The 72,089-nt window shown below is 31.3% G+C and overlaps 4 protein-coding genes across 4 annotated transcripts in view; 2 read left to right on the plus strand and 2 right to left on the minus strand.

Moving 5' to 3' along the window:
* The first annotated feature begins 324 nt into the window (after positions 1–324).
* Positions 325–31,145, plus strand: LOC136980462 (FAST kinase domain-containing protein 1, mitochondrial-like). The gene is made up of 8 exons (XM_067276571.1): positions 325–845; positions 8,106–9,811; positions 11,076–11,209; positions 17,156–17,287; positions 25,465–25,578; positions 28,442–28,547; positions 28,801–28,915; positions 30,998–31,145. Exons 1-8 carry the CDS (start codon positions 531–533, stop codon positions 31,082–31,084), a joined length of 2,709 nt encoding a protein of 902 aa, XP_067132672.1. The 5' UTR covers positions 325–530; the 3' UTR covers positions 31,085–31,145.
* Positions 31,146–45,886: 14,741 nt separating this feature from the next.
* On the minus strand, positions 45,887–53,354 carry LOC136980422 (mitochondrial import inner membrane translocase subunit Tim10 B). The gene is made up of 4 exons (XM_067276531.1): positions 53,301–53,354; positions 51,788–51,838; positions 47,155–47,250; positions 45,887–46,124 (listed from the first exon to the last, which is right to left on the minus strand). Exons 2-4 carry the CDS (start codon positions 51,815–51,817, stop codon positions 45,966–45,968), a joined length of 285 nt encoding a protein of 94 aa, XP_067132632.1. The 5' UTR covers positions 51,818–51,838; positions 53,301–53,354; the 3' UTR covers positions 45,887–45,965.
* A 2,355-nt stretch (positions 53,355–55,709) lies between these two features.
* LOC136980423 (zinc finger HIT domain-containing protein 1) lies at positions 55,710–59,479 on the plus strand. The gene is made up of 2 exons (XM_067276532.1): positions 55,710–55,811; positions 58,723–59,479. Exon 2 carries the CDS (start codon positions 58,731–58,733, stop codon positions 59,181–59,183), a length of 453 nt encoding a protein of 150 aa, XP_067132633.1. The 5' UTR covers positions 55,710–55,811; positions 58,723–58,730; the 3' UTR covers positions 59,184–59,479.
* Positions 59,480–63,684: 4,205 nt separating this feature from the next.
* Positions 63,685–72,089, minus strand: part of LOC136980463 (cilium assembly protein DZIP1L-like) — a 35,680-nt gene continuing 27,275 nt past the window's right edge. The window contains exons 16-21 of the mRNA XM_067276572.1: positions 71,768–72,065; positions 70,733–70,927; positions 70,448–70,646; positions 70,287–70,372; positions 64,634–64,701; positions 63,685–64,528 (exon numbers count right to left, since the gene is read on the minus strand). Of these exons, the coding sequence (XP_067132673.1) occupies positions 64,437–64,528; positions 64,634–64,701; positions 70,287–70,372; positions 70,448–70,646; positions 70,733–70,927; positions 71,768–72,065 (938 nt within the window). The 3' untranslated portion in view covers positions 63,685–64,436. The remainder of the gene's footprint in view (positions 64,529–64,633; positions 64,702–70,286; positions 70,373–70,447; positions 70,647–70,732; positions 70,928–71,767; positions 72,066–72,089) is intronic.

Here is a 72,089-nt window from a genome sequence, read left to right on the forward strand (position 1 = left end):
TGCATATTCTAACGTGCAATTGGACATAAGATATGTAGTGGAAATTTTGAATTGTGCAATGGAAGTCTCATATTAGTGCAGTAATTGTCCGATTTCGGGTTTTATAAGTATTTCTTGTGGTTACGTTAAACTGTAAATTTGTAACGTTTAGGAACACTTCGTTGAGATTTCACCAATTGACGGCGTTTTAATGAAATAATACTTCACTTGCTCTGGATAAATTAAAATTATTTTTAACATTTAAGTAAAAAAAGACAATTATATCATTATGTAGGTTGTATTTAATAGTTTTATGCCATTTTTTAACACCAGGGTGAACAATTGTTCATTATGGCGGCTTCCATGAATCAGAATGTGTTGTATGCTTTCTACTGATATATATGTATATTTTCATTTAAGATAATTAAGTTCGTGTGAAAATAAACTTATATAAGTAATTAATATGAGATGTTTTACTGAATTAAAGTTAAGAAGTGTAATCGTCGAGTTATAGTTTTACAGTGTAAAAAGAGATTACAAAATATTTTAACATGCGAACTAAAATATTATTTTTATTAAGAACGTTGACTATCCGAAACAGGATAGTTAGGTTACTGACAAACAATTTTATTCATTATCATAATTATTCCAGTTTATTATCAGGAGGACGACAAATCAAACAGTTTTTACCTCTTACCATGCCCAAACCTTCATTTTTCAATTCAGAAACTACAGAGGAAGAATGTTCAGAAGATCATTATGAATACGATTTCGAAGTACCACTCGAGGAAATGCATAGAACATTGTTATATGAAAATTGTCACGATAAAGTGATACTTGATATTTATGGTTCAAAGTCAATTGAAGTAAGTAGTAGTAATTTTTATTAATTTTTTAAATAATTGAAATATCTTATTTATACAAACTGGAATGCTTTTTCAGTAAAATTTCTCATTTGACACGAAAATACGAGTAAAATTGCAGTTCTGAATGACAACATTATGGGGACCTTAATAGGGCTGTAGACCATACCTGTATGAATAAAAATAGTCAAAGAAACCATATCTCCACCCTTTGTGAAACCCTTTACGAGATATTTGCCTCCAAATGTGGAACCCCCATGGTAGCAGTTCTGGTTGCCATCTTGATTGCGGATGTCATGGTTGCATGTGGTACTATGGGTGAGTTCTTTAATAGTGGTTGTTCCGCGTCGCCGCTACTACAGGCGTGCACTGCTGTTTGTAGTCATTTAGGAACAATGGTGAAAGAAAGAAAGATGGCAGCGCCTGCACTATCGATAGTATGGTGATGGAGGAATCTATAATTCTAAAATATGAGCTTTTAAAGGCAAAAGAAGGGTCTCAATTATAAAATTTAACCCTAAACTAAATTATTTGTTGAAAGAGCATTCAAAATAGCCACGAAAAAATTAGAATGCCAACTACCATTCGAAAAAAATTCGAAAAGACACTTACATCACCGCGTGCACTAACTTGTGCTTTCACAACTTCTAAATTTTCATTCATAAAACCACATAATGGACCTCAAAACGAAACTATCTGAGCCATGGAGAACGCCATTTTGCTTTCCACTATAAACTACTACTACAAACGGCCGTTTTTGCCATTCAACAGCGCACACTCCCACCGGAATTTAGGAATGCATTCCGCAGGAATTTTTAAACGGATGTCGCTCACACAGAGTTACGCAGAAGAATAAAAGAATGCACCCTATGTGCCATAACAGCGACCAGTGCTTATAACATAAACAGTAAATACATTAACTTCTACTGATCAAAAACATTTTTTACCTTGAACTAGTACAGTAGTCTTGCACTGAGATGTGAGTGACAGTAAACATCTCAGTGCATAGGTGGGGCCGGCCCCCACACCCCCAAAACCACCCACCCTTATACATAACATCAAGTATGATGTTATGTATAAGGGTGGATCAAATGAAAACAGAACAGTAGCCATTATTTTTTTTCAAATGTAATCTCCAAAATTACACAAGCACTTGTCCCACTGTTGCACCAAGCAGTGAATACCTCATTCGTAGAAAGAGTTTGGCTGAGATTGAAACCAGTTTTGAACAGTGTCCATGACTTCACTGTCTGATTGAAAACATTGATCCCGCAATGCTTTTTTTAGTGGACCAAAGATGTGAAAGTCACATGGTAAAAGGTCGGGATTGTATGGTGGGTGGTGTTCCAACACACTCCACCAAAACTTCACAAGCATGCTCAGTGTGTGAGTGGCCGTATGTGGCCATGCATTGTCGTGGAGCAAAAGCACTCCAGAGGACAACATTCCTGGCCGCTTGGCTTTGATTGCTGCACACAAACGTTCCCAGGTACCGCATTGCTCTTCTTTAGTTACAAACATGATGCAGACTGATTGCCTGCTGGACGACACGCCTGGCTGATCACCAGCTCATACCACGTGGTTGCATGCGCTTACCAAGGGTGAGTCCATTCCTCAATAGGGTTTCTCCTCTTTCACCTCCTGCTCTACATCTACACAGTTTTGTTACTCTCACATACACATATACTGAATTATGACCACTGTTCCATTTTCATTTGATACACCCATATAGTTTTGGGGTGTGGGGGCCACTTAATATCACTTGTGTGGATTACTTGAAGCTTGCATAGTCATATGGGCTAGACAGAAACAAGGAAATGCTAATCTTGTCAGGAAAAACATAAAAAGTCTTATATTGAAAGTTACAATATAAGGATAGCTTAATAGCAGTGTGAAACACATTGTTCAAATATATTCAGGTAAGGTACGAATAGTCAAACACAGTGTCAGCAAAACATTGCTCAAATAGTTGAATGATGTAGTAATTGGGCTTTTCTTTATTCTTTATTGATAAATGTCATTAGAATATCTGACCACCATGCCAGACTGTCTGTTAAATGTTTTAGCCTTAAAAGTATAGGCTGTGACTTCTGATTGCACTGTGGAAGTAAGTTGATTTTGCAGGGTTACATCTCATTAAGGGTCACACATAGACCATTGGTCCATTGGTTCCTTTGACTTTATGTTCTTATGGGTATGGTCTACAGCTCTGTTAAGGTCCTGACTGTCATTCAGAGTTTTTATTGTGCCAAATTACCAGGGCTTGATTTGTGTATAAGCTAAATAAGCTGTAACTTATGTAAACTTGCATTATGAATATACAGTAGAGAGTCGAAAATCGGAATCAATTGGGGACTGGGGTTGTTCAGATTAGTGATTTGTTCCGATTACCAATTATGTACAAAAAATATTAACCTGTCCGATGTTCAAATTTTTCTCCGTTGCGTGTCGCTTTGTGTTGAATTTTTCTCCGTTGCGTGTCGCTTTGTGTTGAATTTTCGTCGATTTTAAGCCTAACGAAAATTTTTATAATAATAATTGAGGCTATCGTATCATTAAAAATTATTTCTTCATTTTGTACAAACAAAATAAATATATTGAAAAATATAAAAACATGAAAATTATACTTTAGAAGTAAATCTAGTATCAAAAACGTTCAATTCAGCACGACACAGTCTGACTGAAAATCGTTCCGATTACTGGGGTTTGGATTAACGACTCTCTACTGTACTCTATAGCTTAGGACCTCACATTTTTACATGTATCATTATGTGATGTAGGAGAAAGGCCTGTTATATGTTATAGCTTAGGGCAGGGGTCACCAACTTTTTCACAGCAGGCCATATAACAGAGAATAATGAGCGTGGGCTGTATAACCATTTTGTTCAAAACAGCACACTGAATACACAATAAATAAAGACAACCAGCATATTTATTTACCAATACACAAACACAATTGCTGTAGCAATTGCTTTCCTTAGAAACTTCATTGCAAGTAGTTATACAACAAGTGCTCCAATATCTAAAGTTACAAGAAGTCACTGAACTTTTTATTTCATTGATTTATCTAAAAATTTTATTACTGTCATATGCGAAAATCAGATTGGACTAATTTTGGCATTTTTACTTATACTTATTTTAAATTGTTTTCATAATAAGTTTATCTACAATCTATGATTATTCCATATAAATAATTAAATTTTAGCTCATTTATGGCACAGTGCAGCAACGGGCCAGATGAACTGACCCCATGGGCCATAGTTTGATGACCCCTGGTTTAGGGCTATAAGTCTTAAGTTCAGCCCTGGATATTACATAAATTTTATAACATTTTAATAGATTATTCAAAGAAAACAAAAATTTTTGTTAATTATCTAACACAACATTGTCTAACTACAAATCTAGCTCTTAGATAACTAAGAGCTAGATTTGTAGGCATGTATAGTTTTCTCCTTAACTCTTGAAGCTCAGAAAATATTTTCTATGTACCTGGAAACTAAATTGTTTTTATCCCTCAGGTTACATGGAGAACTTGAATAGCAAAACCAATCAAACAATTTATCTATTGGCTGATTTTGTTTTGAATGGGTAATGCCAATTTTGGCCAATTTCTAGTTTAAAGAGTTAATGCTATGGTGTTGAAACCTCAATTCAAACAATTTGGATCAAATTAAGGTTGTCCTATAATGCGTACCTTATATGAATCTTTAAAAATACAAATAAAATATGCATTCATGATGATTACTGCATATTTTGCAGATGTGATCATTTTCATTTATTTAGATATGTGCTTTATAAACTTTATAGCACTCATAGCTTTATAAACTTTATAAACACAAAATACATATATACATTTTTCTGTTATCTGTGCAATGAATTTTTTGTCCATGTACACTTAACATGAAAAATATCATTCCACTACCCAGTTTCTGATGAGTATGCAAAAATTTATATTTGAACTGTCTATAAAGCATTTTTATATTTTATACTTTCAGTTCAAATATGAAATGTTTTATATTTGAACTGAATGTAAAACTAAATTTAAATTTAACAATATTAAATTAATAAATATAACATTTACAATAATTTTAATCAAATTCAAACAATTAAGAATTTGGAAAATGAGAGATTTCCAAGTAACATGATCATTTATGGGACTCATTTCTTGTCATATGTACAGGGCTATAAAGAAAAATAAATTAACCCAGTCATTATACAAATTTTAGTGTATATTACTGGTAATTTTTTACATGCATATATATGCACATTTTTTATTATTATTAATTTAAACATGCATGAATCTAGTCCTTATTGATTACCAAATATTTTAATATCAAAATTATCATCGAAAAATTTTTTTATAGATAAGAACTGAAAACATGATTTAAATATGTGAATGATTAAATCTTTCTCATCTTTACAGAATGAATGTGATATTGCTTGAATACTTCTTTAAAGCTGAAGGATTCTAAAAAAAAAAAAAACTACATAATCCAAAATACATCTGATTCTCCTCAAGCCACATTTTCTTCTCTCTACATTCGGGCATATTTAACTTTTTTGATATATTAGAAATCAAAGATGATCATTGATTTTCAATATATCATAAAAATTTACGAAGTGTAACCTACTCCAAAAAGTTCATCCTGTTTAATTAAATGTAGTTTTATCAGAGATTATCCAAATTCATTAAAATAAATAATCTAAAATTCAATCAATTCATTTTATAGATAGATCTATAACACACAGTTAAAGATTTGTTAATTTATCCAGATCATTATACAGATCACATACTGTATAAATGTATGCTGTAAGAAATATCAGTTTTTATAGCATCATCAGCACAAATCATTCAAAACAGTTACTCTTACTATATTTTTTTTTCTCTTTTATCATGTTTTATCTTCAGGTTATCTTTTTAAATAAACTAAATTCATATAACAATTCAAGTTATGACAATAAATGACAATTATATCAGTAACAGATTCTTGCAATTGTCAAACTTTTAATAACTTATTTTCACTATACATCCACTAAAGTCGAATATTATTGGGCTAGAAATACAAATATATTATTAGACAATTTGGCAATAGAGGTAGGCGTTAGGTGCCATCTCTTTTTAAATTTAATAATTAAATAATTTAAATAATAATTTTAGAATTACTGGAAGAAAAGAATCGGCCCGAAGCGGGACTCAAACCTGCAACTCCTGCTTACCGTGCAGATGCTTTACCAGTTACATTACCCGGACCTTCAGCCTGATCTCATCTTTCAGCATATATAAGCTAACAATATAACCATCTATATATATATATATATATGCTGGAAGATGGGATCGGACCGAAGGTCCGGGTAGCGTAACTGGTAACGCATCTGCACGGTAAGCAGGAGTTGCGGGTTTGAGTCTCGTTTCAGGCCAATTCTTTTCTTCCGGTAATCCTAAAATTATTATTTAAATTATTTAATTATTAAATTTAAAAACAGATGGTGCCTAACGCCTACCTCTATTGCCAAATTGTCTAATAATTTATTTGTTTTTCTAGCCCGATAATATTTGGCTTTAGTGGATGTATAGCTTTAAAAACATATCGGGTATATTAAAGATGTTTGTTTATTATTTTCACTATATTATGTTTTGTAAAAATTGGCTTTTGATGAATATAGGTTTATCATCAAATAATATTTTTTAGCAATTTTATCTCAAATTTTAATAAGTTTCTTTTCACATCAATTGTAAGATCTGTTGACTGTAAAACAAATCCTGATTTTAGGATGTTAAAGTATGAAAAAATGGGCATTTTAGAATAAAGAGAATGTGATAACTTGGTTGCATTTTCTTATCATTGATAGTTTGGGTATTTAGTTGACATTGCATAGACAATATTCAGTTTTTAGAAGAGTTTCACAAATATGAAAATGTCATAAAATAAAAATAGAATGTGCATATGGTAGGTATATGATTATTAATATAATAACAAAAAATATATTAAAATATGCTAGTGCTTTCGGGATCTCTCTCATCCTCAGGCTACACTGTAGACTAGTATTTCTTAACCTTTTTAGTGATTGACATCCTCTTGAATCTCAAAATTGGTCTTGCACCCCCTTAGAAATTGTGTTTTGATATTTTTTGCATGAAATTACATTTATTGCAATATAATTTATCTATTGATAAATACATACATAAACATAAAAACAATATCTCACTCTTTATTACTAGGTTGTTGTTGCTTGTTCATAATATATTTGAAGGAGGGTTCCTTTTTTGAAAGTGCTTGTGTAAGTCATCACTTCCATTTAAGCAATTTCTAGCTTTTGTTTTTATATGCAGAAATGATTAAAATTCCATTTCACACAGGTAAATAGTGGCAAATTGCAGAAACAACTGGCTTAGTCTTTGCCAGGCAAATGTATGCATATTAGACTATTATCATCTAGCACTAGTAAACAAAAAGCATGAGTGAATAGATTGAATTTGTGACAAAATATCTAAATTTTTCTTTATGTATGGTTACCTTTATATGGCTTTCTCCAGAATAATAAATTGTAATTCTGTTAATTTTTGATGGAAAAAAAATAATTAAAAATCTTTGTATTAAAAATTGTTTTTACAATATTTATTTTTTTATTTGACTCTGATGTTTTGCAAATTTATCTTAATTTGAATTATAAATTTTAAAAGTTTCTGATAGTTATTTATTTTACAGCAGTATGCAAATGTTAGTCTATTAAAAATAAGTATATTTTACACTAATTATGATTTAAATGTACTAGTTTATAGTAATATATTTTTATAATACAGTGGACCTCCAAGTAACAGAATGCTTGTGTTATATTATTTTCATGCAACATCATTCCTTTGTTTTATATAATATTAAAAATTCATGTAACATAATATCTTATGCAATTGTGTAGTAACTGGAAAAGCATAAATGTGCATAAAAGTGAAAAGTTTTCTTATGTACTGTACAATGTTGCAAAATAAGGGATTTTCATCTTAAATTTACATTTTTTGAGGGTATTGTATATTTTTTTAATTGGTCATATTTATTATTTTAGTTTAATCTTTCTTTTTGTATTTTAATTAGGCCTACTTTTTCCAATATACTTTATATAAAGAAGATTATTATGACATTTTGAAAAGTTATATTTGTAGGTTGCTGAGCTAATTAATAATGTTACATAAGGGTCCACTGTATTTAATGAAAAATTGTTCATTTATAAATTTTATTTAAGTTTCTGTTCTATTTTTTTTTTTTATAGGAATTATTCAATCACCTTTTTCATCATCCCGATTCTATACCTTCTATATATCACATTAATCAAGCTGCTGTTACTTTAGGGGATATGAAAAAAATTGTAAGTTTCATAAATTTCAAAATGAGTGTGAAATTCAAGAAAGAAGTTTTAAATCATCCAAAATTTACCACATTATTGTCTTCTATCAATCAACAATATCATGATATACCTGTTAATATTTTACCCTTTGTTCTATTAGCATTAAGAAGAATTGGAATAGATATTAATGAACCAGTTATGCAAAATCTCTTGAGTGAAGCACAAAGAAATTATCACTTATTTCGTCTTCAAGCTCTCTCATGCTGTTCAGTTGCTATAGAAAATTTAGGGCATAAAAATGTAACTTTAATGTCACTTCTTGTTAATCATCTTGCAGATATTTCTAAAAATATCACAACTGAAGAAGAATTAAAATGCATTGCAATTTCTATTATTCATTTAAAGAAATTGCTCTCAGATTCATTTATTGAAGAATTTGCTAAAAAAGTAGAGGAAATAATGAAAATTGAAACATTATCAGCTGCTGTTATCATAAAGTGTCTTTTGGCCTTCTCGATATCACCTAATCAACATAAATACATAAATACAATGCAACTGTTAGTAGACTTATTGTGTGACAAAATATCAATGATGGATATTAGTCAATTGTCCATTATGCCAAAACTGGTGAAAAATGGACACTGTAATTTTGATAATTTGTCGAAAGTCATTCGAGATAGAGCAGTCCAATTATTACAAAATGATCTTTCTATACACAATCAAATTTTGATACTATATTGCTTATCATTATTTTGTAAAGTTGAAGAAAAGGAAAACATTGAAAAAAGACTATTTGACATGTTTGATACATTACCTTTAGAGGCATATAGTTCTATCTTTGCAGACAGTGTTATTAATCTTTCTGTAACAAATAAAAATTATTTAAACAAATTATGGGAGAAGTTTGCAGATAAAATTAAATTAGTTAAAGATCCATTTAAAATATGCCAGTATTATTTATTATTTAGGTATAAAGTTATGAATTATCAACATTATAAATTTGAAGAAATATATTCTAAATTTTGTAAACATTATTGTGATAATCCGGAATATTTAAATACAAGGAAATTCTGTGTTAGTATTGCATTTCTAATGTCTTGTAAAGAATTTCAAATTCCTCAAACAGTGTTTAATAAGTTGTTTGAGTTGAGCTCACAGTTCAGTGGACATGATATATTAATGCTATCAATTGCCTTACATCTAAATTCGTATGGAAAAAGAAATTCAATAATAATAGATGATCTTAAAGCAAAATTGAATGGTGTAATTATATCAAACTTGCCTAATGTAACTTTCAATAACTTGAATAAGTTAATTTCAGCTGAAAAACTCTTATATAGTGACTCAAACTTTTTATATACTATTGCAATTGAAGGATGTATGAATAAATATAATTCTTTTAAAAATAAATTTACTCCAAAATTTGTTTCATATGTATCACAAAATCTTGCTTATAGTCGTTACTTATTATCTGATGTCATCAATGCTATGGCCAAGTTAATATTAAAAAGTGATCATTGTTTTAGCTTTAAAGCTTTTAGTAATTTTATGCATTGTTGTTATACTGTTGGATATTGTCCTGAATTTGAAGACTTTTTAGATAAATCCAATGAATTATTGCTGAAATATAGGTAAGTCCAATGTTTGTAAAATTTAGTATTTTCTGACCTGTTGATATTAAATTTTGTCACATCAAATAGATAAATTTTTGATGTGCTAAAATTGCCAGTTTTCATATTTATATATCTGAGATCTGGGAGTTAATTGAGAAAAAATATTATAACAGCTAATTGTTAATTGTTGATACGTGGGAATGTCTATATGTAAACGAGTCTCATGGTGCAAATCTGACAACAAGTCAAATTCCCATCACCATAGCCAGCCCAGCAATGATACAAAGTGTCAACACTAGAAAACATTGGGTCACCTGATCAAATTCCCACACCAGATGGGGATATAACGGCTGCAAACCCGATCTATGGGGCATACATAATATAACAAAGTGGATATAGTTTGAAGAACTAATAAACAAAACCCTCGCCACTAGCCTTCACCTTCCATCTTGTCTCCGTTGGACTCTGTCTCCTAGAAGACTCCCTACTGACCTCAACCAGATCCATGATTGTCGTACTGACATTGTATGAACCGGATCAAGAACTATTGAGTTCTTTTCCTGAAGTATTGTACTTAAAATGATAGTTAGATAGATAGAATTGTACACACACGCTCTCTCTCTCTCGATCAATTGAGATATTAGCTTTAGTCAGTATATTTCAGGTTATTGTATCATATGCTTTCCTTTTTGTTTATTAAATTTATTGTTTAGTTAAACTGGCATTGATATCAATTGTTCAACCCGGTCACCCTATCAACTTACCCGTGGCTCTCTCCACTGGACATTAGCCCTCCTATTGAACGATAATTTCACATAATCGCGAGTTAGGACGAAAATACAACTATTCTAACTGGTGTGGGGAGAAACAGTCCTCCAGATCTAACAATCTTCAGACAACTATATTTAAACAGCCACCCAGTGACACTTGAGCGGTCTTCACCAGACTGATGTCGGGAAAAGGGTTTAGAGCATTACTCTGTAACCCCCGGCATCTCACATATATTGAATGCAGTAAAGAAATTGATTTTATTTACTAGTAATAGTATCTTTACAATTAATTATTTAATAGTGAATCTCATAATATTTTTACATATTGAAAATAAAGTTAATTTTAAAAAATATTTTTACATTTTTAATTCTATTTTTCCCAAAAACATTTTTATTTAATTATTTTTTAAATAAAATTTATAAAAATTAATAATAGTTTTTATTTAAATTTCAAAACTTAATAATTTTTTTTTTTTTAATTTTTAATTGAAAGTCATTTATATTTTCTATAGTGAAAATGGAGAAAATGGTCTTTTGATATTACACTCTGCTTCAGCTTTAGCTTTATTTCAACATTTGAAAAAAGAACTGATTCATAAAATTTTTAGTGTTTCATTTATGGATAAATTGGATGCAGAAATATCAGGTACTTTTTCCATGAAATTATTTTATCTTTTTAAACTATTGATGATTTTTTTTATTTTTCTATAGTTACATTATAGTTATAATTTAAAAGGAAGTTGATATATGTGATACGATCCAAAAGTTCGGGGACTGCAGTAATCTATGACAACAAAAGCATGTATTTGAAGTTACAGCGTATAAAAAGGATTCTACCAACCCACCTCTACGTGTTCAAGTTAATTTCACCCATGTCATGTGATTAAACCACAAGCGCTGCTGTTTTTTTCTGGAGCTAGTTACCTTTGTTCTGCAACGTAATAAAAGTGGAGTTTCAAGAACAACCTCCAACATTTCAACTTTGCCATGGTAGAATCACCATACACCTTTTCTTAGCAATTTTAAAGTCTCTGTAGGTGTTTTACCTAAATGCTGACAAAATTTAATATTGGAGGTTGTTCTTGAAACTCCACTTTTATTACATCGCAGAACAAAGGTAACTATCTCCGGAAAAAAACAGCAGCGCTCGCGGTTTAATCACATGACATGGGTGAAATTAACGTGAACACGTAGAGGTGGTTTGGTAGAATCCATTTCATACACTCTAACTTCAAATACATGCTTTTGTTGTCATAGATTACTGCAGTCCCTGAACTTTTGGATTATACCATGTATACACTAATATGTAACATAAAATTATTATCTGTCAAATTTTTTCTCTCTCATATTTTGTTGTTGTTTCTATTATTGTTATCATTAATTTACTTCTACACAATTGTGCATGAATTTTCTCTATACTTAATCTCTAAATTTTATGTATAAAATTCATCCTTAAATTCTAGTTTTAGTTTCAATTTTGTTATTTGATTTTATTTCTTAATGTTTTATTCTATTCAGTTTTTGTTTGCTGAAGATGGTTTGACTGTAGCAGTCATAACATTTCATTTTAATAAATGAACTTATTTCTTCTTTTACAAATGTAGTACTAAGATCTATAAATTTTCATGATTAATATTATTATTATTATTGAAGTTTTTTATTGCTTTTCTCATAGCATTATTTTTTACTATAGATTTTTTTTTATAATTGATATGGTTTCCTTCATTATAGATTGTTTTGCTAATAAATAGATAACTAAGTATGCCTAACCTTTAATTTACATAATTTTAGTTGTATACGGACAAAAAAAATGTGAAAGAATTTTAAATTATATCTAATATAGTTGTGGTTTAATACTGTATTTAATAATACCGTATTTAAAATATTCATTAGTATTTTATTTTAAAACTAGCTGTTACCCGCAACTTTGCCCATGCGGATTTTGCAAGCAAACGCCATTTATATTCAGCATTTCAACAACCATAGTAATTGTTATATAACACATACCACTGAGAATGACAAGAATTGCTGACAATCAAATGAACTGTTTTCAATTTGATCAATTTTCTGAAACCTTTACAATTGTTCTATGATCAAACCAACATGCAATAACAAATTCAAATTTAACTTGGTTCAAACATTTGGTTAAAAAATCAAAATATATAAAAATATTTATAACAATGTCTGAAATATTATCAATTTAATACACATAAGTACTCAATGAAAACTAAACGTAGTTGGAAACAAAAAATCACATCTAAAATAGCACAGTAGAAGCCATTCTTCAGGTTAAGCCTTAATCCTTTCCTTCTCCCCCATGGGGGAATTTCCAAAAATCCCTTCTTAGTGTGTGTTTTCATGACAAACCCTAACTGTGTACCAAATTTTTACCTCTTTAGGTTCAGCAGTTTGCTCTGGGCAATGATGAATCAATCACTCAGTCAGTCAGTCAGGACAAGTAATTTTATATATTAGATTAATTGCACTGACACTGGCTTAAACATTAATTTAGATTAATGTTTAAGTCAGTGCTAACTATTATGATGATGCAATCATATCAATTGTTATTTTCAAATTGCACGTTCAGAGATTTTGTGCTATGTTATGATTTATTACAGTTACTTTCTGAAGTTGATAAATAATTCTTGTTAGTTAATTTTTAAAAAGTCAAACATTTCCTAACCTTTGACAAAAAATATTTTGTCAAAGGTCAGATTTTCCACAATGTGAAAAGCAGTATTGAATTTCTGATCCTTTAAATAGTATTGCCAAACTTTTCTGCTTTAAGTAAAGAAGTACAAGTTAATAACAATTCATAGATAATTGTGTAGTCTTCTTGCATTACAATAAATAAAAATCAATCTGACACTAACAAAAGCCTAAATGTTCTTAATTTTGATACTGTGAGCCTTAAGACAAACTAGAATGAAATACATCTGATTATAAATTACCTAATAAAGAAAAAAGCAAAACTAAAGCAAATATACAAGTAAAATGACAAAGCCGTATTTGGGACAAGACTATGTCTTGGAGACTCACTGCTAAGCGGAATCACTTCGATGCTCATGGCAGATCTTGTTCTCATTCTCCAATCTTTGGTATTGCTGGTTTTGAGCATAATCTTTGAAACTTCGCCAGCCTTGACCACAGCCACAACCACGAGGTCATCCATGATGCATTTTCAGTGAAATTAACCTATCCAATTTTGAAATTTCTTTCCATTGCATGTCACCCGGGTTGAATTTTTGTTGATGCCTAACAAAAATTTCCTATTTTTGAAAAAGATAATCCTGGCTATCATCCAAAATTATTTTATTATTTTGCACAAATAATATATAATATTATAATATATATATATATATATATATTAATAAAATGTAAAAAGAAAACAAGTTATATTTCGAAAGTTAGTTGTAATATAAAATTATAACAACTATCACCATCTACTTTGAAAAATGTTCCGATGCTGAAATGAGATATCTCGGGTCAACCAGTCAAGATCAGCATGTGATGACCAGAGGTATGTCGGGAATAACACGGGACAAGTAAATGGGTTTTTTTTCAAACATTCATTTATCAAAACTCTATTTCTCATTTTGAATTTCCCAACACATGTGTTTGTCAAAATTCAATTTCCAACTTTCCAACAAGCAACACATGTGTAAATCTTGCACTACTGCCTGTTTGTAGAGTGTGTCACCATTTTGAATTTTATTTTGACTGGGTTCTCAATCCCCTGAGTATCTACAAGTCTGGTTTTTTTTATGCATGCATGATTTGGGCACTTAATACTTTGTGTCAAATTGCAACTTCTGACATGTACTCCATCATACCTCTAAGCTGGTAAGCCAGCAGGCAGTACGATTTTATAAAAAAGACATAGTCTTGTCAATAAGGTCAATAGTATCTTGAAGCAAATAGACTATTTAATATATTCATTTTTATTTATTTTTTTAGTAATAAATGATCAATCTAGTCTATTTGTATTAGTTGTTTCTCTAATTGGCATTATAAATGAACTCTTGGGTAATAATTTAAGTTAAAATTTACTAGAATAAACATGATGGCAAAATGAGATGGATTAGAACTTCTGTTCTTAAAAAATGCCAAAAAGAATTGAACTAACTCTGACAGAGGACATTTTCTATGAATAAAAAATATTTGTTGAATTCTACATTAGAATTTCATCTCTCATTTTTTTTTAAAATGTTACTTTTCTTCCCTAAAATAATCTATACTAAATTATAGCTGTACTTTATGCTCTATTGTATTTTACACAATGGGAAATATGGTAGGTTTTTATATATTAATAAATAAAACTATAGACTATTTTATACTTAGGCAAATTGGAAAAACGTTTGTTCAGTACTTCTGGAAGATAATTCTAATTTCAAGGGAGGTTTTACTACATGCTGTATCTCAAACTAGAATTATCCAGACAGACTATTGATTTTTCTATGTGTATTGCTGTATAGGGTGTGAATTGTGGTATCTTCAATAATACAATTAGATGGTAGTAAGTATTTTTTTTTTAAATGTTACAATTTTTATACAGAAGCATTCATAAACATAAAATAAATACAATTGGAACAAGAGATATACATGATTGTAAATAAAGCTGGCCATAGACTTTTGTGACTATTATAGGATCAAATATTGATTAAAAAAAATCATTGGTGACACAAATAATCAGAAGTTTTTAGAGCAATATATACAACAGGACACAGAATGCATGCATAATTGTAGACACTTCCATGGATATAGATAACTCAAAGGAAAGGTCTTTCAGAGAATTGTTTCTTGTTTAAACATTTTCATCAAAGTCAAGTATGTTTCAATACAGATAAGATTAAACTGTAATTCAGTTTATATAAACTGTATCAATTATGTATTAAATATTGAAAACTGAAATTATGCTGTAATATGTTAGTCCATCTCATACACCACATTCACAGACACTTAGACAACAACATTAGAATAGATTTCCAATATGTCCTGGATCATGGAGGGGTTCTTGGCAATGAGACTGCTGACTGTCTTGCCAAACAAGCTGCAAAGTCTTCAGTCACTAGTACTTTTAGTTACATTCCTATCTCATACATCAACAATCACATCAAGAAGCAAATCTTCATTCTCTGGCAAGACAGCTGGGATCATGACACCATTGATAGACTCGCCTACACTTTCATCTCCAAGGTTGACACTACTGCAATTTTTTGCCACTTTTACCTTAGTTACACTCTTACTCAGCTACATATAGGACATGACAACTTTAAGCAATACTTGCATAGATTTAACCTTGGGAACAATCCACAATACGATTGTGATATTCAGGAAGACCAAACACCACTTCACTTAGTTTTTTGCTGCAATAGGTACAATCACATTAAGGTTAGTTTAATGAGAGCTACTATTCTTGAAGGGTACAACTGGCCTTGCAATCTGCACCAACTCATTCACACACGTACAATGTTCCATCATCTACTCACATTCATATCCCTTAGTGGGGCTCTTGAGAGCACTCACTCTGGGAGCACGGATGGCAATTAGCTTTTCCTTGCTTTGTTTCAACTGTTCATATATAGCTGCCTTTGAACTTTGTATTTTAATTCTTATCTTCTGTTTTTTTTTTTTCAGTCTAAATTTGGTTAGTCCTAGTTCTAAGTTAGATTAGGGACTCTTAGCTTGGTTTCCGGTTAGGTTAAATTAGATTAAGGTTTGTTAGCTTTAGCTGTCTGGTTAAGTTGTCCTAGGTTATGGTAGGTTAGTTTAATTAGTGAGTAAGTTAACATTTAAAAAATAATAATAATAAAAGCTAAAAAAATAAATAAATAAATAAAAAATTTTTTGAGATCTTGCATATTTGTCTCTGTCGGTCCATTCGTCTCGTCTAGTTTGTCATTGTGTTCATTTGCTTTTCACGCTGTCTGTCTAGCTGTTAAGTAGTATTAAGCTTTGTGATCGCGTTCAATTATATTAGTTTTAAATAGATGTCTTCCTACTAACAGCCACTTGGCACTAACTTCTACACTTAGCTATTCATGGTGGCGTGGAATCATTGGTGCTTGCTACACTCAAGTTTTCTTTTAGACCCTTCTGGGGACTACAGCCTTGCAGCCTAAAAACTGCATGCCAACATCAAACATAGAGGGTACTGTAACCTTATGTATGCCATTCAGAGGGATCCTACCTTTCTCTACTGTCTATCTCCTCTCTCTACTCCTCCTCCCGTTTCCCTTACCCTCTTTTCTGCCGGCTAAACACTTTGTGTACAGCCAATGTCTTTCTTGCATGTATGTGTGTATGTATGTAATATGTTAGTACTTGAAAGCACACATTCTATGAATGCTTGTTGTACATTTCTGTAGGAAGAAATATCTGCCTAATTTGGAAGATAAAATGTAAAATATTTTATAATTACATTGCATTGTTTATAATTGTTATGTGGATTCTTAAACTTTATAACATAATTCTAAAAATATAATTTTCTTTGTCATTAATATTCCTTTGTAAATGGGCTGGTGCCTAATACAATAAAGATTGATATATTGCTTTATTTCAATCAATCAATTTATTTTTTTAATCTTTTTAGACATGCCTCTTAGTTATGTTTCAAAAGTACGCAAGTTGTTAATGAAACTTAACCGTGCAGTGTGTTTAGATAATCCAGAGGAAACTGTGCCATGGTTCCATGAAAAATATTGCTGGTATATTGCTGATAAAAGTATGACATAAATAGAGTAACTTTTTATTTAATTATTTACATATATTATAGAGTAACTAATTATTTACATATATTAGGTTTTAATAATTGATAATTTTATAAACTTTTCAGAATAATCTATAAATTTATTAAAATTTGATAAAGTATTGTTGATATCTTTTGAACAAATACTATTATAAAGAACTAAATAGTCATTATTGTGTGTAGGAAAATTTTAAATAATAAAAATGTAATTTATAGGGTGAATCTCACAGTTTTATCAGTCATATAAGTTTATTTATAGTTCAGTCTATGATGTGATTACTGTATTCACTCTCCATAGAGAGGTGTGAGGACCGAATTGAGTCGGTTCAAGTTTAAATTTTCATTATTTCAAATCCCCTCGGGAGATAACGATTGAGATTCGCGATAACGATCAAGCTTCAAAGGATGTACAGTCTTCCGCCGTCAAAACCGCTTCCCTCCTTCTCCGGATCCCACCTGAGTCATGGAACTCAAGTCACCACCCTCCATCGCAATTGGTGATCGTTACGGAAGGGACCGGGGGTATATAAAGGGGGAAGAGATCTAAGAAAGAGGTCGGAAGAAGGGGAACGACCCGCTGACCCGAGTCCTGTACGAAGGCCATTCCAGACGCCGGAGCCTCCGCCTCGAAGCCGATCCTGCCGCTCACCGCCAGGGAAGACGCTAGAAAAACCTTCAGCCGACTTGAAGAACCTTCTCGATCATAAGCGATAACCGAGAGGTATGAATCCCCTAACAATTGTGAGCTCTCTCTCTCCTGCGATTAGGGACGGAATGTGTCGCTTCGATGTACTCGATTCTCTGTTCTAATAAATCTTATCTGTGTTGTCCTGCTACTACGGATATTGCCGTTTTTCTTATCGACGACCCCACACTTCCTCCACTCGACCTGACAATTAAGTACCGATCCTGATAAAACGGGATATTGCGATAAATTTAGCCATCCTTGACAGTGGGGAGAGTCTTGTCGACCTGAACGCCGAGAAAAAGGAGGTACAACTCCGTCTTCGCCCCGGCGTTCCCACAAATTGGTTTTTCAGGAGTGGGGTTTGACTTTTTCGAACTATCGGTAAGAAAAACAAAAAAGCCATATCCGTACAACAAGGTCGATTTCAGTCGAGTTAGGGCCTTTCTTATAAGTACCAATCATGGAACCCAATCCTCAACCTGCGGCAGGGCCTGCTAATCCAGCGAATCCCGGACGACCCGACGAACCCCCTTATGTTCGGTGGTCTAGGCGGGATTATTCCATTGCTGCTCCGTATTCACAGGAGACCCGCAAGGCCCCCGTGTAACGGACTTTTTCGATTCTTTGGCAGATATTATGAAGGTTGCCGCATGGTCGAAAGCGCAAATGCTGGCAGTAGCGAAGTTAAAACTAGCGGGGATAGCCCGGGAATTCGTACGAAAGGATCGGCGAATCAAGGAAGTCGACGATTTCGACAAATTCAAGCGACTTATGCTCCAGCGCTTTGATCGAGTGCCTCTCACTTTTAGATTAAATAGATTTTATTCTTGCGTGCAACGAAGGGATGAAGATGTTCAACCATATGCCGCCCGATTGCAAGCGCTAGCGATAGAAATAGAAATCACGCCGGAACCCGGTGCGGATGCAGCGGAAACCGCTATCATCCAGAGAGTACAGAGAAAGGAATTGGACGAACGCCTAAAGGTCCAATTTTTAAACGGTATTACACCGAGTATAAAACAAAGGGTAATGAGTCATGTCCCAAAAACCTTCAATGAGGCCTTAGACGCCGCAATTAATGAAGAAACGATTGAAGAACTCACTGCGCGTTCACGCGGGAACCTGCGGACAATTAACCTGCGATCAACCGATCATCCCCCATTGAACGATTTAACGCAATTAACAAAGACACTGGAAGAACTTAAAAGTAGAATAGACGGGCTCACTCAAGGTATAACTCCACGCAATTATACGACCCCCTCGGGGAGACGAAACGATCGGGGAAGTTTTGCGAATCCCACCTATGTCAATCCCAACCGCAGACCCGACCGACCGAGCGACCAGAATCAACACCAGAACCGATATAATAACAATAACGACATAGGAAATGATAGAAATAGAGTTCGATTCAGATCCCAGTCTCCAGCAGAGGATCGAGATCGCTGGAGAGGCCAAGTGCAAAGTGTCAAAGGTCAACGACCTCGAATTAGACCTAAAAGAAATCCTATAGTTAAGTGGAACTGACGATATACTGATTCCTGCAGAACTTTTTCTCCCCTGTATACCAATTCGACAGGAGAGGAGAGCGACACGAAATGGAAAGGCAGGATCGGATTAACGAGAACCTCTTCCAGACCTAAACCTATCATTTTAGTTTACATTAATAATATTCCTGTGAAGATGCAAGTTGATCTCGGAGCTGAAGGCACGCTTATATCAACTAATCTAGCAAACAACTTGAAGGGTAAAGCGCCCGTTAAATTTGGTATCAAAAGGAAGATGGCAGGTTCACAGGGAAATTCTATTCCGACCATAGGCACAGCGGTTCCCATCTTTAAATTAAGGGGACACAAGTTCCCTCAGTTTTGGAGAATCGTTCGAGCAGAGATCACCTCTCCGTGTGACGGCATAATAGGGCGAGACATTCTTGAAACAGTGCGATTGAATCTCGATTTCCATAATAGCCAGGTGATTCTACCGGATGGAAAGGTCGTTCACTTTTGTTCACCTTCCAAACCCGTAAAACGGAAGATAAAAGGATCCAAGAGTCAAGAGAAACGTCCTCCCGAACCCAGGGCAAATACGAACGCTCCGAGCGCCTTTTACCAGGGACGCTATAGCACATCGGAAAAAGAAACGCCGAAGAAAGACGGCCCATAGGAAGATTAAGCGACCGAAAATACAGCGGAATGACGCTGACATGACCGTCGATCAATCGGAGGTATCACAAGGAGAAGACACATTAAGGACCACGCCACCACCTAGCGAACTACCCGACCCTTGGGATGAAACTATTCTGGCCTCCGTACTCCCTCCACTACCGAAAGAACCGTCGGAACCAGAAAGCGAAAGCGAGTTAGAGGAATCCGAGCTAGAAAGCGAAATGTGTGAAGCGGAAACGACTGGGGAACAAGAAATCATGCTCCCCATATGCCCTTCGAAAGTCGCGGCCCGGTGGAAGACCAACCATGGGTTATGCTTAGACGTAACCGCATCCCTCGATTAATTTTGCCCGCCACGAGTCGATCGTCCTCTCCTTAAACTTTAAATTGCCTATTGAAATTATCGATAACACTATAATCGCATGCGGAGCGTAGAAAAAGGTCGATCGAATTCTAGTAAACAACCCTTCTATATATATATATATATGTCAATCATAACCTATCTCCCCACCATTGGAGAACCATTACTCCCCAAAAGGAAACGGACGTTAATGCTAATACCCATATTTCCCTATTTTAGGGAGGGAAGAAGTTGACTCGGGAGAAGTGCCCTATCAAAGCGACCATAGTCTACTCCCTAGACACCTTGTCAACTCAATCAGCCTTAAATTCAGAGATAGAAGCCATAAAACAAAAAGGGACTAATTCATTTATTACAATACCTTTCATTTATTACGATACAGTTATTACGATCTCTTCTAAACGGGGCCTTAACCATAATATATATCCACCAATTCCCGGAAGGTTACGCGATGTTCGAACCTATACATCCGATTTCGCTATTTAAATATTATCCAGTGTAGTCAATCGCGGTAGCCCTAACTGTCAATTTAAGCATCTTTGCAAGTTGAGACTAAACATCCAGGTATCGCGCTATCTAGGGATAGCCAATCCTATATGCTATGGCAACATCACGACTTACTTACGTGTGAGACCACTTACTTCCCTATGTGGTCATTAGACTGCCCCATACAACGCGAGCCGCAGAAAAACTATGAATATTTACTATTTAGTAGCAAGGAAACCAAGGTCAAAGCCAAAGCAAAAGTTTGCAATAATTGTTAATCTCATTGAGGGTTCCTCCATAACCCCACTAACCCAAACAATTATCTATATATGTATATTTTTAGCACTTCTCGTATTCAGAGTTTATATCTTTCTAATTAACAATATTAAAGTTTCGTATATTCATAGGAATATCGGAAATTGTATTCGATTATAAAATTTTTACCTTTAGAAGTTTTGAATGTTAGCGTTCAGAGAAATGTTTATATTTTATTAGCTATAAGGCCGCGACTCCACTAGCCGTAAAAGGGCCGTAAAACTCCTCGCCGTAAAAGCTTTTAATCACGTGACCATGATATTTTACGCCTGAGCAGGTCGTAAAACCAACGTAAAAGCGAGTTGAGCAGTGTTCAACTTTCGAAGTGAATACGACCGTAAACTGGTACCATCCACCAATCAGAAGTCAGTTAAATCTAGGTCATCGTGACACGGTGCGAAAATGGCGGAAAACGAGATTTTGTGTACGTTCTCTCGTGGCTATTCTAGAAGATCTGGAAAGATTTATCGAAAACATCCAAAAGTATTCATGTATCTACGACAAGAGGTATCCCGATTATAATAATGGATGCCTAAAACACGCGATATGAACGGCCAAAGGAAAATCCTTCAATTTAGAGGAGTATATAATAAAAAAGCTAAGCTTATAAATGCTGTATATTATCTTAATAATATAATAATAAAAGTCAATATATGAAAGTAAAGATATTACTTTTACTATATTTGTAATTATAGTATAGAGAAAACTCGTAGAATATAATTATTGTCTTTATATTGATATATCACGTATACACCGTAATAGTACTGTCGCCGTAAAAAGCTTCGCTAGCCGGACCTCCACCGCAATCCGAGCGCAAACGCAAATAGGTCACGTGATTAAAAGCTTTTACGGCGAGGGGTTTTACGGCCCTTTTACGGCTAGTGGAGTCGCCTAGCCTATAATTCTCCGAGAGAGAGAGTAGTAAACCCCACTTTACCTATATGTTATCATACCTCTACCTATAACAATGAACTTAGTGCTATTACGTACATTTTAATCTTTATTTTTGGATACCAAGACAGTATCAGCTATCAGCCACGTTAACTTTACCATAATTCTATCAAGAACTTACCTGCGATTTTCGTCAACCATCACCATCTAATATCCAGTAGTATCCCATCAACGTACGAACCCACGAACAAACGAACAAAGAAAATAACGCACCCACGTGTTTCCTCAAACTACAACCTTTGTCTTCGACCTCCAGACCTCCAGCCAATCAACGGTGTTCGTCACTACTCATCAACAGGCATCCGTCCACAGACGTTGACGAATTACCATTGTATCAATCTGATACTACCAGACAACAGAACGACCCATTTTAACTCAGCCTATGTTTTGTATATCCTATTACTGTATCGCAATCAACTCTCTACCGCTTTATAATAGGTATCTATAAAATGAGTACGAATTATTTCTCCGCTATCCGAGAGAGAGTAACCTTCCATAAAAGCGAATGCCCGGACAGTAAATAAAATCAAACTTGTCCCGTTTAGGACCAAGTTCGATTTCAAAAGTCCGAGGCAGTGTGAGGACCGAATTGAGCTGGTCCGAGTTTAAATTTTCATTATTTCAAATCCCCTCGGGAGATAACGATCGAGATTCGTGATAACGATCAAGCTTCGAAGGATGTACAGTCTTCCGCCGTCAAAACCGCTTCCCTCCTTCTCCGGATCCCACCTGAGTCATGGAACTCAAGTCACCACCCTCCATCGCGATTGGTGATCGTTACGGAAGGGACCGGGGGTATATAAAGGGGGAAGAGATCTAAGAAAGAGGTCGGAAGAAGGGGAACGACCTGCTGACCCGAGTCCTGTACGAAGGCCATTCCAGACGCCGGAGCCTCCGCCTCGAAGCCGATCCTGCCGCTCACCGCCAGGGAAGACGCTAGAAGAACCTTCAGCCGACCCGAAGAACCTTCTCGATCATAAGCGATAACCGAGAGGTATGAATCCCCTAACAATTGTGAGCTCTCTCTCTCCTGCGATTAGGGACGGAATGTGTCGCTTCGATGTACTCGATTCTCTGTTCTAATAAATCTTATCTGTGTTGTCCTGCTACTACGGATATTGCCGTTTTTCTTATCGACGACCCCACACTTCCTCCACTCGACCTGACAATTAAGTACCGATCCTGATAAAACGGGATATCGCGATAAATTTAGCCATCCTTGACAGTGGGGAGGGTCTTGCCGACCTGAACGCCGAGAAAAAGGAGGTACAACTCCGTCTTCGCCCCGGTGTTCCCACAGAGGTGTCCAGATATAAATATTAGAACAGTTAATTTGTATAGCTGAAGTTCTTAAGGAAATTTTGTATATGAATTTAATATTCAGATGAATGTATTCTTGGACATGCATGAGGAAAATAAACTTTTTTGAAAACATGTATTATATATTTAAATTACAATTATTGCAGTTTGTGCTTTGATGAATAGGATTTATTTGTTAAATTAATGTTAATCACTTTGTTATCTTACTAGGAAACATATTATTCTATTAACAACAGATGTTAATAAAATTAAAAACTCTCTGAAAAATGATAGAACGTTATTTTCAAATGCTAAAATTTATTTTGGTGTTGAATAATTAATTTAGGCTCTATAGATATGAAATCTCTGTTGCTTAAAATTCCAGAAACTATTTTCCAAACTGTGCATTCAATGGCCCATGCTATATTTAAGTAAAAAGTCTAGTTCAAATTATTGATGATTAATATTTCAATAATTTAAAACTCAAACTTTTTATATTTATGCCTGATATAGTTTAATCTGTTAGTCTCTTATATTGAAAAACAATAACCAACCAATGTAATTTAGATATTAACTGAAAATACTTATATGTATAGAATTTTGAACTATTTACTTAGTCATTTGATTTCAAATAATAATTTTAATCTCATATAAAACATTTTCCTTGTTAAACATCTGTTTCTCTTAAATATGCTATCAATATGCAAAAACCTGATTTTATATATACGTCAAAAGTATATGAAAGTATTTCACATTAACAGTTTTTTAACAGATGTTATCACTTTATTTTGTTTGAATCAGAGGTTATTAAATGTAGATGAGTATCAAAGTCCTTTTATCAGATTTGATTTAGATTGATCTTTATTTTTTTTTATAACAATAATTTAATTTTTTTCATTGTGTAGATCTTAGAACTACAGGTATCCCTCATACAACACAGAGCACTTCTATAACACAGTTTGTAAATTGGGAAAATCCCCCATATAATACTGTTTCTGGTTTCACTTTAACACGGTTTGGGAAATCATCCATACAAAATTTCACAACTTTTAAGTGTAAACTTTCAGTTTGTTCTGTACCTTTTGTCAGGTTTATTTTAATAAAAATGGATAGTAGAATATTTTTATTCCTTGTCCTAGCTTTCCTATCAACCAGGTGTCATCATCATTGCTTTCATATTTTAGCTTTTAAGACCGTCGCTGTATTTTGTTTTTATAGATTAATCTTTGTATTTAGTAAAGTTTAAATAAACATTTTTAGGTAAGTGTTGTTAACCGTTTTATAACCATAGGTAAGTAATCATTAGTAAAAATGATAAAGAAATATAGTGATATCTTGGTACTCAAACTGTTCTTGACTTGAACAATTCAGTATTCAAATACAAATTATAGGGAAAAAAATCGCTTGGTACTCAACTGAACAAACACAACTCATTCAAACAAATTTTCCATTAGTAATATATTTTTCTTTTTATTTTGTCATCCATGAAAACTTTTATGATAAAAATTTTTTAAAAATGAAGACATTCCTGATATTTTTGATCAAGAAAGCTCAGAAGATGATGCACTTTGTAAAAAGAAAATGCCGTTATTAATATTAAGTAAAGTTAATATTAATGCATAATACAGTACTTTTAATTGTGATTGTTAGTTAATTATTGATTGCTTAAATAAACATACATCTCTTAGTAATGAAAAAGAATAATATACTTTTTTTAACTTTTGGGATCTAACCCTATCTTTTGCACTAGGCCTTTGTTTCATATAGCACAGCACTTTTCTGGAACGTAACTACTGTGTTATATGAGGGATACCTGTATTTGTTTCAAGAAATTTATTATTTTTTCACTAACTTTATAATCATTTTTTAAATCTTTTTATTCTGTTTTTAGCTGTTCATAAAATGACTCCTTTCAAAAAAGAAATCCATGAGATACTCTGTTCTGTCTTATCAGGATCTGAATATATTGAAGATCATATTTATACACCATACTATTATTGTTTAGGTAAATATTAATTTTAATATAATAAAGATTTTCTTGATATTATAAATAAGGAATTAATGGTTTATAAAACAAGTTTATTGTTAAAAAATTTTTAATGATATTTTTAATAAATATTATAATAGGAGTTGCTCTGGAAAATTTAAATATATTGTTAACTATTTGCCAGTTTTAAATTTTTTTCACCACTTCAAATTATTTATCACCACCAGTTTTACTTATTAATTAATGCAGCTGCTGGTAGCCTTATTAGTTTGGCATCTTGAAAGCAAAAGTAAACTGCAAAAAAGCACAAGGAGAAGGCCAGATGTTTGGGTTTCTGATTCAAATGAAGAAATTGGTAAGCACATATAGTCTTAAACACAAGCAGCTCCTTGTCCAAATTATAGGACCCACTTCTGAAGCATTTCCAAACATTGGGTCTCTGGAAATTTAGTGTTTAATTTATAAGTCTTTGAAAGTTTTACACTCTGAGTGGCGATTAACCAAGTGGATAAGATGCTAGACACTGGACCCGAGAATGTAGTTTGAACCTTCCAAATTTTAGTTTAGTTCTTTTTATGTGTAACCTAATTATTTTATTATTTTATCACATCATTAGCATAATTATTACTATTATTATTCCTCATGTTTAAAGCTTATAAAACAAAAGATTAAAAATTGCAATATCATTTTTCATTTAGCAAAAACAAGTCTCTGTAGATTTAACTTTTTTACATTGTTAAATAAAAGTTTTATTTGCATGAATAACAAAGTTCCAAAGATAAATTTTTTGATTAAATCAAATTTTTGACCATACAAATAATTTTGGGTCAGTACAAAATCCTTTTTCAATATCCCAGCTAGAGACAGATTGGTCAACAACTTTAAAACCAACAACATGATATTAAAAAATACATACAATATACAATTGACGCCATCCTGATCTTGGAGAATCCAATGTCAACGACCTAGCAAAAACATTCTTCACAATATCACTCAGGTACAAATCAGTTGTATTTATACACATCTGCAGGCTTCTGGTGGAAAACTAGGAAATCATCGTAATTAGCATATCTGCATGAATAACAAAGTTCCAAGGATAAATTTTTTGTATAAATCAGGTACAAATCAGTGTATAAGTACAACTGATTTGTACCGAGTAATATTGTGAAGAATTTTAATGCTGTGTCTTTGACGTTGGATCCTTTAAGAAAAGGTCAGCATCAATTGTATATTGTATATATTTTTTAATATCATGTCGTTGGTTTTATTTAAAGCTGTTAACTATCTCTCTCTAGCTGGAATATTAAAAAAGGTTTTTTTTTGACCCAAAATTATTTGTATGGTCAAAAATTTGATTTAATCAAGAGTTTTATTTTTTTATATTTATATTTAAATATGGCGGTATTGTGATATTTGAAGTGTAACAAACATCATTGCATGAGGAAATTGTTCATAATATTAATATTGAGATTGTTCAATTAAAAAAATTAAATGCTGTGACTATGCTACTCTATTTTCATATTCCTTGTCTGTTTAAATTAAGTTAATATATAGAGTTTTCAGAAAAACTGTTACTATAAATGATTAATAAAATGTTTGAGTTAATGTGTCATTATATATTATGTTTATAGTTATGCATATACTTGTATAATGTGATTCACTCAGAACTGAACAGTTACTTTGTTCAATACTTCAGTCGATTGCACAGTCACATTTGAATAACATGTAATTGTGAGAAGCCAGGGGTTAGAGAGCTCCAAACCCCTTTGATCAGCGTTGGGTTGGTTAAACCCGCTCACTTTGTCACTGAATGGCTAGGAGGGCTATAAGTCGAGTGGGGAGGTCGCGGATAAGTTGATAGGGTGACTGCTCTCTGATGAAAGACAGGTTACCAGGTTAACAAATAACAAAAGTTTAATGAATACATAGGGGAAATACAAAAGGAGATAAAACTATGTCTATGGCAATAACTTGCATACTAAATTCTAAACACTAAATACAGAGCTAAATATATTGCTCAAGAGACTAAGAGAGAGAGAGTTTACAATAACTGCATAATACTTTATGTAGACAATTAATTGTCTTCGGATCCAATTCATTCAGGTCGGCGTGACACTTTGGGATCTTCCTTGGAGATTGCTTCCAGAGGAAAGATGAAATTGACAATGTAGATATTGGCTGGTGGAAAACAGCATGTATGGTTCCTCGAAATTTGTTCCTCTGGAGGATAAAAAGGGCTCAAGCTCGAAAACGATCCCTTTTTATCCTCCAGAGTTTGAGAGTCAAATCAGGTGATTTTGATTTAATGTGGTCTAAGGTCGCGATGTGTCATTGCATCAGCTAGAGAAGTCTGACTCTTTTTACCATATAAGGCAACAAATTTGAAGTTCTTAGATGTCACTATTGAGGTGTTGTGACTCTTCTTACGTCTTAATTTAACCAATTTTGACATTCCCCATTAATAACCTGATACTTAGCTTTATTCTCGACGCTTATTCAAAACATTGTTAAAATTTGTTGATTTGTACAGTTATTTGATCTTCTTTATCTATAGGTTGGAGGTCACTAGAACTGCCGGGTGTTGGGAAAAGAAAGTGGGTTTTTTCCATTTCACAAATTTAACTGCATATTAATTTTTAATTTAATTAATTTAACCAATTAATTGGTCCATAATCCCGCATAATGTAAAACACCTTGGTTGACTGCTTCTTTATTAAATAAATAATTGTTCCATTTGTGTTTCAGGCTCATCTTTTCATTTTATACAGAGATATTCCACATAATGAGTGCTCAGTTAAGAGTGAATCACTGTATATTAAAGTAATTTTTTAAAAAATTCATCATTTAATGCTGAAATTTATTTATTTTATTTTTTTTCTAGATTTTGAATGCAAATTGGATAAAGATAAAAATCCACTTCCTTATTCCAAACAAGAAATATTTAAACCTAAAGTGTATAATCAGCCATTTTCATCAGCACATCAAAGGTAAACTTCCAAATAACTTCCTAAATGCTGATTCACATATATGGACAAAATTATGGTAATGAGTATCAATGACAGAATGAATCAATTATTTTTTTATTGTTTGTTAAAAATGTAAGATATAAACTTGTTATTGATGTTAATTATCTTAATTTTGTCACTTCAACTTAAAAAAAATGTTAAAATCATATACGTTATATGTAAATTTAAAATTGAAATTATAATTTATTTGATTAAAATTTTAAATTTTTTATAGGATAGCCTTTAATTGCTTAGCTGAGGATTCATTCTGTGTTAACATGCCTCAGCTTTGTGGAAATGAAATTATGAAACGTAGACACTTGGAAATTCTGGGCTACAAAATTGTTGAAGTAATTAATTTTAATATTAATAATAATAATTTAATTTATATTTATTAAATCAATTTTTTTAATTAAATAATTTTTCTGGTTTTACCAAGAAAATTTAATTTAATATTAACAATAATATGAAATCTTACTGAAATTCATATTCATAAATTTATCTAAATGCTAGTATGGAATTAATATATTTGCAAACCAGTTGTGTGTTTTTTGTTCATATAATTGAGAACTAACTGTAATTAGAATTGATGATTTTCAAACCCATTATTGGCAATCTATAGATGAAACCAATATCATCTGCATATACAGGTATCTCTTGTACAACACTGTTTCTGGTTTTGTTCTAACATGGTTTGGGAATCCTCCATGCAAAATTTCACAATTTTAAATGTAAACTCTGTTATTCAATATATTTTCTATTCAAGTAAGCATGCATGCTATCTCAAATTTGCCCACGGATTTTAGAATATTGAAATTTTCAATTTGTTCTGTGCCTTTTTTCAGGTTTACTTTAATGCTTTAATGAAAACGGATAGTAGAATATTTTTATTCCTTGTCCTAGCTTTCCTATCAACCAGATGTCATTGTCATTGCTTTCAGAATTTAGCCCTTAAGACTGTCACTGTGTTTTGTTTTTATAGATTAATCTTTTTATTTAGTAAAGTTTGTTTAAACTTTTTTAACTATAGGTAAGTAATCATTCGTAAAAACAATGAATGAAATATGGCGGTATCTCGGCACTCAAACAATTCGTTATTTGAACACAAATCTTGGGAAAAAATTTGCTTGATACTCAACTGAACAAATGCGACCCACTAGAACAAATTTTTTATTAATAACATATTTTTATTTTATCCTCCATAGAAAACTATGATAAAAATGATCAAGATCAACAAAAAAGCTCATAAGATGATACTTGAAAATGAACTATATAAGATGAAAAAGAAAATGCCCTCATTTAACTAAAATTAATATTAATGCATAATGCAGTAGTTTTAATTATGATTGTTAGTTAATATTTGGTTACTTTAATAAACATGCATCTCTTAGTAATGAAAAAGAATAGTATACTTTTGTTTACTTTTTGAACCTAACCCTATGTTTTGCATTAGTCCTTCGTGTAATATGAATTCACATGGCACTTTTTCATATGTAACTACTGTGTTATATGATGGATACCTGTATATTTATACACAATATTTTTGGAACAAGATCGTTTTTGCAATATTATTGCTTTAAAAAAAAAAATCAGAAACTTTACTAACATATGTGTTCTTAACTTGCATTACAGACTTTTTATGATCAATAAATTAATTGATTAAAATATAATTGATTTTTGGCAGTTCTAAAAAGTTGATTTTAGTAATGTAAAACTTTGTAAAACATTAATGAATGAAAATTATTTTTTTTATAACATATACATGACACAAATACTTACTACAGAAATAAAACTATACAAAGAATGAGAGAATTGGAAGTAAATAAAATTTAATTCAGATTTTAAATATTAAAATTTTTCAAAACAAGAAAATTTTGACTTCGTAGGAATTAATCCTAATAAAAATTTGATTTTATATTAATTATTGGAAGTGGAGTGTCTTAAAGTGCCAAATTTTACATCAATATGAGTTTGTAGATTAATGGATAAGATGGATGAGTTTTTTCTTTGAATCCATTTCTATTTATATTGGGATAATCTTGAAAATAGGTGATAATATAGCTGGTATTCATGCCCACTTTCTTTTATCAGAAATTGAAATTCAATTAGAATGATATAACTGCTAACTTTATATTTTTTTATTTAATACAAAGAAGATAGTTCATCAATTAATAAAACTTTATCTGAATATAATATTTGTTAGTTACTGGAAGTATTATGCCTTTTACCTAATTTTTTTTTTATCACTTCACTATTAAAACAAATACTAAAAAATGCTTACTGGCTGTTTGATAAATTATAAACTAAGATCATGTAAGTTAAATTGTTATAATTTCCATTTTTGACTGATTTGAATGAAAATGTTACCAAATTGCTAAGTAAACTATTTTTATCACAAACTAGATGTGATTTATCATTCTTTTTTGTTTCAGATACCATATTTTGAGTGGAATTCAATGAAACTATCAAGCAAAACAGCTAAAAGTGACTATCTTTATAAAAAGATTTTTGATTCTTAGCATTATACTGTTGTATAGATTGAATTATTTTCTTTAAAATAAATTATTTTAATTATAATAATATCTGTATTTATTTTAAAAAGTATTATCATCAATTCATGTTTATTTTGATTTATATTAATAACAATATTAGATTTTTTTTAACAAAAAAAGCTAAAAAAATTTTAATTTTCTTATAATTTTTGTATTAAATGCATGCTAAACAGGGTTTCCCTCATCAGATAAACTAGGAAATGTCAGGAAATTTTTAAATAGTTAGGAAAAATTATATTTGATGTAAAGAAAGAAAGATTATAAAAACAACCAATTACTGGTTAATATTAATAAAAAAAAAAAAAGCTTTACTACGTCACTAACCAATAAACCAGCAAAGAACCACTTACTTTTTCAGAAAGAAAGTTTGATAGTTTTTGAAATAAAGGCATTTTTAAAGCTAAAAAATGTTTTAAAATCATTTTGCATTTGCTGATGTCACATATACGGGCATACAATATAGAATTCCAACCAATGATATTGCTGTTTTACATAATTATGTAATGTAAAAATGAAACAATTGATTAATTTAATGGTCATCCACATATTTTTGTTAGAATAGAAGTTTTTGATAACATTCTAACATTATCATTTGATTGCACACATTAGTGAGTTTATGCATTGGTATTTTCTGTTTTAAATGCTTAATTATAATTTTATAAACAGTCTTAGTGCTTAAACGTATGAGCAAAGTCTTCCATTAAACACTTACATTATAAAATAATTTTAATGGTAGGCAATCAGGATAGTTATTTGCTTATAATGAGGACAATAAGATGTAGCTAAAGATTTATATCACTTTTCAAACTTGGGGAGTGAGAAGACAACACAATTTCATAAAGCCTTAAGCTTAGACTTAAAGTAATCTATGAATTATTTTATAACATTTGTGAAGACACTGCAAAGAATGAAAATGAATCATGGCAGAACATTCATTTCATACTATGTCAAGATATTCCAATGTGAGAGAGACAAATATTAAATATGATATTTAACAATTAATTATTTATTGCCCCTGTACATCATACTTCTGATAATAATTAAGTCATGCCAATCATTTATCTAACTCCATTCCCGAGAAAATTTTGAATTGAAATCATGTGACTTCCGATCCAGACCAGAAGTTCATATATATAATTAATTAGGGCCTCTTGGTCCTAAACTTTCCATATTTGATCACTGTTTTCATCTAGCTAACACTGTTCTCAAGATTAACAAAGAACAGCCAGACAGATGACAATGAGAATTTACAGGTAGACAATTTGAAAACTGCAACCTAATTTGAGTCTAAAATTATAAATATATACTATATTTATAATTTTAGACTCAAATTTTGCAGTTTGCAAGTGTTAAAAGCTCATATGCTAGATTGGGTAAAGAAATTTAAGAAATACCTCTCCCACAGAAAGTGCTTTAGAACAAGTTAACATTGAATGGGGTACAAAATGGATCAAAGATTTTCCCATTTGGATAGCATTTTATGTGACTTATCTATCAATAACCACATTTTCAAAAGGTAACATTAGTAATATAATGAGTTTGTGTGCAAAAGCCATCTATTTTATTTATCATTACACTATTTATAAACTTGTAAGCATAATCGCACAAATAATTAAATCGCACTTATTAAGAGCGCATAAAAACAGGTTTGACTGTATTCTTTAAATCATTGCTAGATTGAATGGAGGCTCTGGATAGCATAATTAGCAATGCATCTGTATAGTAAGCAAAAGTTGTGGGTTTGAGTCCTATTCTAGATTGACTTTTTTTTCCAGAAAATCCTAAATTAATTAATTAATTTCATTCAAGATGATGACCTAATTGCTACTGCAGTAGCGATTAGGTTATCATCTTGATAGCAATTGATTATAACAGTAGCAATTGATATTGATATATGATTACTTGATATGTTATAAGAAAAATTCAAAAAATGAAATTTTAGCCAACTTGCATTAAATGCTAATTTGATGATAGGCTTTATTGCCATTTACATGGAGAGTATTCCTACAAAATATATTTTTTCAGACTATAAAATTCACAAAAATTGAGTCTAAATATTAAATTGTATGTCAGCAGTGCTTTGCAAAATGTCAAGGCTTCCTAAATTAAATTTAAAAATTTTGCAATCCTTTTAATTTATATTTATTAGTTTATTGTGTGGTCTTATATTCCTATAAAGTATTTTATAAATTAATGACCATTTGTTAAAATTGTATAAAACTATTAAAGCTATTTGTTGAAACTGTAGAAGAGCAAGAACTGTTGAAAAAATGTGATCTTTAATAATAATAATATATATGTAAGATTTACTTTAGGTTACTTTTACACGAAAAATTGTTCTGATTTTTATATCTATTAATTGTATCACATCAACTGTAAAATAAACTGTAGATCTATTTCTTGATCAATTCAAATCAACAGATGTTAGTTTACAAAATATTTCTTGAGACAAATATACAGTTGATATGTTAGAAATACAATAATTTAATTCAAATATTTTTTGTACATAAATTGAGCTTTTTCATTCCAAAGCAGAAATATTCTAAAAAGCATTTGCTTGCTTTCTACACAAACTTTGAAAAGCTTAACAATAGCAACAATAAAAACATTTCTCTTACTTCAAAAATATGATAGAAATCCTCTTAACATCTTCATTTAGGCAACTCATCAGAGAGAGCTATCTTAATTTTATTATAGGTACTGAAAATAGACAGACAAAGCAAAATAATTGATAAAGATCAAATTACTGTAATAAAAATAAACCTTTCTGGTTTTGAATCATCAATTTCCAAAAGCAGAATGACACAGTATTTTAGTTAGGGAGTTTGAAAGTCACAATTTGGTGATAAGAATATCCTTTGCCATGTATTTTGGTAATAAGAATATTCTTTGCCAAGTTATTCATTTAGTAATTCACAGATGCTGAAGGGTTCTTTATTTAATGTCTATAGAGAGAACTGTTCAGGAATATTCATTGGTGCTATATTGAAATTTAACTGTACAGTAGTTCCATTTATAAGTTATTCGATAAAATCACCTTATCAGTGTTTTACTTGGGGGAAGAAAAAAGATATATTTTATTATGAAATTCCTTAGAGAAAAGTAATTTTGTTAAGTAAGGCAGCATATCTTGTGTTTAAAACTATATTATTTACGTTTTTAGGATATACATTTCAGTTAGAGAAACTAAAATTTAAGATTTTGTACCATTTGTATAATTGTAGATTACTACTAAAAATGAAATTTCTTTGGGCATATTTAATCCAGAAATAGTTCAAAAGTATTAGAAATCAGTTAGCATCAAAACAGTAGAGATATGTTAAATAATTATCTTAAATAACCAATTGTTGGAGATATATAAGACTTATTAAGCTGTAATGGATCCAAAAAAATCAAGATTACATAAAAAAAAAAAGACTTATTTTATTTGTGGAATGTATTTTGGTCTTCACTAGAGGCAAGAAGCTTACAACTATAAATAGAGATGTGTGTTGAGAAGGAACCTTAAATAAATATTCTTTTACTAATTCTAATTAATCAATCACTCCATAAACGCATTTGTTATTAAACTAAGATTAAAATAACACACAAACTGGAGAAAATATTGGCAATCTTTATGCAAAATTACCAGAAAATATTCACAATAAAGAAGTTTTTGAAAAATTATTTAGTTAGTATATTTGTTGTTTAACAAAGTATTTTATAATATTTTATTAATTAATGCTTTGAATTAATTTATATAAATAAATAGTAGTGGGGGTTAGAATTCTGCCCTTCCTAAAAGCTTTTGGTTCATAAGCATAAAAATTCTGAATGCTTTCTATGAACTCATAGAGGAGATTCTGTTTGCTTTCTGAACTATATTATGATTTTTGAGTAATAGAATGAATAAAAAGATGAGATTTTGGAGGAAGAGCTACAAGCAAAGTACTAAAGAGAGCGAAAAAGCTGAAAGAGTGGGTAATTGTCTCGCAGAGCAGCCAAAGGATCCGGAAGTCAATGGTTTTCCACCCGAATCCTCGGAGAATTCAAAAGATTGTAATGGGTACGTTCGTTAAGTCGAACGAGTTAAACGCGTTAGTAACGAATCGTTCGAAAAGTAGTAGTCTCGCTCAGTGCGCATGCTCCGCGGTGATGACGTATCGAACGAAACTCTAACGAAGCTCACGAAGGAGAGTTAGTTTACTTCGTTAAGAAAATGGCGCCCGACGATATCGATGTTTCTAGATCTACTCGAGTGTTTAAATTGTGAATTAAAAGGTGAAATGATTGAAATAACTGTCCATCCGAAGCAACCTAAGAAAAATATTTTGGATAAGGCTGCACTAGCAACATTCATATCTTCGATTCTAGAAACAGCCATTTAGTTATTCGCATTTTCCACCGGATGCTCGCCCTCTGGTGTTTAAAAACAAAACTATTCTATCTGGGTCGTTTGATTAACTCTTGTGTATTATCAGCAGTAAATATGAATAGCAATATAAAAAGCAAAGCTTTCTGTTGCGTTCCAAATTGCAATTTCAAAGCCTTACGGGAGCCTGATATAAGTTTTCGTCTATTCCCATGTGGCTGTACGCCTTTATTTATGTATAGTTTTGTGGCTGTACGCCCTAATTTATGTATAGTTTTAGTTTAATTTATATTCTATTTCTATCAATCTATCCTTCTTTCCAATTTTCTTTGTCTCTTTGTCTCGAACTTCCGAGAACTCGGACCTACCCGTAGCCCACCAGGAGGTAGGGAAAACAATAGACGGCGACGAGCCTGGAGGGAGAGGGAACGTTCCACCGGACATTCTTTGGCCGGACACGAAGGAGGAAAGACGTGTGGCTGCGAACCTCCATGGTGAGAATTTGGTGAGCTCTGAGAACAGGGCCAAAAGGAACAGGATCGAGAAAGAATCCGATCACTGGAAGAAACCGTCATTGTACGAGTATACTAGCATTATAGATCGAGACAAGGATCTGCGACCAACAACAGACAAGGAATTGGGTACTCATCTATCCTATAATCCTTCTCACTTCCCTCTTTTTCCTTCTATCCCTTCCTTTAGTTTAAGTTCGGTTAAAATTCGCGCGCGTTAGTAAGTAAGATTGTCGGGCGGCTTTGTAACTGGGCCGTACTCGTGGATTTACTGTTACGAAACGAGCACCGAAGAACAGCGGGAATCCGTAAAGAACTTGTACTATTTATCCCAACGCGAAATTAAATTTATTTTAATCGATCAACACGTGTACGTGTTTTTCTTTCGCGTCGTACTTTTAACACCCACATGAAAAACAGATGATTAATCGGAAATCAGCCGGTTATATTTGAGCTTCTCTGAATTCCGAGAGTGGATTAGACTTAAGAATTGGCAGTTTCCCTATTTTCCAGCTATACATGAACAAGTTATGCTGTCAATTTTAAAACATATTTTCTTAAAGTTTAAAATGCCAGTAATTTTGTGTGGGACACAGGGTTTGATTTAGGCATTTCGTAGCCCTAAGTTAAATTCTGTTGTAAGGCCCCTTACCGACTTTCACAAGTTTAGAAGTCAATCATAAAAAGAAATCAGATTGTCTCTCTGATTTAATACGATATTAAGAGAAAAAGATGTGAGGTTTCACTAGTCTTCTGTTTTATAACTGAATTTAATTAAATTTTTATACCTATTCCATTAAAAATTTTTTTAAAATTGGTTTTATTAATTTTTTTAGACAGATCTTATGTTAATTCTTAAAAAATGAATGAATTACTACACAAAATAAAAAGTAGAGTATATTTTGTTGATTTGTAAAAAAATGTTTATTACAAAATTTGACTTCAATTTTCTTTTTTGTACAAATGTTTGAGCCCCTTGAAAGTCGAGGCTCTAAGCAACAACTTACATAGCTGGCCCTGATAGGACAATGTCAAAGCTGATGTTTTTTAACACAAAGGGCACAAATATATATAAAACTATCTCGCTCATTTGCAGGGCCGGATTTACATAAGGGCATTTGGGGCCTGTGCCCAGGGCCCCCACAAAACTAAAAAAAATTATGTTTAAACATCTTTTTTTTTCTATTACCGCGACAGCCTAGTGTGGCCTAATCATGAGGGCAACAGGCAGAGAAAACCAAACCCGGGAAAAAACCTATGAAACATCGGAAAATTTCGGGAAAAAATTTCACATAGGTATTTTTCAGTTAAATTAAAATAATTAGTTTTACACAATAAAATATATGTATGTTTACAATAACCTTATTTTTAAATGAAATTACAACTTCCTAGTTCAAATCTAATTGAAAGTACAGTATTTTGTGTAAATTTTCTAAATCATCAAATTTGCCTACTCTTAAAGGGGGGACCCCCATCTAATTTGTGCTCAGGGGCCCCTGGATTGGTAAATCCGGCCCTGCTCATTTGTTTCGTTATCTCATAATGACGTGTCCCGCTAGCAATAATTGTTCTCCTATAAAATTCCTCGATAAACAGCTACAAGCAGCATATATCATTATAACGGACAGTAATATTGAATAATTTTACATTACTAGTTACAAGCGACCCGTATAAAGTAACCATTTTGTAAAAATGCAGCGCCCTCTATAGTTCATGAAAAACGCGAATAACGAATCGTTCGAAAAGTCTAACGAAACAAGAATAACGATGACGTCATTCTCGTTTAACTCGTTTGACTTAACGAACGTACCCAATGTTTCCATGCAATAACGTTATGAGTGACTGTCAGGCATCACTATTAATAATTATTGCTCATAAGTTTTTATTGGAAGAAAAAAGATATTCTGAATTATCCTGTGTAATAACTGTTGTAGGAACAACGAGAAGAAATAGCTTTTGAATGTTTTTCTAAATACGTCTAAATTTATTTCAGCTATTTATATCTTATGAACTTGCCTCTCAAATTTCTAGAGATATCAAGTAATAAATATGAATGCTTTGTTTAATCGTAAATGAATGCAACAATTAAATCACAAATGATAATTAGTTTAATTTTCCAAATTTATTAATTTTAAAATTTACAAGGAAATAATTTTGTCACACATTAATTTATGAATGTTTTTTTTTAATTATGTAAATTATTTAAAAAAAGTTGCATTTGGTTGGCTATTTCACAGTATCTTGTTCGTTCTCGGTGATACGTAATTCTCTGCAATGGTTGGATTTTTCATTTTCTTCTATACAGAAAGAATTTTGCAAAATTTCTATAAGAGATTTATAATCAGAAGTTTTCTCGCTTGGTATTTGTAAGAGTAAGTCTCGAGCTTTACCAGTCAGATTGGCTGCCAGGTAGGCTCCCTTTTGCTCGTAGCTCCATTGGCGGGTTTTTGCTATTGTCTCGAATTGAACCAGATAACTGTTGCAGTTATCTGCACCACAGTACGGCACAGGCAATAGGTCTTTACAAACATTCGAGAAACTGTCTTCTACTTTGTTTACTCTCTCTTCTATCATTTTGGTTTTCTGATATAAATTGCTCGAGAGATTTTTTAAATTATTGATTTCGTTTGATAGAGTGTTTAGAACATTTTCAATCATTTTTATTTTTTGGGTGGTGATAACCAAGTTTTCTTCAATAAGTCTTTTATATAATTGTATTTCGTCTAATGTAATCAAAAAGTCACTCCAATAAACTAATGTTTGGAACCCTCTGGCCATATCATTACGTGTCCAACCATACGAAATCTGAAAGAACAAACGAATTCTCATTAAATACATATATAGTATCTCTTCAATTTAAATGCACTTCTGGTTTAACAGACAAAAGGTTTGTCTTAACAAATGGCAAGTAGAAAAGATAAAATTTAGACGGCCAGATGGCTGAGAGGTCAAGGTGGCAGCCTCGCGCTCTGAAGGACCGAGATAGAATCCGGATGTGGTCCGTCCTTCATCACCCCGCCGCCTCTTTGTGGGCCTGGCCGAACCCATAATGGGCTTGCTAAAAGAGACTCTTAGTACCCACAGGGCGGAAAGAGTTAAATAACAGAGTTGTTTTTTCTACTGATGAATATACTAAAATGTCGCCTTAGGGTCGATTTACACGCAACAGTGACCGTTTGGTGCAGTAAGCATCGATAAATATCACACATAGCCAATCAGAGTTTCATCTACGACACTTGTATGGTTGACAGAATACAGATCACGTGTCGTAGATGAAACTCTGATTGGCTATGTGTGGTATTTATCGATGTTTGTGCACCAAACGGTCATTGTGCCGGCACGTCACTATTGTGTGTAAATCGACCCTTAATGTGGAGGACGACGGCCAAATGGCAGCCCACGCTGTGGGGGATCCGAGGTCGAATCCGAACGGGCAAAACCCCGGGTTTTTCGGGAGGTGATCCGTCTGGATATGTCGGGCTCCGAGCTTCACCATCTGGCCAAATCCATTACGAATTCCCATAATGGGCTGGCTAAAAAGCCGTGTAGTGCTCATAGAGCAAAAAGTGTCTGTAGGGCAGAAAGCATTAAAAGAATTTTAAATAAATATATTAACAGCTTACCTTCCACATTGTAAAATTTATCATAAAGTTTAAATAAGCGAATTCTCTTTCTTCCGACGTAACGAATTCCTATAAAACTACAGCAGGAATGCATCATTATCGGACAGCAAATACTATAATTTGTAATCGAGTAATAGCGCGTCGCTTCTTTTAACTTTTCGTTAATTCAATTTCGAAACGATAAACAATTTCAAGTCCGAAATTCTCTTATTTCTTTTCTATTACGTTTGCATTGATGAATTTAATTATTTAAAAAATATATATATATACATATCTTTCAATGTACCAAAAATTTAAGAGGGCGCTGTTGTGAAAATCATTTCTTAAGCGTGTTGAGATCGCTCGGTAATTATTTTCGTTTTGTATTCGGAATGTGTCGGTTTATAGATAAATTTTTGATTACGTATAAAAATTTTAAATAATGTTTTTGTATTAACTGTGGGCCAGATGCTATCGCAGTAGGGTTCGTTTACTATCTCTATCGTGATAACATGTGGCCAATGGGAAATACAAATGAAACAAATTTTTAAAATTAGTAAGTAATTCTCAACTTTTTATATCTTTAAAATTCTAAATGAACTTCTTTGGACTTTTTAAAGTTGTTTTAATTATATACAATACAGTAGTAAAAATGATTAGTAATAAATATGGATTCTCTGATGTTTTCTCAATCATTTTTGGCTCTGATTTTCTGGTTTTTGATATGTAGCAGCGTTTTTCAAACTGGATTTTTAAAAAGAAATCAATCTGTATCCATAACCCTAATTTGAAAAAAGTAAAAGTACATTTTTTTTAGTGGTGTTGGGTATCACCGACGAGAAATGTGGATGAAAAATTGTACAGATTTTATTTATTTAATTTTACTTTTTCAGTTTTCTGGTTGCCGAGGATTTTTGCGACCTGCAGTGTGATAGCCAGATGGTAAGCAATAGAACGGAACTCGATATTTCTGAACCAAACTAGGCCCGCTGTTGGCCATGCAGTTCCATTCCCTGAACACTGGGAGTTCAGTTGTGGGTTTGTGCTTCGCTCGGACGAGCTGGCCACGTAGAGTTTTCTGGGTTTTCTCCATGTCTGTAACACCTAAATAGGGGCCAGTTTCCCTTAAAAAGACCTCCTGGAAGGCATCCGCCCTAGGCAGATTGCCCAAGTGTTGCATTGCCATAACTTAACAAACAAACTTGATGATGCGGCTAACAAAGGAACAACTAACTGCCTACGATCTTTCTGGGTGAGTTTGAACTTGTTCCAGGATGTGATGACTCGTACCACCTGGGGTTTTTTTGTCAATGGTTAAGATGGGTGGTGTTCACCACAATGGAATAAAAAATGTCATTAGATATACAAGATCGATATATATATTAAAAGAAATAATAAACAGAAATTGTATGTATGTGATTATATGCCATATTTATAGTGAAACCTCTCTTAATGGACAATTTTTATAGTAGACAAATGGAATTTCAAAGCCCACACCAAATTAGATATTATAATGATAGATGTATACATTATCAAACAGCTTTAAAATCTTTTCATAATGCGAGAACTTTTAATCTTGTGAAATTTTGAGAATGTTATAGACTTACTTTATGTAGTGACATTCTATTCTGCCTTCATTAGCCTGATGATGATTTTATACCGTTAAAAGTATTTGTGTTATAAAAAAGATTTTAATGCGTCTGACAGTGTGTATATATCTAGTATTTTAATTTTTATAGTACAAATATAAAAAAATATGCAACTTCTTTACAGTTGATCCCTTTCAAGCAGACATACTTTTCAATTTTAATTTTCTCAGACATACTTTGTTATGAACACAGATATATTAAATATACTATGGTTGATCTCTCACCTCTCTTAATGTAAGTACAGTACAAGGTAGATTCTCATCAAGATGACTTCCTTGCTTGGAGTGTGTGGTTGCAGACAAATCCGTTTTGAAAATTCAATACTGTATTTGTTCAGTTCTTAATAAAATTGTGCAGATAAGTCAATGATATAGTAAAATTTCTATTTTGGATAATTTGCTGCTGTCAGTTTACTTAGTAGCTCTGTTCACATCAGTCTGTGCAAAGCATGTGCATCTTATGATAACTAGCAAAAATAATGTTTTCCAATGAATTAACATATGTCACATTGATGTGATTGGTTCAAAAGATAATTCTGTGGACATTGATTTGTTCAGTCACACAATTGTTATAACTGTTGTCTTGTGCCGTTTTTACATTGTCATATCACTTACGACAAATTTTTCTAAATGATCAACCAGTGATAAAGACAGAAACCAGTGAAAAACAAAAATGTTTTATAATACTAATGTTTTCTTTCATCTACAATGAACATCATCATATACTAGTTTGAATTGTGATTAATTTAATAATTTACACTGGATTAGTCAAGCAATAGCTCGTAACAAAATAAGAAGAGCTACTTGGCAATTGGCACTGTAATGAGAATGAGCAGCAAATCCAACAGTTGCAAAGTACATAACTGAATTTTTAAAAAGATAATACTGACCAAATATATAAAGGAACAACACCGGAGTGAAAATAAATTAAAACCAACAACTGTAGTGCCTTTGACCGGTGTGCTTCTCTCCTCTTTCTCTGTAAAACGCAAACGTTTTCGAACCTCGTTGATTCTTCCTCAGGCGTAACGGAATTCTGTTCTACAAAATTTTAGAAAAAATTTGCATTCTGGAACGCTGTCGCGTGTAGCCGATGTCGTCATATTAGACTTGCGCGATGTGAGTATAGCGCTACGTCAGGGATCTGTTGAGAAAGGCTTCCCAAGCCGATGATAAGATGATCTCCTTTTTAAAATTGATGCAGTGCGTGTTACTGCGGGTGTTGAGTAAGATGTATATAGCTTCAAGCCATTTGAGGTGATCTTGTCGAAACGTGAATGATTGCAGCATGGGTGAAAAGAGGCTCTATTTCTGGATCGGATGAATAGACTGCTAGGGCGGTGTTTTGTCTATGGTGTAATATGTCCGCTTTGTGCTCTTTGATCCTCGTCTGTATGTTGCGTTTGGTGGATCCGATGTAGATGGCTTCGCTGTTATCTCTGTGGTCGGCGATGGGTATAGAGTTAGTATATTCCCGGAAGTCTGTTTTTATCTGGAGCGTCTTTTCCGTTCCTAAGCCACTCGAAAATCGTTGGGCATCTCCTGAAAGCTAAGCGGATATCCTTTTTCTTCGCTATTTGGTAGTATATGGTCTTCAGTGCCGGATTGTAGGTGATAGGTATATATTTAGGTGGGGAACCATTGGAAGGAGGGATGTGGGTGGAAAATTCCGTTACGCCTGAGGAAGAACCAATGAGGTTCGAAAACGTTTGCGTTTTACAGAGAAAGAGGAGAGAAGCACACCGGTCAAAGGCACTACAGTTGTTGATAATACTGACCTTCTTGATAAATCATTTACTGTAATATCTCATATTACTATTTTGCATGTTAACTTATAATGTACTGTACAGTACATTATATGTTCATAAATAAAAACAATACATTTAAAGGTAATTTTTAAACCTCTCTTGGCCTATACCTATCTATAATAGATTTTTTCCATTCTGCAAGTGTGTGTTATGGTGATTTTCATTACACACATGCAACAAAAATATTTATTGATATGTAAATATGAATAATTAATGCAAATGATTAGAAAAATTGTAGTAGTAAAGTTAAATAGTAGATGTAATTGTTGCAAGTAGTAATAATGCAATACCTCTGTCATTTAGCATGTTCTTTGACCTTACTTTAGTTCATATTTTGTCTATTACAGGCAAATCTGATCCACAGACCTAATTTATATGCTAATGTTTTGCATAACAAATTCTATATTTATTTATATTTAAATATTTCTCAAATATTTCAGTAGCACTAAACTCAATTTGCAAAATTTTAAGTATTTCCAATGATATCAGAATATACTAACTTCTCAGTTTTTATTTTTATTTCAAGCTACCTAAAATATTTATAATCAATGAACTAGTTAGTTCAATAAACATAATTTTTATAAGTATGTATTGATATATAATGTTGAAAGTTTATCCTATGATACAGAAAAACTAAGAGTAATATCCCGTTTGCACTGAGTATTTCAATCTAGATTGTGACCAAGGTCAGCGACTGTGCCGTGGTGCGACCTCTCTGCACTGTTTCAATCTCGACTGAAACGAGGTTCAATCACGATCAACTCGAGAAAGTTCTTGAAACTAGATCTAGTCATAAGAGTTTCCACAATCCCATGTGCGCGAGGAAATACAAGATGGCTACGGAACATGTGTCAGGCTATCGACAGAGAAATAAAAAAGATGTTTGGAGAGACGATGACATCTGTCTATTAGATATATGGCAAGAAAAAGTATTTATTTCTAACCAAAACTTCCATTTTGTTTGTTGGTGTTCGTGACTTACCGCATAGTTATGCCAGTTTTATCATCGTGTGTAATAGTCGGGTTCTTCTCAAGAGGACTGCCTGTGCGAACAGCACGTTCGAGTGGCGACAGTCACAATCCAGATTGTAGGTAAATAGAGATCAAAGTGAGTCGTGCATTGTGTGCAAACATAGTATAAAGGTTGAAGCATTCTATACTTCAACATTTTTAGTGTATTAGTGGCATGTGAATAAACTATCAGTTTAAAAAGCAAAATTTTGAAAATATTTTGTCATTTCTTCAATGTCAGGGTCCATAAACTATTGTACACATAATTAAAGGAGGAGTTGCCAAAAGTACTGTACATCAGTGTACTGAGCACCAGCTGCATGTAGCTAGTTGATCATAAACTGGACTAGTAAATTGACAGATTGTTTTCATATTTTAAAGTTTTCTGGAGTTGTCATACAACTCAGACACTACTAAGTCACTAAATACCCACCTCAATTTAAATTTACTGTCTGGAATTGAATTATACAGTTCAGCTGCTAAAATACACTAAAAACATTTGGAAATAACACAAAATCTATATGTACTTCATGTGATTATGGTAATTCTACAATTTCATGCATCAGCTGATGCATATTATGTTATGTATAAAATACAGTAAAACTTCTCAACTCAAAGCTCCATGTGGCAGGAATAAACTTCAAGTTACAGATGATTCAGGTTAGAGAACAATAGAGTAAAAAATGCTGATTCTGAATAGATTTGTATTTTTACCTTTCTTGCATTACATAAAGAATCTTTGATAGTTTTTTTTTTGTTGTAAATAACCCTTATAATGCCAACCAGCAAAATGTTCAATGTAACTAATGGAATTGAATAGTTGCAGGTACTGCACAGTACATCTTGTTGAGATAAAATGAGAGGACCTGTCGCTTTGGACTTGAACATTGTCTGAAAGTTGGTGTTAGAGATTAGATACAACTAACTGTCTGAAAATTTCATGAAAATCCGATAATTAAGACCACTTTGGATAGAAAAAATATTAAAATTCAAGTCGGGAGGTTGAAATTAATATAAATCTGTCAGGGAACCATGGTCTAAATGTGTCAGGGAACCATGAAAAACTTCAACTTGAAGAAAATTTAAGTTGCAGACATTAAATCTCTGCTATTCCATTGAGACCTACCAAGTGCTTTGTTTTCTTTGAGTTAAAGAAATATTTTCGTTACAGATGTTTGAGTTAGAGAAGTTTTACCTGTGTGTGTATGTATGTGTATGTATATATATATACTACCATTGTTATATATAAGCTTTGTTAATTTCTTTTTATAAACATTGTCTTATGAAAGGATTTAGATTAAATAGAATTTCTTAATAAAATTAATATATGTAATGCAAATTAAAATATAAAAGTCATGTCTTCCTAAAATATACACTTTGGTATGTTATACTTCATTAGCCAGTAGAATCAGTCACTGGAATATCCTGGAACCACACAAAGGAAAATATTCATTTTAAAACATTCAAAGCAATCCTAAAGAAAATATAACATTTGAATGCTTTATTTCCAAATAGCTTATAGTTCCATAATTATAATTTTTAGTCTTAATTGTCTTTATATCTGCATTATTGGGAAAGCAGTTTTGTTGTGTCGTCTTTTTGATTGTGTATGTTACTTCTGGGAGTTGATACAGAAAAAAATCACTCTTTTCACAACTAATTTCTTGATATAACCCGTGTGTTAAATTTAAATCCTATTTTGTCTTTACTGGAAAATATATATATATATTTAAGAATTAATTTTAAAAATTTTACCACCAATCATTTCACTTGTGTTTCATTACTTTACAATTTGAAGAAGAAAAATGATACATTATTAATGACCTGATTGATGAAAAAGTTTTAAAGACAACAAAAAATGTATTTATTTTATATCTACATATAAAAAGTTTCAAATGTATTTACAATAATTTACATTAAGTTTGAAATGTTTGTTGTTCATTTGCTAATTGTGCTTGTAAATTAGCTTCTTCAATACGTTTATTGACAATTTCTGGTTGAACTTCCATATAAATAGACATCAGTTTGTGGTTTATATGAATTGATTTACTGGCACATTTGTTAACACAATCAACCTAAATAAAAAATATATAAAATTATTATTTCTGCAAATAGAAAAAATTATTTGTGAGAGATTTTAGAAACTTATACAGCTTTTTGTAATAAATTCATGTTTTTGTCATTGAAACAGCCATAAAACACTGAACTATTTAATTGTCATATTACATATTCTGCTTTAGTTTTTAACAAGAAATTACAATTTAACTTTTGGAAATTAATAAAGTTTTAAACTCTGTCATGAAATTATCAAATCTTTGCAATTTAATTATGTATTTTCGTGTTAATCTTTTATTATACAAATATGGACATTCTTATTTACTTTAGTATTATTAAATAATTACAATACAACTGAAAATGTATAAAACAAAATAAATGAGATATTTTTGTCCTACAATAAATATTAATCTTGCAAATACTCAAATCATCAATAATAAACTAATTTCACCATCAAATATATGGGTATTTTATTACCAATTTTAAAAATTTATTATATATATATATATATATATATATATAATTCCTTTTATTAATAATTTTGCCTCTAATATACGCACAACTAAACATTAATTTAATTTAATAAACTTGATTTGTTTCAATAGGTATGTGATCACCTCAGACATTGGTACAAATTCAACAATTTTTGATGATTAAAATATTTGAATAGTTTTCAAATGATAAAGCAAAGTGAATCTGATCTGTGCTAAAAAATTCATGTTAACCTGGTGACAAACTTGATAAGGTGATCCTTGTTCACTAGATTACAGATTCATTTTACTTAAAATTATCACTTTTCACTAGTGATTTATCCAAACAAACCTATAGCCACAAATATGTGATATTATACTTTACTAATGCTATAACTATAAAATACACATTGAATGATTAGACAAACTAATATCTCTAATATGACCAAAGAAGTTTCTGATATTTCCAGAAAATCTAAAATTCTGGAGAATTAGTTTAATGTATTAACACAAAAAATTAATATCATATTTTGGATTTTATAATTAAATATTCTTTAAACTATATAAGATTGACAATTACCTCTTCTGTTGTTAGATCTCTCTGATTCATATTATAAACACAATGATTAAAACATAACTCTGCCATTTTATTGTAGATAAGTAAAAAGTCTTTGAACTGGAAAAAAATTGCAAAAAAATTATTATAATGTAAATTGTTCTCTCTATTAAAATATTTACCAAAAAGAAATTTAATTACACACTGGTGCTCAAAAGTTAAGTAACAAATATAAAAACACAAATAAAAATTTCCTTTAATGGAATTTACAGATTAAGTGCATTATGATATAATTTTAATAATTTATTTTTTTTTCTTTTGCTCTTACTGCCCTGTAGGCATTAAGAAGTTTTTCCATGATCTCTAGATCCTTTTGCTATTCTTGGATTTTACACAAAACAGATATATTTATGCTGAAGTAATTTGCAAGCAGAATGTTTTATGCAAATTCAGTTTGCAGATTTGAATTCAGCATGGGTTTATTATATCATTTTAGATAAGTGAAATCAGGTGCAAAACAATTAAATAGATATGCCAATTTTTACACTGTCAACTTTTGAACACACAATATTTTACATTTTAGTTTTATACGCTACACATTCTAATGTAACAGTATAAATGCACAAAACTGGTCTAAAAATATCAATAACCTAAATTTAATTCAAAAATATTTCGTTTATTTAATTGCATTTAATATTTTATTCATGCCAAATTTCCAGAATTTTTATTACTTTTGTTTAAGCAATAAAGATGTTTAAATTTTTAAAATGCCAACATTATAAGGAGATAAAATAATACAATAAATTTATTTTTTAAAACCTATTGTTTAAATTAAATAATTTAAGATGCAATTTCCCTATTATTTAGAAAGCAATCATTTTTATGTGCTACACTAAAGTTCAATATTAGAATATACTAGTAGCCCGGGATGTCCCCTAGTGGGCGTTCTAGCAGCAGCAGTGTCATTCCGTAATATAAATAGTAAATTCATATTACAAATAAAAATAATAATATACTGAATTTCTCATGGCGTACCCTAATAAAATGCAGTCAAAAATGCAAAAAACTGCATTTATTATTTTAATATTATGAAAAAAAACTGAATTTATTGTTAATTTAAATAATAGCTAGGGGCCCTAGTGACCATTCTATGCATACTGTTACAGATAAACTGACACACGATCAATGGCTTATATTATTAGATAATAATTTTTTACTATTATAAATGGCATCATCATATAAAATTAACATACTGAAAAAAGTTTATATTAAGTTATATAGATTACTATATATACTGCCAGAAATTGAAATCCCAACACCAAGGAGGAGGAGTTATACTAAGTGAATGAAAATTACTCAAAATATTTATCTGTATAATATATTATAATATGCTTCTTGTCTAGCTTGGTATATACTTGTGAGCACTATGTTGGCTCATTTATTCCTAGACTTATTACACCATCTTGGGACACAAGATCAGCCTTACAATATCAATTTATTTTCCAAAAAATATGTATTTGTAAAAAAGCTCATGAGGGACTAGATCCAAAATCAAAACGCATATTTTTTGGAAAATAAATTGATGTAAGGCTGATCTTGTGTCCAGAGACTGTAATAAGTCTAGGAATAAAGAGGCCAACATAGTACTCACAAGTATATATAATGTAAAGAGTAAACATAGTATTCACAAGTATTACATTGATATGAGTTTTGAGAGAGTAATTCACAAAATGTGTGTTTAGCACCATATGAAAGTTGAATGTTATCCATCTCAATACCCACTGTAGTCACTTTCATATTCCACATTCAATGATAGTGTCCACTTGAGCATACATTTGATCAGAGAAGTGTTGGATCAGATGCCACTGCTGCTTGAATCTGTCAGGGATTTCCTACATAATGAGCCAATGTTCTTCCTCTCCAGTGACTCAGGAAAGTCTGGAACTCAGTCTTATAAAATTACTGCCTTCCCCAGATCATTGCTGCCAACAGTTGTACTGTACAGGTACATGATGGACACATCTTGAACCATTCTTTCTGAAATCTGACAAAATGAAAATCCATCTTGTAGTCTACCACACAGCATTATTCAAAGTGGTTAAAATGCTGATATGCAGTTCATTGTCACCTTTGAGGCATTCTTTACATTGTGCCTAATGTCATCAGTTTTTCACAATTTATTTATTTAGCGTATGGCTACGCACCTAATTAGTAAAAAGAACAGAAAGCAGAAAAAGGAACACAAATCATAAATGTAAATCTAAGTTAGAAATATAGTTTAGAGCACTTTCAGTCACAATTAGGAAGTCACTCTGTTGTCCCAGAAAAGATCTTATTGGACAATCTTCCAAGATATGATGTATTGTCTATCTTTCAGCACCACAGTCACACTGTGGGGATGCGACTTTTCCCCAACTAAAAAGACTGTCCCTACATAACTCATGTTTGGTCTGAATTCTATTTAACACTCCAAAGATTTCTGGATAATTCAAATCCAGGTGGTCGCTTTATGATACAAAGAAGTTGTCGACTGTCCATCGGAGAGACATCAGCCCAAAGCCTTTTCCAAGATTCAGTAAGGTTGAAATTATTGGAATGCAAGGATTTAGCTCTTAAGAGAGGGGGGGTGTCTTGATTTAAGTTGATTTAAGTTTTTCACAATGCTTATAAACAGCTCCACATGTCTATTGGAGACTTCTAATTTGCATTTCCTGTGGCACTATAACCACATCCTAAGAGTAGTATCCTTGAAACTATTATCAAGGTAAATCATATAAATATTCTGTATAATTTTTGTTCAACTAATATAGCTCCTTCTTGGTGTTGGAATTTCCATTTCTGGAAATATACAGGGTGTAACAGGAAAGATGGTTGCAACTTTAAGGGGTGATAGAACATGGCAAAAGTAATAATTGTTTTAATACAGTGTATGGTCAGAAGCCAAGTGGTTTGCCACAAGAGGGTGCTTGCTGGTGAGAAGGACTCCATTTCATATCATCATTTGGAAGTTGTATGACCGCAGAGACACAACAGTATTCGAATGCTGAGAAGGTGGATATGCATTTTGAAATGCCCATTGACTCTCCTAAAGATCTTGTTGCAAGAATTACCACCGCTGCTGCATAAGTACATGACATGCCTGGTATCTTCCAAAGTGTATGCCAATCACTCCATAGCAGTTGTGATGCATATATTGCAGTTGGTGGTCACTCATTTGAACAATTCTTATAAATATGAAACGTTATTTCTTGTAAATATCCATGGTTAAAACAACTTTTTGTTTTCTATGTTCTTCATACTGTGTTTCTGCATTCACATTTCACATTCCACCAAGCATTGTATTATGACAATTGTTACTTTTGCCTTTTGCCATATTCTATCACTGCTTAAAGTTGTGACATCTTTCCTCTTACACCCTGCCTGCTGTATATATATATCTTATCAAAATACAGAGAATAAATTACGAAAGTTCAAAAATGACTATACACTTAATTTAAAAAATACAAATTTATTTATGATTCTTAAATCTTTTAAAATCTAAATTCTAAAAAACTTTTTAATTGTGTTCTGAAAATGTTAATGCTATACATTTGTTTTATTGTTTGGAATTATAAGACATTAAAATTACTTAACCTTAACACACCAATCATTGCCATAAATCATTGGGCTATAATTTGGAATATATAATTATAAATTATAAATGAATTTGGCACTAGAGGGAGGTGTTAGGTGCAATCTCGTATTAAAATCTATAATTATATTTAATTATAGCCCAATGATTTACGGCGGTGGTTGGCGTGTTTATTATGTTGGGTTAATAGGGTTGTTTATTTTTACTTAAACTTTACTATTAAATTCAAACTTTAAATTTAACAATAAGCTTTAATTAATTTATAATCTTTAATAAAAAATAATTTAGAAACAAAGCTTTCAAAATTGAGTTAAAAGAGATTTTTTCAAAAGGAATTGACTTGTTTAAATATCAATTTCTTTAAAAAAAGGTCTTTCTTTTCTTAAAAGATAATTGATGAAACTTCACAGTTAGGAATGATAAGTTCAACCGTTGTTATTTTATCTGTACCGAATGTCTAAATGTTAAATAAAAAAGGTTAGTTCACTATAATATTAATAATAATGTAATTTGTAATAATCTCTTGTAATAATTATAATTTGTGATAAATTAATTTAAATAATTTGTAATAAATTCTTGTGACATGTATATAAAAATTGTAATAACTTTGTATAACTTGTAAAAATTCAACTACAATAATTAATATAATAAATGTGTTCTCTGCCACTTGTAGAAATGTAACACCTGATGAAGGGTGCAAATTAGACCAAAAAAGATTGCACCTGAAATGCATAGTGAAATAAAGAATAATGAAGATAAAACCCAATAGTCTTTGTCTCTGATGAAATGCGGTACAGATAAAATAACGACGGTTGAACTTATCGTTCCTAACTGTGAAGTTTCATCAATTATCTTTTAAGAAAAGAAAGACCTTTTTTAAAGAAATTGATATTTAAACAATATAAAGAAACTGCGCCATTGATATTACATATCTACTACTTATAGAAGGAATTGACTTGATTATCAAATACAAAATCATAGAATTTTTGTTGCAGAGTTGATAAACATATTTAAATATAAACTTACATTTCTCACAGATGCATCTTCTGGATCCATTTCTTCAATTTATTTATTTTCCTAAAAAATATTAACACATTAAATTGTTAAATACTCATAAAATATTTTTTAAAAATTATTTTTTAATCTATAAATATGAAAATAATTCAAATGTCAATATATTTGTGTACAGTATTCTTAGCTTTTATAATTTCAATAATTCAAAATAACTTAATTTTATGGAGTCCAACTTACTTAACAAAACTTTTTCAAAACTTATAATGCCATAAAGAATTCAATTTACACTTTCAACTCTATTTTTAACATAATACTTGCTAAATAACTTATAATTTTTTTTTTGTTGGTGTTTTTTGCATCTTAATTTAATATATGTTAAGCTGAACATTGAATTACAATTGGTTATGCTGTAAGTTTGTCAAAAATTTTTAAGATGTACAAAAACATTTGAATTTTATAGAATTGAATTAATATAAAATTTGTCAATAATACTGTAACATAAATTACCCATCATATAAATGTTTTTGGCCTGTTTAACTCTTGTTCAGATTTAATTTGAAAAATACAATTTAAAACTTAATTTAAAAACTTCTTCAAAAAGTCTAAATGACAGAGTATACAGAGACTTATAGCTCTAATCTATAACACATAACACGCCTTTTCCCACCACCAAATAATGATACATGTAAAAATGTGCAGAGCATAAGCTCTAAACTCATAATGCAAGGCTCTAAACTGCAAATTCTGTCCTGACAATGTATCTGAAGAAATAATTCCTTTAAACTAATTAGTTTTTGTTCTTTAATCTAGTTAGTTTCTATTGAAATTAACACTGTAAACATTTATGGTATTAGTATAGTATGTCTCTACAATAGATGTGCCCATACAAAAGGCTACCTTGCAAAGAATGGTATAAAATAGAAGACACTTCAAAACTAGTTTCATCAGTGAGAAAAAGATTAGCTACAGAATACTAGCACGAATTTGGTTAAGTTTATTCTAAATAGTTTGTATTTGTATGCAGACTTGTTTTAAATTTCTGTATTTTGTTAATATTCTTATTCATTATCTTATGCTTAGTAGTGGTTACTTATTATATACGTGGTGCATATACAAACAATTACAATAAATATATACAGTGTTCTGAAACATACTGTTTTTTTTCATATTGCAGGACATTTGATAACTTTAATAACTGCTGTATGCAGACTTTTTGAGTCACTGTATATGATTTATATCATCGAGTATATTGTATACTAATACATTCATGGTCTCAGAACATTGATCATCATATGCAGAGATAAACTGAATACTTTCTACCTACAGTTTGTTGCATAACCCCTTATACTATCCACATGGTATACAATCCACATTTATAGAAGAATGTGAATAGTATAATGCTAATATTAAGTCATTAATAACACGTAAAATAATTATTAGTCGCTAGTTGTATTAATTACAGTATAAATAAATTATAGTTTAATTTTAAAAAATCAGAATAATCGGGGGGAAAAAACACCTTTACCGATATATTTCTCTCATACGGAAATCATAGCAATCTACGACTACCCGTCACCCTCTAGCGGACAACTGACTGAGTTAATAGCAAGGTTGAAGCAATGTTGCCGTTCCTAGTACAGTACATTTGTACTAAGAACGGCTTTTTCGAGAGCATTGAAAGTACACTTAGATTTCTAGTACATTTTGAGTACATTATAATATTTTAGTACCATTTACGGTACAAAATAATATTTCATGTCTTAACGAGAAAATGCGAAAAAAATTAGTTTAATAAAGTCACACTAGTGTGACTAGTGTCACTGCTCGCTAATTTGATTTACCCAATCACAACATACACATGGTGTATGTCGGTCGACGTCAACAACATACAGATGCACGTGCAAATGTCTTGAGTCAATGGTCCTTTTTCACACGTGTCAAACGTTTCAGTCGTCTGCACATTTTCATGAGGACCTTGACAAAATTTTTCACGTCACGTGGTCCAAACAATTCAACTCTGTCAAACAAAAATAATGGACAAGTAAGGAAAGCAATGATTTTAAACTTTTATCGTCAATAATATCAAAATATCCTTTAAGTCAGAGTCGAATTATTACAGAAAATAGTTTTGAAATTGTACGAGTATAATATAAATACTTTTATATTATTTTCTATCACTATAATTTAATTCTTAAATTATGAATTTCAATTTTAGTAATCTTGGTAAAAGAAATAACTTTTGTTAATTTGAATCTGCCCACGCATATTTAACTTATAATTATTTTTTATCCATCACTATTATATTTTTAAAAAATCAACTTTTAATGCTGTAACTAATAATCAGCGTTAACAAAAAACCATACAAACTATTTTCATAAAATCTTTTTATGAAATATTTAATTTTAAAGTATTCGTATTTAACCAGTATTCATGAATATGAATTTGAAATAAGCCCAAAAATTGAGTATGATCGTATATTAATATCAACAACAACCAACAATAGAAATAGTACATTTTTTGAAGGAGCTTCAGTACGTTTTGAAATTTCATTGCGGCAACGCTGGGTTGAGGCCAAAGTTTTAAGCGCGAAAACGTGTACGTCGGACGTTCAGCGCCACATTTCTGTAAGCCTAGAAGTTTGACAATGGCGTTTGGAAAGTCAGTGGAAACATGCTCGACATTCCAAAGGCCATTGCCAAACTTCTAGGCTTTCAGGAAAGCGGCGCCGAACGTCCGACGTACACGTTTTCGCGTTGAAAACTTCGGCCTCAACCTCGCTAATCTTAGTCTATTTGCACCTAATTCAGACTTCCATGCCTATGGTTCCTCCCTGCCTCTGCCTATAACTGTTAAAAACTTTTTGGAATTTTGTATTCGCTAAAGCATTATTGTGTGTTTTTAATCAAACTTCACTGAGAGTATGGTATATATCATTTTTCAATTCGTTTTCACTTTAACGTCTCTGTTATATATAACAGAAGAAAAGTATGCCAAAAAATGGCCGCCAAGATTTTGGACTCGGGATCTTGAAACGTCGAGAAATGCAAAATAAAAGAAAAAAATTGTGAGGGTTTTTTTCTATATATATGGATGTTAGTGTGTAGGGAGAACGATTTTGTTCACCCTCTTTGAAGCTTATTAATTCCTGTGCTTTTTGTCAAAAATTTCTGAAATTTTGTAGGGAGGTTTGTGTGTAATATCTTGAGTAGAGTTGGACTTAATGACGATTTTACTCGTTATTAGTAATTACAATTTTTATAGAACTCGTCCCTACTCTCAAAATTAAGCTTTTTGCCATTTTATAATAATTAAAACTATTAAAAGATTTTTTTAAAAAAATATCATAACGGATGGCACCACACGCAGTTTTAAATGTTGCCGGGAAAAGAAGCGATTCGTTGCTGGATTTTTTAAATTTCTTTTTATGGCATTCATGTTGATGAATAAGCATTAGTGAAATAATAATGCCGTGGCTCACTACTCCCACCAGGTCATTCGTAGTTCAGTGGTCAGCGTCGTCCCCTATCAAACTAGGAGGTTTCCGGTTCGCATCTCCTTGATGTGATTCTTTTTTGGGTATACGTTCTCCTGGTCTGAGAACAAATGTAAATCCGTTATCATTTACATGTGGAAACCCCCGTCCTCACAGGATATAATCGCGAGCTCTCAGGTTGAGCAGTGCTTTTCCCCTGGACTGCAAGCTGCAGTGGTTGTACTGTACTGTACGTTCTTTAAGTGAATAAACACCCCTTTGTATTCGTAACGACTGGCTGTTGTTCGTCTACGCGACAATATTAATCATGCATTAGAAACGTTTGTCCTGAAAACTAATAGGAAACAATCGGAGAACATGGAAAAGACTATAACCTACAAATCAAATAGAACAAAAATATTGTTGCACGAACTTTTGTCACTAGAGGGCGAACGACACAATAATAAACGATTTAACGAAGATGTGAAAGATGCTTCGTTAGTTTTCGGTTTGTATTGAAATTATCCAAAAAAAAATTGTTTTAAAGACGAGATCAACAGCAAAGTAAGTTTTTAAAACTGCTGCCTTTCGTTGTATGGTTTTATCTATTATATTTGTGATCAAATTTGAATGGTGGAGTCGACGTAAACATTGGGTTTTAGAGCGACCAATCCGGTTAATGTTACCCTCGGTGCCAAGATGGCGGCTCGTCTCTGATTCCAGAAAGGAAACAGTGGGACACGCGTTCTAACCTAACCTATTCTAATAATTTGGTTGCTAATAATTATGGTACCTGTAATTTATTAGAATAGGTAAGGTTAGGTTAGAACGTGCATCCCACTGTTTTCTTGCTGGAATCAGAGAAGAGCCGCCATCTTGGCACTAAGGGTAACATTAACCAAAAAGCCTTTAGAAAGTTAGACTGAAGCAAAAGGTCTTATTCGCTACAACATTGCTGTGTGTTTTAAATCAAATCTTACTGAGAGTATGTCACACACCAACACCATTCGTAACATTCTTAATTGCCCTCATTAAGAATGATTCAAATGGTGTTGGTGTGAACTTGGACAGGAGACTGGGCTCAATTCAAGCATTGAAGGAGGAAAGCTGTCTTCGGACCCAACATGCCTTCCAGAATGATTGTGTACAGTACCCGAATAAAGATTTGTCTGCGCTACAACTTTGCGGATTGCTGTCAGTCTGTTGTCAAGAATCAGATTCTCTGTTCATTGAATGTTCAAAGGGATGACTGATATTCACATAAAACCGTCTTAACTGGGAAGGATCGTCACATATGGAGTTATGGTCATCCTTAGATTGTTTGAACCATTCAAATATTTTACTGTGGCTGAGTGTCTCATCATTGTACTGTGCTTGAAGTTGTCTCTATATCTCTGCTGATTTAATTCCTTCTTTAACAGGAAACTTCATTACAAAACATTCTGTTTGTGCATCGGTTACACTGGTTGCAATTTTGAATATGATGCACCAGAGGCTAACAAGATATATACGTCATCTATTACTTTTTGCCTTCGATTGACACGCTTGAATTATTTATTTTGCATGTAAAAGCAAAAGTCCCTGTTTGACTCGAATGTCTCTTGCAGCACTGATTTCACAAGGGAAGGTTGGAAATGGCACTTCTTAATGGAATGTATGTCACTTTATAGAGATAACTTCCCCAATAAACATACTGAAAGTTTTTTTTTGTGAAAAATTCTTTGCAATTAATAAAAACACCAAAAAAGATTTTACTTTATTTAAATGTCATAATTAATGCAAATACTAATAAGCAACAGTTGTCTAGTTCATTGATTCTGTTTTATGTATGGGAGGTTGTGGTTCCAAGACTTTTTGAGAATGTTTTTCATGTATATTTTTGTGCATTTCTCTACTTAAATCTCTTTATAGATTGTATAAGTGATTATTATTAATCCATCTAGTAAGTTTAAATGGCATATAACAGCTGTTTTTTCCATCATTTTTATTTATTTAATTTTGCACATAATTATAGAAAATTTGAAAGACACAAGTATCCTCTGTTTTGAAAATTATACAGTTTTAAGATCAGTAGAAAAATAATTGTCTTTTGTAAACAAGACAATAGGTCATTTGAAGGAGTGTTTTCAAAAAACTGTTATAGTGAGTTATTGACAGGAAACCAATGAAGAATGATTATTTTGACATTGGAGAGGTAAAATTGCCAGATAATCAAAGCATGCAGTTGAAATTTATAATGCTATCAGGAAACAAGCTTGTTGTTCAAAGAATATAGTGGTGTTGCCAAAAAATGTGTACAGTTACATATTTTTAAAGTAATTAAATACAGATGTATGTATATAGAGTACATTTATTGTCTTGATATTTAAACTTTTTCATGATCTATTTATGGTGTTATTCTTGCTAGATATCAGTCTATTTACTATAATAAAATTTAATTAAATAAGATTGTTACTTATTTAATTAATGTTAAGATGGAAACAGCCATTACATGCACTTACTAGATGAGTTAATAAGCTTAATAATCACTTACACAATCTATAAAGATATTTAAGTAGAGAAATGTGCAAAAATATACATGGAGGATAAAAAAAGAAAAAATTCTCAATGACTTTTGGAACTGCAACCTTCCACATGCCAAAAAAGCAGGATCAATGAACTAGACCAGTGGTTGGCAACCTTTCTGACCTCACGGACCACTAAACTCACAATTTCGAATCCCGCGGACCACTATCGTGAATTTTTTTTAAACGATACTAAGTCTGTAGTATAATAATGATCATAAAAGTTTAATTTTACTATATTAATATGAAACTTGCGTGTTTAATTATAACAAATTAATGCAAGACTAAAGTTCATTGCTGCATGTTTGAAATAAGTTTATGGATTCTTAGCGCTTTTCCACGAAGGATGATAATCGCACTCACAATATTGTTTATTGTTCATTACTTTTTGATAAGTCGCTTCGTATTTGGTTTCCGATTCAAATAAAAACCCCCAAAGAGTGAAAAAATCTACTAAGCATTTTGCATTTCTTTCGTAATACTTTCGCGTAACCTTCAGTTGAACAATGTCCAAATTTCTCCACGGACCATCCAAATTTTCTCGCGGACCACCGGTTGCCGATTGTTGAACTAGACAACTCAGCCACTGCAGCTTCTTATTAGAATTTACATTAATTTTGACATTTAAATAAGATAAATTTTTTTTTTGTTTTTTTTTTAATTGAAAAACAGAATTATGCAGGAAAAACTTTCAGTACTTTTATTAGGGAAATGATCTCAATACAATGACATATATTCCATTAAAAAATGGCATTGTGATTCCCATCTTCCCTGTCAGTATCATATTCAAACAGTTTATTGGTCAATCTGATGTTTAAATATGTAATTGAGTGTTTAGAACATAATTAACTGAGATAAGAATAGTATTTTAGATATATTATGAATTAAGTTTACAACTATTATTCTAATAGAGAGAAAAATGAATGATAAGAGAGAGAGTGGGCGTCTCAAAGAACAGCGAAGAGTTCTGGACGAAGCAGCTCGTCGAAGGAGACACCAGAAGGCCCTAGACGCATTGGAACAGGATAACTATCACGACGATCCACATGCAAATCTGGTCATGCACAAGAAGGCACCAAAGTTTGAAGAGACTTTAGAATCAAAACGGAGGAAGAAACTAAAAGGGGAACCATTCAAACAACGATTCAGAAAAAACTTTAATGCCTTATTGGAAGAAGAACAGTTTAACTCTAACGAAACTCCAAATTATCTCAGTGCTTGTGTTCCGCCTTCAAAATTTCCAAATAGGCATTTTTGTTCTGTCTGTGGCTTTCCTTCCAACTACAAGTGTGTTTCTTGTGGTGCAAGATACTGTAGTGTAAAGTGTTTGGGAACCCATCAAGATACTCGATGCTTAAAGTGGACTGCTTAAAGTGGACGTAGAAAGAGAGATTTTAAAAAATAATGTTATTTTCAATTAAATTTTTCCAAAAACCAATTATGCTAATTTTTTCTTTATACATAATAATTTAATCTTAAAAGATTTTCCTTGACAAAGCATACCACTATACAATGTCTAGTGCAATCTGTTTGTAATTTGACAGAAATAAAGACCAAAAACACAAAAAAACGTTCAAGGTTAAGTTTTAATTTTGTATGGCTGTATCTTAGAATCAATATTATTTTTCCAACAATTTGAATAAATAAATAGTTTTTTTTAATTTTAAATTGTAATATTACTTGTTTTCATTCCTTGTTCACCAAAATTGTTGTTTATTATATATATGAAAATACAATTAAAATAGAATTTTGTTAATCTGACAGTAATGTAGAATTTCTGGTATTTCAGCCCTCTCTGAAAAGTTGCTAATGATAATTTTATATATTAATATTCTACAGCTCAGAATTTGTTTGAACTTGTGTGCTAAAGACCTCAAGAAAAATTGAGGCAAACATTGAGGATGTAACCATAGGATACACATTGTTACATATCAGGAGATTTCCAAAGGATTAAAAATGATGTGTTCTAGAAAAATGATTCATTTTGCTAGTCTTGTTTGTTTATGGCCCAATGCAGAGAAGACAAACAAGACTAACAAAATGGTTGGTTGCTTTCAGCAGTACTTTCCTGTGTCTAATGTGTTTACACTATAGTTGCCAAGAAGTTGGTGCAAATATCTTTCAGTATTGGACTTGAAAGCATCAGGTTTTAACAAGAATTTGGGTCCTTTTTTTTTTTTTTTAACTCTCTGTCCTGTTAGAACTCAGAAGGCCTTTTTCTGTATCTATTAGCTAACCCACAATGGGGACAACTGGGTTGATTGATTAATTAATGGGCTTAGATATTAAGTTCCTTCTTACATTTCCTATATCATATTTGATAGACATATTTCTAGTACGGTCATCTAACTTCTCTATGGAAAGAAATTGACTTTAAATTATTGGTGATGTTAAACTTGTTAATGACTTTAGAATTGGAAAATTGACATTGAAAAATGAATTGAGTCCAACTCTCATATTAATAATTTACTAATAGTGAAGTAGAGATTAAAGAATCTTGCAAAATGATTGAGCCTTTACAAGCTGGAACTAATGAATTCATCAGTTTTAATTAGATATAATTAAGTATTAAATTAATTGCTACTGTTTTGAATTTAATTATTGTGTGTTATTTAGACAGATGTGCAAATTGATATTCTAAAAAAAACTTGTTTTCAGTCTGAGATGGAACAATTTACAGAACTAACAAGGGGAGGGCACAACCTGGAAAATTCACTTTGGGATGAGACTTGGTATATAGGTAGTACTCCTTTAGGATGTTCAATCCTCAAAACAAGAAAGTGCAATGGCCAGCCAATTTTAAGAAAAAGGCCTTTAAAAATTAGAGCTCAGCTTATGTACTAATAAGTTTCGCTAGGTCAGCAGCTGCCGAGCAGCTCGGTTAACATCGTTCTTGGCTACTGCCAAGTCGTTCGGGGTTCAAATCTCGGTCTCAATTAGTATTTTTTTTTTCTTTCTAAAAATTTTTTAAAATAAGTATTTTGAATATATATAAATATTAAAATTTTATTATAATAAATAATTTCATTTAAAAAAATGTTTAACAACATATTACATGTCATTTTAATTATAATATAACTATTATTATTAATTATTTTGTATTAAATAATTAGTTATGGAACAACAGTTTTCATTTATTATTCTATTGTATCAAATTTTTCGAAGGTTACTACTCTTATTAATTCTCACCACTTAAAAATAAAAAGTATAAAACATGTCTTTTATATTCATCCTTTACTTCCATTTTAACAAAAATAAACAACTAAAATGTTTCCAATTCCAACAGCATTATATAAATGAGATCCAATTTAACACTTCAGTGTGAAAAGTATCACATTAGACTGACATTATCAGCAGCAAAACAAGATTTTTCTCAAGGTCATAAAAATGGGCATGGACTTATGGACTGACCTGATATTTGGAGTGTCAGTTTACTTTTGGATTTGGAAGAGATCATAGTGTTTCGTAATATATCGCACCATAATACAAATAGTTTCAATATTTTACAGTAAAATGTCTGTGAATGAAGATACTATCAGTTTACCAACAGTTGATGATGATGATTATTAATATACTTATTAATTATTTTGTATTATTATAATTAAAATGACATGTAATATGTGTTAAACATTTTTTTAAATGAAATTATTTATTATAATAAAATTTTAATGTTTATATATATTCAAAATACTTATTTTAAAAAATTTTTAGAAAGAAAAAAAAAATACTAATTGAGACTGAGATTTGAACTCTGAACGACTTGGTGATAGCCAAGAATGATGTCAACCGAGCTGCTCAGCAGCTGCTGACCTAGCAAAACTTATTAGTACATAAGCTGAGCTCTAATTTTTAAAGGCCTTTTTCTTAAAATTGGCTGGCCATTGCACTTTCTTGTTTTGAGGATTGAACATCCTAAAGGAGTACTACCTATATACCAAGTCTCATCCCAAAGTGAATTTCCCAGGTTGTGCCCTCCCCTTGTAAGAGGCAATACTAAAATGTTTAGGAATCACACATCTAATTTGAATAAAACTGCAGTTATAATATACAACTCTATGAAAATTCTCTCGTAACTTCAGAAATTCTTAAAACTTAACTGTTCTGAGGATTTGTAAAATTAAAAGAGTATTATTTTTGTATATGTTTCTTTAGGAGATTTTTAAACTGTTGCACAGTGTGCACTCATTAATCTGAACTAATTATTACGTGGAATTTCTAATAGTAGCATTTTATATAAAGAGAAGTCTAAAAATTTTTTACATACTGTATATGTTTAAAATTCTTTTTTTTACTGTATTCTATGTTAAGGCACACAATGCATCTTAATTTTATGAATTATGACTTCTTTTAATTTCAATCCAATTTTTTTCTAAACGCATGTGGAAAAAATCCGAGTTGCATAACTTTCTGGCCATTGAGTTTTTTACAAAAAATCTTTTATATTAGTACGAAAAATAATTAAAATGTGTGGTGCCATCTGTTAATAGGTTTTGTTCTAAAAACTTTCTATAAACTGTTCAAATGTTTATGACCCAATACAGAGAAGACAAACAAGACTATAGCTACATTAGAAATTCCAAATATTAATTCCAGCTATTAGAATATTTTTTCGCAAAACCGTTTTTCCATTTTATAGTAATTAAAAATTCTAACTGAGGTAGAATATTAATATATAAAATTCCAAATATTTTGCTCATCAAGTTAATCGAATCAAATTTTATTATAATTTTTCTTAAATTATAAGCAATATCTTACATCTTGTAGCTGTATTTACATCTTGATATGGCACTGAGCAGTGCCATATCAAGATGTAAATACAATACACTCTTGCAAAATACATACTAATAAATGGGCAAAATATTTGGAATTTTATATATTAATATTCTACTTCAGTTAGAATTTTTAATTGCTATAAAATGGCAAAACGGTTAATTTTGAAGGTTTACAAGTTTTGCGAAAAAAGTACAAATGTGACTAATGAATAAAATCATTAAATCCTACCCTTATCGAGATCTGACACACGACACCTATCTATCTCCCCACTCCCCGGAGTTTTCACCACCAAACTTCAATAGCATCAATGCTCCTCGTGTACAAGTCACCATGCCAAATTTCGTTTCTTAATTTTTACCCAATCCTGAGATATTAAGCGAAATAGATGTGAACACACACACATCATGGAAATTTTTTGTCTTAGATCTCAATATGTGGAGATTTGAAAAAAAAACTTGGAAGGTCAAATTTGACACAATTCCATTGCTTTCCCTTATTATGTATACATAACAGCAGGAAAACTAAAATAAACAAAATTAGAGTGGAGTAGCAAGATATAAATACAGCTACAAGATGTAAGATATTGCTTATAATTTAAGAAAAATTATAATAAAATTTGATTCAATTAACTTGATGGGCAAAATATTTGGAATTTCTAATGTAGCTGTACAAATCAATTTTCTTTTTTTCTTTTATTTTCCCAATTGTTATTTTATTTACCTTTGTTATGTATACATAAGTTGTGTGTGTATCTCATTTAATATCTCAGGATGGGGTAATCTTTAAGTAATGAAATTTGGCATGGTAGCAACTGTATAAGTTGCATTGATGCAATTAAATTTTAGTGGTTAAAGGTTGAGGAGGTGAGAAGATAAAAGGTTACTGTGTGTCATATCTGGAGAAGGGTCAGACTTAATGAAGAAGTTTTCCAGTTACCATTTACAATTTTTTATGAAATTCACCACTACCCTCAAAATTAAGTTTTTTGCCATTCAATAATAATTAATTAATTTTAATTATTTACATGTAGATATAGAATTAAATTATAGCATTTAAAGTACAGTCTTAAAATATATGTAAATTCAATAATTCAACACAAGTTTATTTAAAATTAAAAATACAAAACTTTATTGCCAAGAAAAATATAAAATTTTGTACATGATTTTTTTTCTTTTTTGACTGGTGAATGTGGAGAAAAATCAACTACTGCTAGTAAAAAAATGGTTTTTGGTCTTTTACATGAAATACTGTATAAAACATGATTGTCTTGTATTTTAATGAAAAAAACATTAACTTTATATCTCACTAATGACTAGCTAATGATATAAAATGTATAAAAGTACTAACAGTAAAAATTTTATTTGAATAATACAATTGATAATAAATATAAACAACAAATTATAACATTTCAACTTCAAAAAATAGCTGCATAATTTTAAAAATGTGCATTAAGTACAATTTGTATGTAAAATTGTAAAAGTGATGATGGGACGGCGATTAACAACAATTTTATCAGGCACAATTTAAAAACGTAGATCAAAAAGTACCTATTTTAAAATATGTAATGGCACTTCTATTTTGATTAAAATATGGCAGAATAGTTTCAATAATGTCTCCATTTGTACAAAATTCATAAATAATAAAAGTCATTTAAAGGACAATAAATAATGCTATTGATCTACTATTTAAAATGTAGAATATTCTATCTCATATATTTCATACAAAAATGCAGTCTGTGGAAGACAAGCCCCGTGACATGATTTTATGTATAAACAGCAATATAACGAATCAACTAATTAATTGCTAGAAACTTAATAATATAACGATAGTATAACAAGATTAAAAACAAAACTTATTGGATTTCTTCTATACTAAGATCATCTTCGCTGTCCCAAGATGACGTTCCCTTTTTTGTCGAAGTCGATCCTTGAATTTCAGATTTGTCTATATGAAAAGAGTATTTATCAGAAAAGAAATGGAAACAAATGAAATTTATAATTTGTTATTTCATTGATGATATTTTCATTGGTATTATTTCTAATTGCTTACCTTTTTTCGAAGTACTCCATGCATTTGAATTCAATACTTTTGATGTAATATCAGTTTTGTAAGTTTGTCTAATTAAATGATATATTTAAGTTATATTCATATATACCATATATAACAATGTTTTAAGTGAGTGACACAATTAAAATGAATTCACCAGTTTATTTTTGATGCTTTATGCAGACTGATATTGAAGAATGATACTAACATCAAATTTATCTTAAATTTTTTATAAATTATATAATATACTCCAGTGTTTTGTGACACTCATCACATATTTTTGTAATTTATAACAGACTGCCAATAACAGCTTTTTATAAAACAGTGTTTCTCAATCAGGGACCACAGAACATTTCAAGGTGAGCCACAAGCCAAAAATCAACTTTTGGGATGCCATAGAAAACTCGAGAGGGGCCACAGTCAGAATAAAATATTAAAATTATATGAAAACATGAACCTTCAATAAGTAAATTATTAGAGAAATGTATGTAAATTATTAAAATACAGTAGCGTGCTGTCATTGGAAGCGATGGAAGCGCTGCTTCCACCTTCCAATGACCTTCCCTTGTATTTAATAAAATATAAATTTTCATATTTTAACGTACTTTGAATTAATTAAAATTAATATTTTATTATAACTGCAGTATGTTTCTTTTACAAATTTCTATACTACATGTGAAAAAAAAACGATAAGATTGCTATTGTATATTCGAATAATTCAGTGGCGGAAGGAATGTCGAAACCGGGTCGGTTTCCAATCAGCCAGATTATATAGGCATTGGCACATGCGGTTTACAGAGCACCAACCTCACCTGGTTTAGCTGGTAGAAGCAACACACGCACAAGGCATCCAATTTTATATCCCAGACTGGTTCTGAGCTGTTAGCCGCCTTGCTTGTCAGCTTTCAAGCAGCCAGATTATAGGCATTGACGCATGTGCTTTACAGAGCACCAACGTCACCCAGTTTAGCTGGGAGAAGCAACACACACATAAAGCATCCAATTTTATATCCAGGACCAGTTGTGGGCTGTTAGCCACCTGCCTGCTAGATATTTGGCCGCCCTCACCCGATTATGTGAATCGTGAGTAGACTAGATCAACGGCGGGCAACCCCGGCCCACGGGCCAGCTACAGCTCGCGAAAAGTTTCTATCCAGCCCACGAGATCTTTAATAGATTATTAAATTGGAAAAATAACTAATTAATAGTTTTTTTCCAATTTAATAATCTATTAAATCTATTTCCAATTTAATAGTTAATAATCTATTCTTTGTAATTTCGAAACAATAAGAGAAATAAATGTAGTAATTAACTTTTTATTTATTTATTTCATATTTGCAGACTAAAAAAATTACAAGTCACAAGAAGGCATCAATTAACTACTATGGCCTGCGGAAAAAACGTAAAATTTATTCTGGCCCATGTTATAAAAAAGGTTGTCACCCTAGACTAGATTTATAACTTAACCCAACCGATAGGAATTTACTGGCATGTTTTTATGATAGTTCTGTATAGTTGACAGGAGTTAAAAAAAAAATCCATTAAAATATTTGATATATTTATTCTGCGTTTATTCTGCTCTCCCCTCTTATATTACTTACGGATTTCAATGTTAAACCGGTGATATTACGATTATAGTATGTCCCATCTGTAAGGGAATGCAGAAAAAACGTGTACAATTCTAGTACAGTGTTAAATAATTAACTGTTACTTTGGCAGCATCATTTACAACCAAATTTAATGAATGAGACGTACAAAGTACAAAAAAAGCTCTAGAATTTATTTTCCTTAAATTTACGATTTATATATCCGTTGTCATAAAAATTTGTCTTTCCAATGTTTTCCCAAGACTACAGATATTCAAGTACAAAGTAACTGGTTTCGACTTATTTCTACTAAGAAGTAGTTAAATAATTAAGAGATTAGGGAATGGGGACATAAATAAAACCCTGCCGAAAGAGCCAGAATTTTACTTAAACAAAAGCTTAACCCAACCAATCACTAGCTCAGTACAGTGGGGAACTGATTTCAGTGTACACCTGGTATTAAAACGAAATTAGAAAACAAATGACTATTAAGTTTAACATAGTTAGATTTTTACAGCTATGGTGAGAAACATTTAAAATTTACAATGGCCTGTCACGTCCTTTGAGACATACTAGTGATGTGACAAAAGAGGCATTTGACATTGACCGGTATCAGCACCTTTGGGATTTGGCAACCTGTGTGCATGCACACAGGTTGCCAAATCGTACCACATAGGTTGCACACCTACCAGGACGTCTCTGATTCCATTCATTAGCCACTCGTAGGGAGCTATTTCACTAAGTGGATTGTTTTAAGATTTAAAAAGTAAAGAATATTTTGTTATTTTTATGTACGTCTCTTCACAAAGTTATATTTAATTATAAGTTTCTTTAAAAGTATATTCATACAATTGAAGAATTTTTTTTACTAGGCATGTATATTCATCACACATTTTGTTTTGCCAAGTAAGTTTTCTTTTATAATTTTAATTTTAGCCCTTATATGGTGGCTAGTGATTAAAAAATTTATTTTAAAAAGTTTAGGCTCAAGACCGTATAATGAAAAAGAAAACATTATTAAAAGAGAAAGACCAATGCCTAAATTAAATATAAATACGTCGACAAAAAAATTTTGACATTTTGATGATAAAATTTATGACAAATGACGATTCTTTCGTAAAATTGAAGCAATTTGGAAATCAAAATAGAATAGAATTTAACATTGGTAGATAATATAAAATAAATATTGAAAATTATAACAAGATAATTATGATTAATAGATATATCTAAATTAATAGATGTTATAGGGGAAGGTCATCTAGTACCGGACACCTAAGCTTTTCCTATATTATAAAAATATTTTATAGCTCAATTGGTCCAGATTACATTCCATACAAAACTTCATTGTCTTATAAAAACACTTGATTAATATTTTTATCTTAGAAAAATGAGTTTTACACTTTTTACAGTCATTAGATTTTTACCAAGTTCAAATGTAGAGGGTTGTATCGGACATGACAAAAATCTGCAAGAAGAGAATTATTTTGGTTTTTCAAACAACTTTTTATTATTAGGTGGAGTTATTATTGAGAAATTTATAAAAGTACAAATTATAGATTGTAAAACTAAGTTAATATATGAGAAGAAAGTGGTATAAATACGAAAAATTAAAAAATTATTAGTCTGAAAATTTAACAATTCGTTTTAATGACAAATGTATTTTGTGTTTATTCTTATCAATTTTAAACTGTTTCCGATACAACTCGTAACATATCTTGTCCGATACAACCCGCAACATCATAAAACAAAACATAGGTTACCGCATACGTATTAGTAAGCTTAAGGAGATTTCCGGCCTACAAGTTAAAGAACAATAAAGGTTGTTTTCTACAATAAACATAAAAACAACTTATTTTCATTTTCAAGCAAGCTATGACAACCAGAAGTCATCTTCGTTCACTCAAAACACTATTAAAACTACCAAATTTTCTGCCACGTGTCAACAACACAACTGATTGACTAAATATGGCGGGAATCTGAACTTTTTTTATTCACCCAACATGCTGGTATCTTCAGAGGTTCTGTCACAAATATTAGAAACAATGCTTGTCCGATACTAGACGACCTTCCCCTATGTTTTTTCTCAAAGCAAGAATTGGCATTTAGAGGGCATAGGGAATTTATTGAATCTAATAAGAAAGTTCAATATAATTACCTCTGTTATTTATTAAGTACGTCAGATAATCTATTGAAAATACATTTAAAGTATACGGTTTTTACTGGCTTATCGAACAAACGAATACGAACGGGCCCTGACGAGCAATTAATTAATTGCCCATGTAAGTCGGTTTCTTACAGAAACACAGCTTCCCTATCATCAAATGTCACGACACGCCACTGTTAAAATATCAAATTTACTTTTGTATTTTATTTAAAGATAAAGACATTTTGAACCTAAAATGTTTTATTTATTATCAGACAATATACATCCATTTGTTTCTTGTAAATGAAAGCACATTGAATCTTGCACATGTATGCAAGATTCAATGTGCTTTCATTTTTTTTTTTTGAAAAGATGTTTACTACTAAAATGTAGACTTATTGCTTATAGATGTATAGAGTGCCTATACAGTGAAACTTCAATTTAGTACAATGATTTGTTTTCCTGTGAAATTGGTTTAAAATTGAGTGTGGAGCTAAACTTAAATATATTTTAAAAATAGCAATTATATGGACCATTTATTTTGAAAGTGGTGTAAGTCCATTTTTGGAAAAAAGTGAGAAATCACATAATATACATACAATTTAGTGTGAACTTTTTTATAAACAGTTCACACTTAGCATTTTAAAATAACCATAGGCTTTGATCAATTAAAAACTTGTCAGTATATGACATTGCGTAACCATTGATTTTCTGCAGTCTAATTAAGAACTTGGGCTGTCCATAAATTACATCTGCATTTTTCTTGAAATTTTTACTCTCCTCCCTCTTGTCCCAGCTTGTCCAAGTTTTTGTAACCCCTTTCCATCTTTGGACGTCCAACATGACTCAACTCCTGTTAAAACCTTCATCACTTTATGAATGATAGATACCATAAGTAGAAATGAAACATACAAGAAACTTTGAAATAAATATAATAAAATGCATAAACTCTATAAAATTTAATGAAATAAATGGATGTCTACTAATGCTCAACACTCTCTTGTCCGACTTGTCTTAAGGGAGGAGGTTAACCCCCTCCCTCCCTTCCAGTGTGGACATCATTTATGGACAGCCCCTTATAACAGAGGAGTAAAACTATGAATATTACCAACAAATATACAATTTGATGGAATGGAAAAAAATCTAAACGAAAAGCAGTGTCTAATGGTAAGCTCATAATAATGATAAACTTATTGTAAAATAGTTTAACAATAAGTAAATATTTTTAATGTTCAGAATAAACAACACTACTTTATTTCTTGTTATTATATATAAACAAAATCAGAATAAAACACTATGTGCTTCAAGTGAAATTGAGTTTTGCATAATAGAAATTTAATGAATTTTATAGTTCGATATTTATGAAAGTGGTTTATGCAATCAACTTAATATTTTTAAAGTCATAGAAACATTGCCAAACTTAGTACACTTTATTTATATTTTTGAATCAACTAAAATGCAAATATTTAAATATCTCAAAAGAAGAAAAAATGGACTTATACCACTTTCAAAATAAACAGTCCATATACAGTAATACCTCAGGTTCACACATTTTGAATTTGAAGATTGAAAGTTATGTGATTTAATATTAATGTACCCTACTGTACCGTGTTGCCTGAAATGCAAAAATGTATCAAAACGAACTACTATTATGGAGGGGCCACAGAAAAATATTAAGCTCAAAAGGAGCCATAGATCAAAAAAGGTTGAGAAACACTGGTCTAAAATGTTGTTTGCAGTTATTTGGTCTATATATAAAAAATATTTGATACAAATTTTATCAGAGTGAGGCCAATATAGTTTATTATATTAGATATTCACTGGGATTGATACGGACACCTCAAATATATTTACTAATTGATTTGACTCTAAGCTATTGAATCATTTTAATTGTATTACCTTAAGTTTTTTCACAATTTTCACTTACATTTGTGTTTCGAAAGTTTTAAACTCTTTTTCTGGTGATGACAGAGAAATATCATCATCATCATCATCATCATCAAATTTTTCTTGCTGGAAAATAAAATTATCTGTTATAAGAATATCAACACTAACATATATCTACATCAGTTGCATAAGAATACATACTTCAGAAGCTATCTGACTTGCAAAAATTCCTTTTGGTGTAACATCAATAGCACCGGGTGGAGGTTTGGAATTCCTTCCCATCAATTGATTTTCGATCGACTGTGTTAATTTTGTGACCCGTTCACCCGAAGGAGGTTTTACACGAATTGGCTGATACTGATTTATGCCCATATCGTCGTCGTCATCCTCTGCTTCAGAACTAGAAATTTTTGAATAAGTTTTCTTTTTTATTTGTTGAAAATTATAATAATTTACTCTCTTATAAATTAATAGAAAAGAATATACCTTTCTGAGCTTTCTACATACGAATCACTTAATTCTGAATCTTCACTGGATGTCTTTTCATCTTCGAAAGACACTCGTTTAGGTTCAGTTAACGATTTGCGTGGGGCGGGTTGCACTTCTTTTAGGATTTTTAATATTGAAGAATTTTCTTCCTCAATGCTTTCACTATTACTGCTGTCTTCTTTCTGCATTTGACTGAAAACAGAATATGAGATCAACTTATTTGTTTGTTTCAATTTTTCACAGTAAAAAATATATATTTCGAATTCTGAATGTCATCTGGATGAAAAAGCGATCTAAATTATTTTTATATCTGATATTTATCTTGAAGTTATAAAGAAATATTTCTTTTAAAATGAAATTAAAATCATTTTTTCATTACAGAACTAATATACTTAAGTATAATGTTTAAAGATGCTTATTTGTAAAGAATTGTTTGTTGGTAAATGTATATTATATATTTATTTAATTTTTTTGTGTGTGTTTAGAAAACATATTTAATACTATTTTCTATATTTGTTTAAAAAGTCTACATATTTACATCTTTTAATTTTAAAATATTTTAAATTTAATTAAGCTTAAAAAACTTGTATGCAAATTTATATCAAAAGTATGTCTAAAGATTTATAGAAAATCAATATATAATATATTAAAATCAATATATCAAAATCATAATTCATTCTCACAAGAAAAGTGATACAATGGTCTTAATTTTAAAAATTCTGTATTATAAACTATTGTAAACTTTATAATATAAAACTAAAAATTTAAAAAAAAACTAAATTTTTCATATTTATGATTCCTTTATATTAAAGATATATTTTCAGAAATATACTTTGTCATAATCCCAGAATTTTCTCAATAACTCACATATTAATCTTACCTTCATTACAGAAAACTAGCTTTTGAGTCAAAATGACAATAAACCTCCAAAAATATTTAAAGAAAATAATTAAGTTATATCCTTTCTTGTGAAGTATGCTATTTTAAGAACAATTTATATATGGTTACTTTATTAAATTGACAAAAACTTACCCTTTAACAGGCATATGTTGAACAAGAGGACTCTGAGATTTATTTGGATTTTCTATGCAAGATTTTTTTAATATGGAATGATCTAGTTTTGGAGAAGAATCATATTCAGGTGCAAATGAATAAGATGTCTTTGGTGAGGATGTTTTTATATATGGATGAGTAAATTTTGGCGACGTATCAAAAGAATCTATTCTAGAATTGTGTGCTTTTGGGGATAACAAAGAAGAAACAAAATGATGTGATTTTAATATTGGGCTTTGTTTCAATACTGCACTCTTCCCAGTATAGTTTTCTTTATCTAAAAAAATATTGATCATGTAAA

This window comes from Centruroides vittatus, unplaced genomic scaffold (assembly GCF_030686945.1).
Source record: "Centruroides vittatus isolate TY-2023 unplaced genomic scaffold, ASM3068694v2 contig_7, whole genome shotgun sequence".
Classification (NCBI taxonomy): domain Eukaryota; kingdom Metazoa; phylum Arthropoda; class Arachnida; order Scorpiones; family Buthidae; genus Centruroides; species Centruroides vittatus.

Coding starts and splice junctions, on each gene's coding strand:
- LOC136980422 (XM_067276531.1), bottom strand. CDS start 51,817: ATGGATCCAGAAGATGCATCTGTGAGAAAT. Junction 47,251..51,787: donor AAGATGCATCTGTGAGAAAT/GTAAGTTTATAT, acceptor ATTTTTTTCCAG/TTCAAAGACTTTTTACTTAT. Junction 46,125..47,154: donor GAGATCTAACAACAGAAGAG/GTAATTGTCAAT, acceptor TTTTTTATTTAG/GTTGATTGTGTTAACAAATG.
- LOC136980462 (XM_067276571.1), top strand. CDS start 531: ATGCGAACTAAAATATTATTTTTATTAAGAACGTTGACTATCCGAAAC. Junction 17,288..25,464: donor CTGGTATATTGCTGATAAAA/GTATGACATAAA, acceptor TTCTGTTTTTAG/CTGTTCATAAAATGACTCCT. Junction 28,916..30,997: donor TGGGCTACAAAATTGTTGAA/GTAATTAATTTT, acceptor TTTTTGTTTCAG/ATACCATATTTTGAGTGGAA.
- LOC136980423 (XM_067276532.1), top strand. CDS start 58,731: ATGAATGATAAGAGAGAGAGTGGGCGTCTCAAAGAACAGCGAAGAGTT.